General features: G+C 45.2%; 1 pseudogene; it reads left to right on the plus strand.

Moving 5' to 3' along the window:
• Positions 1-23446: 23446 nt before the first annotated feature.
• Positions 23447-24036, plus strand: LOC147696857 (serine/threonine-protein kinase pdik1l pseudogene; annotated as a pseudogene).
• Positions 24037-72089: the final 48053 nt, after the last annotated feature.

Here is a 72089-nt window from a genome sequence, read left to right on the forward strand (position 1 = left end):
TCCATTCAATAACCGAATCTCAATTCAGGAAGGCATTGAAAACGTGGATATACAACATTTCTGATGTCCGCTGTATCACATTAATCTAGTAGTAACATAAGCTGGTGTGCTATAGGACCCACGCTCATCGTTCTCTCCCTAGCGCCACAATACTCCTTGCGGAGTGACAGTCTGCGCTTAAGAAATACAACTTTAAATTACATTACATTACATTACTTCTTCTCCATATTGAATTTTGAGGGCTATTATGTTGCGGGGTATGGGCCCAGCCACACAAGTGGAGTACTGTTTTTATCAGGCATAGTGTAGGAAGGCTTGGTGGTAGGAATTTTTTTCGGGTTGCCACAGAATTCTCAGTAAGAAAACATGGTATCAAGGCAAGCCACACCACTCTGGATTTGCCTGGGCCTCTGGCTTTTATAAATGGCCAGAGTTTTTGGGTTCCCTGGTTGGGGGATGCCTATGCTGAGAATAGAGGGGCCATTTAACATGGCAAGTGAAAGAGAAAATTCACATTTTTCCCCTCTCTGCTGGACCATACGTCAAAACGAAACCCAAAAGAGCCCACATTTCCTCTTCCTTACTATGGGAATGTCTAGGATTACTGGGATAGTCTAGGCCTGGGGGGGGGGGTACAAAGGGTGTTGTGGCTTTACAAGTGGAGATGAGGACTAATGTCAGGAGTAAATCCTCTAATCTCCCCCAAGGGCAGAAACTCTGGGTTTCGGGTGAGGGGTATGGCCCAATGCAGGCCCATTCTTTTTAAGGTTAAACATTTATGGGTGTTGTAGGAGGAGACTGAGGGCAAACCCTTCCAAACTACTATCTTAGGGAGCAGAAACACTGCTATGGCACAATAGACTGGGACATAGCCCAATGTTTGGGAGACTGCCTAGCCACTTCTTTTTCTGGACCATTTTTCACAGGTCTCTAGTGAGATTTCTGTTGTTCTCCGACGTGGTGGATTGAAGCAAACCCCCTCAATATGCTCCACGAGGGCACAGAAAGGCTGCTGGGGCCATTATGGGTGGAAGCATTGACCGATACATGGGCAGTCCGCCTAAACTCTTCTTTTCCTTTGCCCATTTTCCCTGGTGTCTAGTGGGATCGGGAAGTTACACCCAGGCTGCCTTCAGACTGGGCATAGCCTCCCCATCTGTCCCCAGTGTAGGCGGAAAGATTTGTGGGACCTTTTATGGGGTGAGCTAACAACCCAATGTCAGGATGGTCCACTTCTCAACCATTCTGATTTTTCATTATTTTCCCTGGTGTCTAGCGGCCTTTCTTCTTCACCATGGGGCAGATTAGAGGTAACCATCCTCAATCTGGTACCAGGAGCAGCAGAAAAACTGTTGGGGCGGATGAGCGATGCCCCACTGCTAGAACAGTCATGAAAACATGTAAAATAAAATTATAATAAAGCAACTGATAAAACTGCTGTATTATCATTTTATTTACAGTGTAGAAAGGAGCCACAGCTGAGACTTGAGGGTGGGGTCATCAGCAGCAGGAGGAGAGGTGGACACAGGCCACCAAGTGCGCATGCCGGTTTGGCCGACCGTCTTAGGGTGGCCAAACCAACATGCACACTTGTATATCTCCAGTCTGTTGCTTGGAGATATCAGCAGGGCTCAGGAGCAACGCCGGTGTTTCTCTCATGCTGGGTAATACCAGCATGAGAGCAGCATCTCAATTGGTGCAGGGAGTCTGGGAGCCTGTGTGTGAAGATTTTGTGCATCGGGAGCTAAGGAGGTCGACGGGTGGCAGGAGGTATGTTTTATTTTTTATTTATTTTCTCCCCCGTGCTGCTCCATCACTTTTCCATGCTAGCTATCACCATTGCTACCGGTACCTCTCCCTCTAGGATCACTGATCAGGGGTGCTCAGATAACCCTCTGAGCACCTATCAAAGCAAAACCTGTCAGCACTAATGGCGCTGAATGGTCTCACTTTCAATCAGTATGAGGTCAGGGTGTTGGTCATCATACTAATTGCAAAAAATATAACCTTGGGACTTGAAACATTTTCTTTGTGTCCCAACATTATTTTTCAATAATGCCAGCCACCCCCACATCAAGCTACCTGGCCTGCTAACCTCATCAACCAAAGCACACCAACTGGCAGCATGAAACTCCCTATCCATTAATGACACTGCAGCTATAATGAAGATAGTACATTCAGGGGAGCCCACAGACCCCTGCGCCCACCATATCTACAACCTAGGAAGTGCTACGATCAGGACTGTAGTCACTTCCATCATAAACACCTCCCTCAAAACAGCCACCTTCCCAGATAGCTGGAAACACGCCGAAGTCACCACACTCCTCAAATAAAACCTCAGCTGACACAAAGTACTTAGTATCTATCAACCCACCTTGTTGCTCCCCTTCCCAGCCAAAGTCATTTAGAACACCATCAACAGACATCTCTCTGACCACCTAGAATGCCACAAACTCATGGAAGACTCGCAATCAAGATTCCAAAATAACCACAGTACTGAAACAGCCCTCATTTCTGCCACAGACCACATATGCAACATCCTTGACCATGGAGAGACCACCGTCCTCATCCTCCTCAACCTCTCCACCACTTTCAACAAGATCTCCCACAACACACTCATCACAGACAACACACAACTGGAATACAAGTACCAGCACTCAAATGGATATCTTCCTTCCTCTCCAGAATAATACGTGTCAGGCTCATACCGTTCACAGCGGTTGATGCAAAGGATCATCACTCATCCCCACACTTTTTAATGTGTACATGATTTCTCTAGCAATCATCATCAGATTTCAGAGAATCAACATCATCACCTACAATGTTGATACACAGCTCATTTTTTTCCCCTCACTAACAACACCTTCTCCGCCAATTCAAACTTCAAACAATGCATTACCAGCATGCCCAATTGGATGAAAGAGAACTGCCTCAAGCTCAACACCGACAAACTGCAGTACTAATCTACTGGAAAAGGAGCTCTCCTTGGGACTCCACCTGGTAGCCCACCAAATTTGGACCCACCCCAACTGACCATGCTAGACTCATCCGGGACATCAACCTCCCCATGAGGGTCCAGGTCAATGCCCTTAGCTCCTCATGCTTCTACATCCTCCTTATGTTACATAAAATCTTCAAGTGGCTCCCACTGGGAACCAGACGTTCCATCACAAAGGCCCTAATCACAAGCAGTTTGGACAACGGCAACACACTTTACACCAGCATCCCAACCCATCTTCTTCACAGATTTCAAACCATCCAAACGCTGCGGCCAGACTTGTCCTCGACCTCCTGCACCAAACAAACACCACACTTCTCCTCAAAGAGCTCTACTGGCTATCTTTCCAGAAGTGCTGCCAGTTCAAACTTCTTACGTATGCATTCAAATCACTACACAACCCGGGACCCTAATACCTCAATCACAGGCTTCACTTTCACCAACCCACCTTATAACTTTCCTCAGCATTGCTCTCACTCGCACATGCACCCTGCATCCCCAGAAGCAGAATCGGAAATCAATCATACTCCTGCCTATCCTGGAATGACCTCCCCCACACATCTGGGCCTTCTCCTCACTTCTTGAATTCCGCGAGAAGCTGAAGACCTGGCTATTCAATTAGTCTTCTTGCTAGACCATCAAGACTGCCTGTACTCAGGCTCAGCCTCATACAGGGGTATTTTTAGGTTTTAGGGCTGGGTTTGGTTTTTGGGGCACAGGGGTATTTTTAGGTTTTAGGGCTGGGTTTGGTTTTTGGGGTACAGGGGTATTTTTAGGTTTTAGGGCTAGGTTTGGTTTTTGGGGTACAGGGGTATTCTTAGGTTTTAGGGCTGGGTTTGGTTTTTGGGGTACAGGGGTATTTTTAGGTTTTAGGGCTGGGTTTGGTTTTTGGGGTACAGGGGTATTTTTAGGTTTTAGGGCTGGGTTTGGTTTTTGGGGTACAGGGGTATTTTTAGGTTTTAGGGCTGGGTTTGGTTTTTGGGGTACAGGGGTATTTTTAGGTTTTAGGGCTGGGTTTGGTTTTTGGGGTACAGGGGTATTTTTAGGTTTTAGGGCTGGGTTTGGTTTTTGGGGTACAGGCGTATTACGACTTTAAATAAATTAAATTAATTAAATTAATTTAATTATTTTTAATTAAATTAATTAATTACAATATTTACAATTATAAAATTAATTGAATTACATTACTTAAATTAAATTAAAATAAATACTTTTTTTACTTAATTAATTTTTTTACTTTTTTTTACTTATTTAATTTATTTAAATTAAATAATATTATTTACAATTTTAAAGTTAATTAAATTAATTTTATTACATTTTTTTAAAAAAGATATACTTACCTATACTTACGATGTAATGGCATGCGTTGTAATAGTATCTGCTATGTAATGACATGCGTTGTAATGGCATGTATTGTAATGGTTTTAGGGCTGGGTTTGGTTTTTGGGGTACAGGGGTATTTTTAGGTTTTAGGGCTGGGTTTGGTTTTTGGGGTACAAGGGTATTTTTAGGTTTTAGGGCTGGGTTTGGTTTTTGGGGTACAGGCGTATTACGACTTTAAATAAATTAAATTAATTAAATTAATGTAATTATTTAATTAAATTAATTAATTACAATATTTACAATTATAAAATTAATCGAATTACATTACTTAAATTAAATTAAAATAAATACTTTTTTTTACTTAATTAATTTTTTTACTTATTTAATTTATTTAAATTAAATAATATTATTTACAATTTAAAAATTAATTAAATTAATTTTATTACATTTTTAAAAAAAAGATATACTTACCTATACTTACGATGTAATGGCATGCGTTGTAATAGTATCTGCTATGTAATGACATGCGTTGTAATGGCATGCATTGTAATGGTACCTGCATTGTAAAAATTGCGTTGTAATGGTCTGCGTTGTAAAATAACGCGTTGTAACGTCATATATCCACCTAAACACGTGCCCTATCGCTATACAAATCAGTATATCACAAAATAAAATGTTTTGAGGGACTCCATAAGCAAGTGACAGGGACTTATAAGTAAATTAAATATACCAATCAGGTGCAAGCTAATGTTACCATGTTTTGGGGAGCACTGTAGCACTGGATACCAGTGGTAAAGTGCACAGAGTCCATAGGATAACAAAAACGAATTCTGAGAAAATAGGAGGGTGAAGGCAAAAAGTTTGGGATGACCCTCCAGAGATTATGTTACGCTTTCAGACAATGCAGATAATTTGATTCTGCTCTCATGCATAGAGATAGTTCACAGTCAGATACCTGGACTGTCTATGGTCTTTTTCCATATTTCAGTTATTTTGAAGGTTGACTGGATAATGAGAATTGCCCTTGTCGCGTCCAGGTCTCTTATAAGAGTATAGATAGGAGTACGTATTTTGTTGGACGTTACTCCAAAAGACCTGGAGGCTTCCTAGAGAATTTTGACCACTGCAGGCTGCTTATAGAATTACTTTTTTCATCTGTATATTCAGTTTTGTGTTATTTAAGGCATGCCACTACCGTGGCTCTCCTTAGCTCAACCTTAGGGTTTGTGCTGAGGCGTGGGAAGAATTTCCATATGAGTGAGAGCTGTAGATTTATTCTTTTAACCATTGTGTTGACTAAGGATGCAAAAGGACATCTCTTAATCAAGTATGACTTCCACTTTCCGTACTTTCAGAGTGGTCCATAGTGGTGCACCAAGACTGAAGAACCATTAAAAAATGACTGGGTTAGATTCTATTCCATTCAGCACTAGGACCTCATTTTTCCCATTAAGAGAGAGGAAGCTCACCTTAAATCCAAAGTAAATCTATTTAAAATTATTGTATGTGCAAGTACCTGTGAAAACTAACAAGGACTCACAACACACAATTATATTTCCACAGCCTCGACTGCAGATATGTGTTGGAATTTATAATCAATTGGTTAATCATTTCACAGAATATCTCAAGTAAATATTGTTACAGTAAAGAAGTTGACTGTATGAAAACATTAGGTGCTGTCACCCAGTATTTAAAAGTTAGGCATGCCTAGAGTACGCACAATTTCAGGTGGTGTATGTGGGGACGTCCACTATCTGAGATCTAAGATCAGATTGGCTCCAACCAAGAATTGAATCCCATAAGTGTCAGTCAAACATAGTCAAATTGTTGGAATTGCTGGGAAATCTTTTTGAAAAATATCCTGGCATTCTATGTCTTGCCTTGGTGAGGCATAGGTTCATAGATGTTGGTAATGACATATGAAATGTCTTCTTCAAACTGTGAATAATTTTAAAGTCATCAAGAAATGATGCTGGGGCCACAGGATTGAGGAACCAACGAGGGAGGAGGCGTTAAGGGGGCCTTTTGGAAAACCCCACTAAAACACAACTAGCAGGCGGTATGGAAGAGGATGAGGGGTAGCACTAATAACTACGAAAGCCAGGGCTTCTTCAGTAGAGGGGGAGACTGGGTGGGAGGCAACACCTTACCTGAAGCCCCTCTTTCTTCATGTGGCAATAGTACACCAAGCAAGAACTGGAAAAAAATCAGGACTGAGAGGGAAGGAAAAGGATTTACCCGAGAAGGAAAAATAAATTAAAATGGATTTAGCCCTGGGACATAAATCCATTGATCCAAAGGACCAGATTTGGTTAGGATCTGTGAGCACTAAAGCAATGTCCAAGGGCAAGGACTGAAACTGTAAAGCTGTCCTAAAAACAGCATTCAGGGAAAATATTGAGTATTGGGGAAGTCCTATTCGAGTAAACTGTGAAATAACTTGTATATACTGATCATAAAAGCCCTTCCCAGTAGTCTGTTGTTGACTGTGATTCGTCAATGATACAGATTCTTACTTTTTACTTTGAAGGAGCAATGTCATCAATCCTTCATACTTAGGCTTCATTAAAGTCATCTCAATGCCTAGTTTTAGCCAGTTGATGGCTTAACGGATGGCCTATTTAAATCTCAAAAAAGTCTATGGCCTTCGGTTATATATTTTGGGTTACTCTGTCATAAGGTGGTGATTTCCCATCTACCAAACTCGCAGCCCCCCACCCAGGGGCGGCTGCTCCGCTATGGCGGAGGAGCATCGCCCCACTGCTTTTAAGCAGTGTGAAGAAGAAGAAACATAAAATTGTAATAACATAGTTATTATCATTTTATGTTTCCTGCCTCTTTGCGGGTGGGAGGGTAGGCGGGGATGCTCTGCTCTCAAAGCAGGGCAGGGGTAGAGTGGTTTGCCCACTCCTAGGTGTACAACGACTGGTCGGCCCTTTTGGGGGCACCCAAACCTGTCATGCACACTTTCCCCATCACCGTGCAGGCTGTGTTACAGCCTGTGTGGAGAACAACCCCAGGCCCCCATTCCCTGGTTGAGTGTCCAACCAAGATGCTCAAAGCCAATCAAAACACTGAAGTGTTGTGATTGGTGAGGGGAACCTAGCTGTACTTCCTGTGCCTGTGTGACGAAGAGAGCAGAGAGGCGGGACCTGGCGCGGCAAGGTGAGTGTTTTTTAAAATTATTATTAGATTTTAATTGCACCCTCCTCATGCCCCCCCTAATGCGCCAACACCCGCCCGCCACCCGTGAACCATGCCGGACGCCATTGCCCCCACCCCCTCTATTTTGAGTTAGAGAAAACACCAACTTTCCGACAGTGAGGCCCACATTGCTTCTGCTGGTGGAAACCTTTAAGCAAAGGCCCATGAGATGTTGGTCCATTGGTCAAACTACCTCAGACTGCCCTCTGAATTTAGGTAGAAGTTACAATGTACTTTTTCCAGTTTCAGTGCTTTTGAAGTTGCTGCCGCATCACAGCTCTTATGAAGGCAGAGTTATCTCCACCACCAGGGCAGCAGAGAACACCCCTCTCCTGGCCTGGTATAACTGAGTACAGCCCTCTGTACTCAAATAAGGCCATATGTGTCCGACATGTTTACAAATGGATTCCTCTGTGGTTGCAGGCTTTAATTTCTTGGGAAAAAAAAGAACAATTAAAATGGAAAGGTATCATTTTATGGCATATTGGCAAGAGGACTATTGAACTTTTTACTGGTGACAAACTTGATTTGATTATGTCCCTCAGAAGAATAGGGTCTATTACTGTTACCAGGGGACCTGATGAAACAGAATTGATCTAACAGATCACTGGCCTGGTGCATGACATTGTGCACAAACAGTGGAAGGTTAGTGCTGAGAATTCCTACAGGATGAAGTGGTTACGTGGACGAGATGGGCTAATGAAACAAAAAATTGAGGTCACACTGAGGCATGTTTTTAGATGAAATGTTAACCAGGCACCTTATGTAGTCAGAGCCATGTAAACTGGAAAGGAAATTATTGTTATCTGCGTTTCAACAATGGCAGTCTGACAGTGACTGCACCCTGTGGACAGTGTGTAATGATACATATGCTCCCCACCTCCATTTTCCCAGCTGAGTGGTTTTGTTGATGAATGGTGTATGCATTTGGCACCATGATGAGGGAGGCAGCCTGAAAACTCACTAGTCTATGATAAGTAAATAGGCCACTTGTGTAATGAGGTGATGGATGGCCACTTAATTTTGGCTGCTTTTCAAGAGTGAACTAAAAATGTGTTTCACGTTTCTTCGTGGCTCGGGATTCGACTGAATGGGGAATCCTGTTCAGCGAAGTAATAAATGTGGCTAGAACAATAAGTTAGGGAGGCTCCAGAACTGTGCATAATACTACAGCTGCTGTTTCCAGTGAGTCACGTGCAGCTTCTTGAAGGGAATGCAGTACTGCAGGTGCAGCCCCCCAAACAAGTCCAGAGGGGGGTACAACAATCCGATGCAGCCTACAGAGGAGACAACACTACAGATAAAGCAACAGGCAGCACTACAGATATAGCCACCAGAATTGGGCAAAATACCGTAGAGGTAGCTCTCAGAGCTGGAAAGAATATGTGACTGATATATATGTAGTACTTATTAGCCTCTTGTGGTGCCTCTTAGCGCTTGTGGGTTGTCTGAATGTGTGTGGTTTTGCTTGTTCTTGATTGTGAGGACTGTACTTTATTGCACGTGCTGTCCTTGTATGCATTGCTCTTGGTGGCTGTAGAACCACGTGGAAGGAGATGGCACACTTCAGTTTGTGCATATGAATTTGCAAGAAAGAGGTATCTGCTGTTGAAAATATGTAGAAGTGGTTTTACCGTACCTAGCTTTCGAATTGTTCCATCTCATCACGATGCAATATATATCCTAATTGATTGAAGCACTCCTGTTCTCAATTTTCGGTTGTGTTATGGTTCTGGGTGGAAAGGAAAAGATAAGTAAGGAGGAAAAAAAACAAAAAAAAACCATAATAATGCATCATGCACTTTGAGATGAAATCTTTGCTGCTAGAGAAAAAAATAGGGGAGAAAACCAAAACTCTGATTTTATCAATTTATATAACGTGTTTTTATTCATTTTGTAATCTTTGTATATGCTACGGGATTTTTAAACAAAGCTTTTCTTTTTTAAATGACTTTTACAAATGTTTGCTGTAAAATTTTGCACTTTCTGGGCCATGTTGGCCATAATAAAGGTACATTTGACTTGACTTGGTTTTGCCGTACAGGGTGCTGAAAAGTGTTACCGTTTTGGGAGTGGGACACAGTCAGCCTGCTTGCTATATAAATGTGTCGCTGAGGGTCACATGACAGTGAAGTGTGTTGCTGAGGTTGACATGCGACCAGCTGGATAGATCTGACAGTGTGTTAATTGAGGGCAAACAGGAAGGTTAGAGGAGACAGGGCTTGGTTCCAGCAAGGCTCATACCAGATTCATTAACAGAGATTGACGGCAATGTTAAGAGGACCCAGAGAAATTGAGATGGTGTGTGAGAGGGGGTTTGGTGTACAGCTTTTAATGACTGCAAAAGAGCTACATTCAAGATGCGTTTCTTAAGAGGCCATCTATTGAATGGGACTGTGCCTAAGCAAGGGATGGAGGTGAAATGTATGGCTGTGAAGTGAACTGCATGGGAGTGATCTGATGGTTGGAACTGAGTGGTCTGGATTGGGAGCTGGAGAATCGACTGATTGAACGGATGCCTCGGAAACTGTCTGCCCCGGGAAAGGTCTGGATAAGAGTATCCCAGGTAAGGAATGGTCTGTAAGCGAATGGTTTGATTTGAATGGTCTAACTAGGAAATAGTCAAGATGAGATTGAGCCAATTCTCAGGATAGGAATGGTCAGGATCTGAATGGTTTGGCCCTGGAGGGTGTAGAAGAGGGTGGTCTGTGTGTGGGACATGTTTTGGTTGAAAGTGGTTTGGGCAGGATCAGATGTGAGTGAGGAATAGTCTGAAGGAATGAATAGGCCTTGGGAAGGGATCTATATTGAGAATCTTCATTACGTTGTTGGGGATGGTGGATAGGTGATCTCAGAGCTACCACCTGGGGGAAACAGCCATCACAACGCAACTTTAACAACTCACTACCATTACAACGAAGAAACTTTTACAACGCAATATCCATTACAATGCATGCTATTACAAAGTATGCCATTACATCCCAGATGCTATTACAACACATGCCATTACAACGTAAGTATGGGTAAGTATTTTAATTAATTAATATTAATTTAATTTAATTTTAATTAATTAAATGTATTATTTTAACGATTTATAATTAAAACAATAATAATTTTAATATAAATTAATTTAATTTAGTAATTTTAACCCCTACACTATCCAACACTTACCCTACTATTACACCCCCATGGAGTTAGAATAGTAATTTTAACCCCTACACTATCCTACACTTACCCTGCTATTACACCCCCCTGGAGTTAGAATAGTAATTTAAGCCCCTACACTATCCAACACTTACCCTAATATTACAACCCCAGGAGTTAGAATAGAAAATAACATTATATTAAATAGAAGTAATAATTAATTTAAATAAAATTAAATACTTACCTATACTTACGTTGTAATGGTATGGGTTGTAATAGCATCTGGGATGCAATGGCATGCGTTGTAAAAGCATGCGTTGTAATGGATGTTGCGTTGTAAAAGTTGCGTTGTGATGGTATGCGTTGTGAATGTATGCGTTGTAACGTCATACATTCCCACCTGGCCTCAGAGGGACAAAAAGCTTATAAACATAAGTCTCCTTGCACACGCAATGTTATATAAACACAACTATGAGTCATTCCATTCTTATGTTCTTCAATCCTCTCTTTAATTGAATTTGAATACTTCTGCCAGCCAACATGTGTTTCATCAATGGGTGTGTCACCCTATGACTTCCTCAGGGCTGTACTCCACTTCGAGTGTAAGAATCTGATTATATCAATACTGGATGCTTTTCTCAATGAACACAGGAGCGTCTTGCTTTTACATCATCTGTGCCCGGATACGGGCTATAGGTTTCTCGTATATATTTCTTGGTGCATCAACCCATGTACGTGTCAGCAAATCCTCAGCCGAAATCTTGGCATGCGCGTCCTTCTTGCAAAAAAACTGTAGCCATCTCTAAGTAGGGAGACCCCACCCCTACACCAGCGGGAAGCTTGAAGGTGGAACTTAAAGTGAAAATACTGTTGATTGTGCTAAGAGCAAACAGTTCACTTTGTAGGTGGCCTCACAAGATGGCCACAAAGAACATCGAGTGGCCCAAAGCATAGTTGGGTCCAGAGGTCTTGTAACAGAGGGCGCAAAACAACTGGGAGCCAGTGCAACACAATGGGTGGGCAATGTACAGCCATGCTGTGAGAGCGGGAAGATGGCAACCACCACACATAAAAGATAATATGGCACACAGAGGGCATCCATCTAGAACTTCTTGATGGATGTTGCCTGTGGCAATGCAATGAGTCAGAAAACGGCAGAGCTTGGAGCCATGGGTCGATGCTGTAAGGTCATCCTCAGGGCTTCACCAGGTGATGGGGCACGGTATGCCTGAAGATATAGGTGACAACAAGCATTGCGCGTCTCCACCACCATGCCTCATATCCCCACTGAGAGTCCAGGGATCACACATCACAGGCCCTGCAACATGAAGCAACCAGCAAGCCTGGAGTGGCAAAGAGGACACCTAGAATTTGCCCACCCTCTGTTAAGATGGCATTTAGGTGGGCATCCTCCTGCAAGCAACCAACGTGCTCACCAAATGAGCTCCAGCAGACATACATGGTCTGATCATGACAAGAGTAGAGAGCTGTTACTTCACTGGCCTGGTGAATTTATACCAGCCGTCCCGTTTGCAACTAAACCCGAGATTGGTGGACTCAGCAACAAAGAAACAAACACTCCAGACCTTTGCAGCCAGGTGCGACCATTAAGAGGGAATAGAATGCGTGTATGGCATAGTTCTGACTGTGTGTTCTTCTGTCTACTGACCATAACCGGAAGGCACCACATAAAAGACTCCAACATTGAGTATATGCATCAACAGGAGGCCATCTGGAAGCTCCCCAGTGATAAGGAGGACCGAGGGAAAGTCATGATGGACGATACCCTTTATAGGTAAGATGATGCAGTTGGGAACAATAACAGGGCAGTGGGAACATCACCAAGAGCCTCTTACTGTAAGCATTGCAGCAGCTGAAGATAAAATAAGACATTTTAGAAGAGTTGAGATCCAACAAGACCCGAAGAAGATCCACTGCAGAGACATTTCTAAGTTGAGGGACAGAGTGACAGCACTTGAGGAGAACATGAATGGATAGATGGATGACTACAAACCCTACCGACACAAATGCTTCAGCTCGACAACCAATAAATCATCCTACATGGGAATTGTGAGGTGGAGAACCCCTGTGGAACCCCTGAAGAACCTCGGAAGAACCCCTGAAGAACAACTGAAGAAGGAACAATATCTGCATCTAAAGGGGAGCCAGCTGAGTTGAAGGGGACAGTATTAGCTAACATGTGTTAGGCCTGTTTAATGCTATACTGCAGAGAACAAGGGAAGACCTGATTAGCACACACCCCAGTGACATCTGGCAGGAGCTCATCTCCCTGCTGAGGATCCACTTTTTCAGAGACAAGGAGATGATTATGACCAAAGGAAGTCTGCGTTGCCGGATCTGCTACAGTGATACACAACTGCAGATCTTTCAAGACCTACCCTCAGTGACTGGCGAAGCAGAAAGCCCCGAAGCCCATTAAAGATCCCCTACAAAGTAAGGGCATTAGATGCAAGTGGGTCCGCCCCTTCAGATTGCTTTTCAAGGGTGGGTAAAGCAATGTTCTTCGTCTCCGTGAAAGATGCTCATGCTCCTGATGAATCCCCAAAGCAAGAAAAAGCGGTGTTCCCCAAATCTGGAATGCAGATTTCACACAATTCTTATCACTGTTTTCTAATGGTGTGTGGGAGCAGATAACAATATTCTGGCACATGGCACCTTCGTGACACACTATAGGAGGTTCCAGTGTGGGGTATAAATAGTGTGCTATACATTTGCTTGTAGCTAGCATCAAATGTAAACTATGTAAACAGTAACAATTGCTATTCATTTAATTCTAATATTATCTATACCTATTCCTTTTTAATTCAATTTATGTATGAGCTTGTCTTTTTACGGTTTTATTTATTTTAATGGCTGTACCAACAATATGTATGTTTGATGTCTGGATAAAGTATGACGATGCACTATTAAATTCACTTCAATACTTGCTTGCCATTTATAGATCCCACTGAAAGCTATTGGAGTGAACTTCAAATTTTGTTATTCACTATTATGTAAGGTGTTCACTGGTGTAATGTCACCAAGGGTACCCCTTTTGTCTGCGGAGCACAGACGGATTACGGTGCAGGCGCTCATCGGATCCAGGCTAGATTACGCTAACGCCCTTTTCTTAGGCCTCCCGGATTACTTGGTTCAGCGTCTGCAGGTGGCACAGAACTCGGCAGCCCGGGCAATCTTTGGTCTGCATAGACGAGCACGGGCTTCGGTGTTGCTGCAGACGCTCCATTGGCTTCCTATCCGGAAGCGGATTGTCTTTAAATCCTTGACGCTGGTGCACAAGGCTCTGTTTGGCTCAGGCGCAGGATACCTGAAGAAAAGACTAGCTTTTTATCGCCCAGCTCGCTCATTGCGTTCAGAATCCCTGTTCACTGCGGTGGTCCCACGCGTGAGGAAGGCCCGTATTGGGGGGCGTTCTTTTAGCCTCAAGGCTTCCCAGCTGTGGAATGCGCTTCCATTGGCACTCAGCAGCACTCCCAACTTGCTTCAATTCAGGAAGAATTTGAAGACTTGGCTTTTTAATCATTCTGTTTAGGTGGGTTTTCTTTCTTTCTCTTTTTCTGGGGTTCTGTTTTACTTGTTATGTTGATTTGACACTGTAAGTTGCCTGTGGAAAGCGCCGGGACACTCTTTTAGAGTAGCCGTGCGCTATAAAAATGCAAAAAAAAAAAAAAAAAAAAAAGGGTCATCACTCACTTCCCCAGTGTCTGTCTGCCCTGAAAGATTCTAATACCAATAGCAGCAGCAGACAACACATTTCTATAAAGTGCTCATATGAGGTTTTGCCATAAAAATCTAAAATATAACTTAGATTTAGAGAAATAGCAAAGGAAACTAACTGGAAAATGCCAAGGGCCTCATCATGAGATGTTCAGAGTTTGAGAGGAATCTAAAGGCGTTGGAAATACTGATTCTAGCTGATATCTTTCTTCCACACGTTTGCCCTCACGAGGTGTTGGTACTGGAATGTGGAATAACATGGTGCCGGGTTTTACCAGGTCATTGTGTGCATGGAGATGCCCTATTCCATGCCTTTTCAGCAACCATTTAGAAGCTGCTCTGAGCAGAAAATAAATTAGAGGAAGTGGCCAAAGAGGGGCACGAGGTTGGGGTGAAGGTGGAAAGTCTGTCAGGAGGCTGGACAGGCTCTATCCTGGGATTGTACTATGGAATATCGAAGGCAGAATATCGACGGGAGAGAATATTGTGAGAAATATAGCAAGGGACAAAATATCGAAGAGGTAAGTGCACAGAGGGAGGTAAGTATTTACTATGCTTAACTCTACATCTAAGTGCCTTCAGCATATATTTATCTCACTAAGGTGCAAACATCAATTAATCAGTATTTGTGGAAAGCAGCACTGTCACCCTGGGGGTATCTAGGTGCTGTCTCAGTTGAAAAGCAAGGTCTTGAGTTTCTTTCTAAAATCCGCGAAGGAAGGTGTTGTTCGAAGGTGGAAGGGAAGATCGTTCCAGGTCTTGGCTGCAATGTGGGAGAAGACTAGGCCACCGCTGCGGCGGAGTTACGTATAGAAAATTATATGAATTTGCATTTTGATATCCCTCAATATTCTTGACACAATATTCTGCCTTCTATATTCATGACGTACACCTATCCTGACTGGGGTAGTGGCATGGTGGGGAAACAGCTGGACTTTGTTTTCAGAATGCGCCTGGATTCACAGGTGGTTTGACAAGGTTTGGACCCATGCACTACAGGGATGCCGGCTTCAGAACATCAGAAGGACCATACTATTAATAGCAGGCTTTCCTACAAGCCATGGTCTTTTTGGATAGAAAAAAAAATGCCCTTTGCTTGGAGGTTTGTTGCCGAAACAAATGCAGGATATGTAATGCCTGGCATTACATTTTCATCAAAAGTGCTTCAACAGTCTTGGCAAGACCACTTTTGGCAAACGTTTTGCAAGATTGTGCTCCTGCAGTTTGGTTAAATTATAAACTTTAAATAATATTGCCTTCACAAATTAATCTTGAGCCTCCCCTGACAAACACAATTCATGACCTCATCTGTAAACACAGATCATCTGATTTATAATCATCTTCTTAACTTTGGTTATATCTCTGAGGAATTTAAACCTCCATCATATCACATCTGCTCTGTTTGAATTTCAGACTATGGATTTGTTTTGTTACTTTCTATTTTATAGACTTATGATGCAAACAGCATTGCACAATGGAAACTCTGCTCTGGAATATTTCTGTCCCTATAGTTATTGGCAAGATGATAATCAGTACTGCACACTAAATTGCCAGGGAGGTGAGTCGACAATGTTTTGTATTTTAGGTCTGGCTTGACAGCGCATGTGTGTAATCCTTAGTGTTATCAATTCTTTAAAGTAAAAATAAAGAGGACTTCGCACAGAAGAGTATTACTCACTCATCTTATCCTTTTGGCAATCTGTCACCCTCATTATAATTTTTGTTTATTTCTCTGCTGTGGAAACATTTCTCCCGCTTCTTACAGAGACATTTTAAGGCATGGGCAACGTGGGCTCTGGCCCAGGACCCCAGCCTTTCAGGGGGACCCCTAAAAGAGCCAGCTCTGTTCTGCAGAGAGCCTTTGTGTTGTATTCTGGGTTATAAGCATTTCCCTTTTAACTTACAATTCCATTCTTGTACATATTTCCCTTTTAAATAGAATGTTTATACTTGGCTGCTCATGCACAGTGTCTGATAGATTCCATTTAGAATTGTTATGATCTGAAATGCTTTAACTGAGACTGACAACTTGAAGACTGGAAGTACTGTGCTGCACTTCAATAAACCTGGAATTTTACCTGGAATTATTTGGATTTTCCTGCTTATTTATTACAAAATTGGCGACAACCACGAAACTTCTGTGCCTTTACTTGCAAGTTATATGAATTTTGCAGTGTTTACCTTTGAACGCGTTTCAACTGCTGACACGCGAGCGAAGCCGTGCAGCGGAGTCTCCATGCGCCGCGTTGAAGTGTGCTGCTACCATGGATACAGACATCAACAATCCTGATGCGTTGTTGTGATGCGCGCCGTCAATATTGAAGTCACGCGCATTTAACGCGAGGTCACGTGACGTAACACGCAACGTAACGTAACGGCGGCCATATTTGTTGACATCCACAATATCTGCCGAGCATCGAATACGTAATTGAAAGTACTAGAGTTGCGTTTTCCAAAGGAAAGGGATTTCTACGCAACGGATGTTTTATTGGAGGTATTTGTGTTGCGCTTTCTAAGAAATAAGGATTTCTACGCAACAATCATTATTTTATTACAACTTTGGTTGATTATTGTTGCATTTCCAAACACTTCAAATCCATTCCGAAGTCTTCAGACTCATGTGTAATATACCATCGCTGATGTGCACAGCTTGTGTACTCACTGACTAATTCGGATTTACATTTATTGATTTGGTGCTTGGATTCATATTCACAAATTTTTGTGTTGTTTTATTTTCTTTTCATTTCTTTTGTGATTGGTGGTACATTTTGGCACAATGCAGTTTGATCCTCCCTCAAAATTCTTACAATGTAAAGGTGATCCTCCCATTCCATGGAACAGATGGAAAGAGGAGTTTTTAACTTATTTAAAGGCTATTGATGGGGAAAGAATGGGAAATGAAAGGAAAAAAAATATTTTTCTTCTTTGTTTGGGATCTGAAGGGCAAGCTATTTTTAGAAATTTACCACCTGTTCCTGGTGACGCTGGTGTGTTTGATGAAGCTATACTTCGTGTAGAAACGCGTTTTAAGCCTACAACTAGCATTGCTTTAAATCGCTACAAATTTTATACAAGAGCACAAAAAGAAAATGAATCTTTTGATGATTTTTTAACTGGTTTGAGAGCTTTGGTTGTGTCATGTAATTTTGGTGCAATGACAGACGAAATGATTAGAGATCAGATAATTGTAAATGTCAAGTGCAAGAAAACACAAGAACAGTTGTGGATTGTAGGTAATCCTACTTTGTTAGAATGTATTTCCACTGCAAAAGCTTTTGAGCAGTCTAACAAATGGATGAAAACCATTGAAGAAACGAGTACTAAAAGTGGTAAGAATGATAAATTAACTGAGGAAGTATGTGCGATGAACAATGTTACAAAAGGTTTTCAGAATTATAAGAACACATCACGTAACCGCATTGTGTGTTTTAGATGTGGAAGTTACAATCATGTGGCTTCTTTCAAGTTTTGTCCTGCGTTGGGCAAAGAGTGCAACAAATGTGGTAGAGTTGGTCATTTTTCCAACTCTTGTAGAGAAGACAAAAAGAAGGGTGGGGACAAAAGTAATTATTTTAAGAAAAAAGAGATTTCTTGTGTGAGAGATGAGACAGACTTTGGTTCAAGTTCAGTTAGATGTGAACATGTTGTGTCTGATGAATCTAGTAAAGAAAGAGGAATGATTGTGTCTTTAATAAGTTTAAGTTTGCTTGAGGAGGATGTCTTAGAATCTCCCAAATGTGTTGTTAGATTTAAGGATGTTGAACTAGAGTTGATGGGTGATTCTGGGTCTCCTTGGACCATCATAACTGAGGAGTATTTTGATGAAATGTATAAATCTAAAATTGCTAAGAGTGATTTGTGCCCTCCTGATGTAATGGCAAAAGGTTTTAATGGTTCCAACATTGACTTCATTGGGTATATTGCTTCCACAATTTATTTTAAGGACCAGTCTGCGTATATCAAACTGTATGTTGTGGTAAAGGGAGTGAATGTTCTGGGGCGGCGCGATCAATTCAAACTTCACATTACACTGAATCCACGCAACAAAGATCCTGTCATGGTGTCGCATGATTGTGATGTTTTAGAGAAAAGAGTCAGGTCTGTGGAAGAGAGTAGTGTTTGGAAGACACTTTCGGATGAGTTTCCTGGAGTTTTTTCAGATAAGTTAGGTAGACTAAGTGGTTTCACTCATGTCATCAAGCTTAAACAACGTGCTGAACCAGTTGTACAAAAACTTAGACCTGTACCACTAAATGTTAGGGAGGAGTTAAGTGATACACTCAATGACATGTTAAAAAATGGTGTCATAGAGGAGATAGAATCGTCAGAGTGGGTTTCGCCAGTAGTTTTGGCACGCAAACCAGACAAATCTTTGAGACTTTGTATAGATTTGAGAGCACTTAATGCAAACATAGTGGTAGATTGTCATCCCCTGCCAAATATCAACGAAGTGGTGAGCATGCTAGGTGGTGGTGTTATTTTTTCGACTTTGGACTTGAGATCCGCGTATCATCAGGTGGTGTTAGCAGAGGAATCACGTCATCTCACAGCATTTATTACACCTCAGGGGTTGTATCAGTTCAAACGGATGCCGTTCGGTTTGGCATCGGCAGCCTCTGTTTTTCAGAGATCTATGTCTCACATTTTTAAGGACATGAGTGAATACGTGAAGTGTTTTCAAGATGATATCTTGGTATTTTCTAAGTGTGATGAGGCACATATGGAACATTTGAGGAATGTGTGTAAGATGTTAAATAAGTTTGGTCTTACCATTAAGAGTAAAAAGTGCAAGTTATTCCAAAAAACAATAGAGTACTTAGGACACACTATTTCTGGGGATGGAGTTGCTCCGAAAAGATCATTGGTTGATGCGATTCTAAAAGCTCCTGCACCTGATTGCAAAGATAAATTGTTATCGTTTCTAGGACTCTGTGAATATTACAGTAAGTTTATTGTAGGTTTTGCAACTAAGATGGAGCCGTTAAGAGAGTTAACAAGGAAAGATGCTGAATTTTTGTGGGGAACTAAACAACAAAATGCTTTCAAGAGTGTTAAACTTGACATGGTGTCAGCTCCTACTCTGAGACCTTTTTGTTTGAATAAACTTTGTATTTTGACTGTAGATGCAAGCCTTTATGGTTTGGGTTGCGTACTTTCGCAACGATCAGGTAAGGAGGATTGGAATGTTGCTTTTGCGTCCAGATCTTTGAATCACACTGAAAGACGGTATGCTGTCATCGAAAAGGAATTGTTGGGATGCGTTTGGGCTGTTGAGCATTTCCGGAATTATATTTGGGGTGCAAGGTTTTTGGTACGTACTGATCATAAGCCTTTGGTGGGTATTCTTTCACCTGGTGGAGGTTTAAATGCAACAGCTCGCATAGCTAGATTGATGTCACGTTTGCAAGAATATAGTTTCGACATTGAATATGTACCTGGGAAACTAAATGTGACTGTAGATTGCTTGTCAAGATTGCCATATCCAAGTACCGGAGATGATGAAGATACGGAGGTGGTAACTAGTATTTCTGAACTGTTATCAGAAAAATACAATGTTATATCAGAGGATTTGTGGATGAGAAGCATGAATGAGGATTATATATTGTGTAAGGTGAGAGATTATGTGAATTTGGGGTGGCCTTCTAAGGAGCGCATTCCTGCTGAAATTATACCTTTTTACAATATTGCTGATGAATTGGCCATTGAGGGAAATCTTTTATTCAGAGCTGGGAAATGTATTCCACCTTTGGCTGTAAGAAATTTTATTTTGCAAATGAGTCATGAAGGTCACATGGGCATGTCTTCCATGAAAAGACTGATTAGATCTAACTTCTGGTGGCCAGGAGTTGATAGGTTGGTAGATAAATTTGTCAGAGAGTGTCCTGAGTGCATTGAAAGTGATAAAACGTGCAGGTGTGATCCAGCACCTTTGGTTCCAGTGAAGTGGCCAGATCATCCGTGGCAAAAGTTAGGGATTGATATTGCTGGTCCGTTTAATTTTTTACCACAGGAATGTAGATTTGCTATAGTCGCAGTGGATTATCACTCCAAGTGGCCTGAGGTCAAACTGGTACCTCATCCTAACACTGAAAGTGTTATTTTATTTTTGAGAGAGATCTTTTCAAGAGAAGGATTTCCAGAAAGTATTGTATCTGATAATGGGGTACAGTTCAAATTTTCAGAGATGTCAGAGTTTTTGAGTACTTATGGTATAAAACATTGTACCCCTGCTCTGTATGAACCACAAGGAAATGGACTAGTCGAGAGATATAACAGGGTTCTCAAACAAGATATAGTTTGGGCTCGAAAGTCTGGTGGCATGTGGAAAGAAAAATTGAGAGAAAAATTATGGTTGTACAGTATAACACCTCATGCCACAAAAGAGGTTTCTCCTTTTCGCCTATTAAAGGGTAGAGATCCTGTATCTTGTTTATGTCCTTGGTGGTTTAAAAAGAGTTTTGGCCATCAAATGATTGATGTGAATGTCAAGGATGTGGCTGAGAAAGTGGAACTCAAACAGGGAAAATACAAATGTGATTATGATACTAGGATGAAAGTTAAGCAACCTGCTTTCATAGTAGGTGATGTTGTTAGGATTTGTAAACCAGGATATATAACCAAAGGAGAGACAAAATTTGGCAAACCTATGAAAATTGTGAAAGTTTATCACAATAGCGTAGTTACACAGGATGGGAAGAGATGGAATGTCAGAAGAGTATCAAAATGTGTATCTTAGTTTTTCTTTTATACTCTATTTTTTATTTGGTAATTGAAAATGTTATAATCGTTTTTGTTATTTCTTTAAGGGGGGAAATGTGTTGTATTCTGGGTTATAAGCATTTCCCTTTTAACTTACAATTCCATTCTTGTACATATTTCCCTTTTAAATAGAATGTTTATACTTGGCTGCTCATGCACAGTGTCTGATAGATTCCATTTAGAATTGTTATGATCTGAAATGCTTTAACTGAGACTGACAACTTGAAGACTGGAAGTACTGTGCTGCACTTCAATAAACCTGGAATTTTACCTGGAATTATTTGGATTTTCCTGCTTATTTATTACACTTGCCCCGATTATCTTGAATATTTCTTAATGGTATTGTTTCAAATACTGTTTCCTTTATTTTTCATGTGGGTGATGTGTGAGAGTCTGTTTCAAACAAATGTTGTATTTTTGTTTCATGCCACAGCCATAAAAGAAAGTTTCTTTTAGATCCAAACAGGATGAGACATGGGAGGGTGTCACAGAGATTATTTGCAGTAATATTAGTGAGCTGCTGCTCTGTTACAATATTGAAAACACATCATTCATCCAGAACATTAGATGTAATGTAAACACATTTAGAATTTGGACTAGTGTACCGGTCAGTGTCAGTGACCAGGCCAAGAGAGTGCACAAAAGAGCTGAATCCTTGATCATACATTCAAAGCTGTTCCGAACAGGGCCCCCCAAAATCCGTTTGGCCCAGGGCCACCCAAATCGTTAAGATGTCCCTGGCTTCTTACAGTAGTAAAATCAAAGTTTCTTCCAACAGTTTAGGGAAAGAAGCATTTGTTGGCAAATGTTGGCCCTTTCCCAACTCTGCAGCAAAGTAACATAGGGGCATATTATCAAGAATGGAGTTACAATTATCGCTGGTTTAGCGGCAGAAAACTGCAGCTAAAGCAGCGATAATGGGCTTGATAATATGCCCTGGAGAATTCCAATAGAAGCTCATGTTCCCACCAGAACATAGACTTCCATTGGAATTCTCAAGGGCATATTATCAAGCCCATTATTGCCGTTTTAGTGGCAGTTTTCTGTCCCTAAACCGGTGATAATTTTTAACGCCGTTCTTGATAATATGCCCCATATTTCGTCTCCTTTTTCATCTTCCTCAAAACGCATTGCCATCCCAGATCCTGTTGAATTTTGGTGTGATTAACCAGGAACTGGTGCAAAAAGGCTTTATATTAAAGTCTATGTCATTATTAAGATCTTCAGAACAAGCCATAATTCGCCGCTTGTTATGGAAAGAAATACACATGGATACATCAACAATAAGATGTAATTGGGCTATGGCTTTCGATCAGGCACCCAATGACTTAAAAGTAAAAGAAATCTTAGATTTGGCTCTCCCTCATAACTCCTTTTAAGTTTTTTAAGTAAACAAATCGAGAAGCAATTGTGGAATAAAGATAAAGAGGTTTTCAATAAAAGAAGACATGCATGGGCCATCATTGACTCTTATAATCAGCCTCGGTCGTAGCCGTATCTAACAATTTTACTTAGATCTTTTTAGGTTTCGCCCTGGCCGTAGCACCTGCGAAGCAGGTGCTCCGCCCAGGGCGAAATCTTATGATCCTACAGTATGGGGCTTAGTCCCGCCTCTGTCTTCCATTGGCTAGCTCCATAAATGGAGGCTAGTCATTTGAAGAGATTGGCTGTCAATCACGCTTTCCCGTGAAAACGCGATTCGGGGGCGTTTCTTGGTCTTTTTTTAAGCCCCGCCCCTTGTTGCCGTGTGTCCCGGGCCGCGCTGTGATTGGCTGCCGGCCCAGGACACCCCCGTGACGTCATTCCCCGGGCCGCGCTGTGATTGGCTGCTGGCCTAGGACCTGACTTGTCTTATATTCAACTAATTTGTGCCGCGAAGGCTTGTTCGTTGCTGAATCTAGCTGATAGTCTTGCGCGGGAAACCAGCTGCGAGTCTCACAACTTAAATCGTCCTGCAATTATTAGCCAGTATCAATGTATCACAACTCACCCTTAATTAACCTTAAACAAGCCTCATGTGAGAAACAAACATGCCCCTGGCCGTTGGTCTAAATCTTTCTAACACCAACCGACGAGGACCTTGAACGATTTTGAGGAAACTTCAAAGAACTGTGTCCACTTTCAATTCTCCACGTCACGGCCACCTTGGACTCCCCCGTCGCCAAGTTGTAATACAGGAAATTCAAGGAGGCCTACCCTGAGAAGTGAACATAGAGGCCCTCTTCGCACCGTCAGGCTTCTTGGCAATTTGTGGTGCGTCACAGGCTCACATCGTGGATCATGGCGGGCCCCGAGGCCCGCTACCGGCTGCTGCGGGAGGTGGGGCGCGGCAGCTACGGGGTAGTGTTCGAGGCCCGGGTGAGCAGCACCAGAGCCCCGGTGGCCGTCAAGAGAATGCCCTGCGCCGCCCCAGAAACGGCCGAGCTGGCCCTGCACGAGTTCGGGGCGCTGTGCAGCGTGCGGGGCCAGCACTGCAATTTGTGCGGCTGGAGGAGGCCGTGTTGCAGCGCACCAAGCCCAACCAGCCTGCCGCCCCCAGCGACTTCCATCCGCTGGCCGCCCGCGACGAGCAGCGGGAGCAGGAGGAGCACCACCTGCAGCTGGTGGAGAGCTGCCTGAAGGGCCGGCCGAGCTGCCCCGAGCCGGGCTGGACGTGCGCCGTCTGGTTCGTCATGGAGTACTGTGACGGCGGCTGCGGGCCCGACCTGCGCCTGAACCGCACCTTCATGGGTCAGCTGGCCAGCGCCGCCGCCTTCCTGCACTGTAACCAGATCGTGCACCGGGACCTGAAGCCGGACAACGTGCTGGTGTCCTGCGGCCTGCAGGGGCCCCAACTCAAGGTGAGGAGGCGGCCTTGGACACTTGGGTGACCCTGGTGAATCTGCCAGGCCGTGGTCCTCGGGGCGTATACCAGAGGTCCACAAATATACCTTTTAATGTAGTGAAAATCAGATTGTCTTACCGCTTACATTGAGTTCCTTGAGCGGCAGCATTTCCAAACTTGTAGGAGAGTGTGTGCAGAGCTTCAATTTTTTTGTTGTATTTCTGAGAACACTCTGGGTCTTTCCTTCCAATTAAGTTCTGTCACTCGCGAGGGTGTCCATGTGCTTGCTCTCGTCTCAAAAGCCAGGTCTTGAGTCCCTTCCTGAAAACGGTGAGTGAAATTGCTGATTGGAGGTGTAGTGGGCGACTATTCTAGGCTTTGGCTGTGAGATGGGTGAATGATCTTCCTTGGCTGAGGCAAATGCAGGGGGGATGCTGCGAGGGTGAGGTGTGCGGTGCGTGGTCAGTGGGGAGAGTGGGCCTTCCATTTCCGGCGGCATGGTGTGTTCTGGCGCTGGTTGTTCGTGTATCCATCTGTCTCTTTCCCTGTACTTTTCTGTTGCCCGTGCCTGCCTGCTAGTGAGAGTCTGTGTAGTGTCCCCTTTCTGTGTTTGCTTTTCTGTCTGCGTCCGTCTGTGTGTGTGTGGTTCTGTCTGTGTGGGTGCATGTGGGTCTGTGTGTTGCTCTGTGTGGGTGCAAATGCAATAGGTCTCGCATTTGCAAGAGATTAAGCTATTGGCATTGTAAATGACAATGCCATTTATTTATCTATTTTCAAAACCAACACATAAATAAAAATTTTGCCATTTACATTCTAATAGCTCAAACTTTTCCAAAGGCGAAACCATTGCATTGTAAATGCTTGTTTAAATAAGCTGCTACATATGTGTGTTGGCCCGTGCCAAACAATTGCCCATATACCCAAAGGGTTGCCAAACCTCTCACGACCATGTGCACTCTCTATCATTTATTTTAAGTACATTTTATGAATATGTTATCCACTTGACCTATGTTGTTAATTAAACGCAAGGGTTCATTGTGGAGAATTTTCAGCCAGCATGGCATCAGGTTATGTCGACATGCACTACTTTTCTGTATTAAGGGTGAATTTCCTCAAGTAACTGTATCCTTCATACAATTTATTAGAAAAGCAGAGAAGCTATTAACGGCAGAATGTGTCATGAATGAGCTGCAGCAGGCACAGAAAGAACTGTGAGCTATAGTTATGAGTAAGGTTTTAAGTTTTTTATTTCATTGCAATAAACTTTCAGCTAAACTTTATGGGGCAGATTTACAAGCCCCTTGCGTCTCTTTTACGCCGCAGTTGCGTCACTTTTGTGACGCAGCGGCAGTGCAAAAGATGTGCCATGGAGTGGGGTATTTACAACTTGATGCATCTGGGAGATGCGTCACGTTGTAAAGCCCTGCGCCATAAGGAGGCGTTCCGGCGCAGAGGGGGGGGGCGTTCCTGCCCAGGAACGCCTCCTAAAAGTGAATGAGTGAAATCTACAAGATTTCACTCCGTCACTTTTAGGCCAATGCTGCGTCAAAACCCTGCGCCTGCTTGAAGCAGGCGTAAGGATTGATGCAGCATTGGAAGAATAGGCCCCCCCAGAGCATTGCTGGAGCTGCGTCGCGCTTGCGACGCAACTCCAGCAATGCGCCGACTTTACGGCACAGATGCGTGACGCATCTGTGCCGTTTTTGCCCTATGGTGTGCTGCATTGTAAATGCGGTGCATCATGGGTGGTGGAGCTGCGGCGCACAATTACTGGCGCATCCCTGCGTGGCTTTGAGTGGCCTCATAAATCTTGAGTAAGGCGACGCAGCAAAATCGCTGCTTCGCCTTACTCAGCACTCAGGAGGCGTTCTATGGGCGTTGCGGTGGGTATTTCCACGCAACACCCATATATTCTGGCGCTGAACCTGATTTATAAAATCACGTAGACCTAGGGAAGTGCCAAATCCCTATGTGTCCCAAGATGAGGCGTTACAAGGAGAAATATCTTTATTTCTTCTTGTTTTTTCTACGTGTACTGCATTCTGCAGCACACAGAGGACAAGGAAAAGGCCTCTTAGGATTGTTTCTGTGCCGGAAGGTCCCCATTCCTGCACAAACACAATCCTGCATGCAACGGAAGCACCCTGCACCATGGTGCAAGGGAGGCTGCGTTGGTGCTAGGCTGCTGAAATGGCACCAGTACAGGGAATAAGGACAGGAATCCACCATATTGCATAAATACCTGCATTCCTGTCCTTTCACTTTGGGGTAGAGCAGCGCAGCAAGGTGACTTGCTGTGCTGCCCTGTGCCAAAATCCCATAAATGTGGGCCCCAAAGTTCTTTTACAATGCACTTTCAGCTGAACTTTGCACTATTCCCTTTGCCCTTCAGGGTTGGCTAAGGAATTTAGAAAAAAATGAGATTCCATGTATACTATTTAACTTTTTTTTTTTGCACTGCACTTTTAGCATGATTTGCACTAACATCTTTTCATTTTAATCTGAAGCATGATTTAAACTATGACTAATGAGATATACTGATACTATCTTTGTTATTACCCAATGCATTGCTTCTGCACTTTTAGAGAACGTTGCACTGCTGTGTCATTCTCTCGCTACTATTGAATAAGATCACATGGATATGGAGCTATTATTCTTATTAGCTCACAATCTTATTGAATGACGTTACTCGTAAATTTGTATAATTTTCCTTTGCATTTGATACTGAAAAGGACAAAAATCATATTTTGCTGTTCAAGGAGGTAATAATATAGGAATATGGTGATGCCATCTGCATTGGTTTTTAACTTTAAGTATTGTATCTTTAATGTAATTGCACTAATACCTTGCATTAAACTTGGCGGCTGAAATAATATGATGTTCTTTACTGCATACATATATCGAAATTTCAATAATTTAACACGGATATCCATGCAGTAAATATCATAGTTTTATTTATAGACATACAAATATGCTCACTATGATTCTCTTCAGTGGGCTTCTTTTTAAACCTTTTAGTCAGTACTCAAATTGAAAGCCAGACCTACTGGCTTTTCCAATGCTTGTTTAATGTTTTAGCAAACACAACAAGATGATAAACAAAGTGCTGAACATTTCAACCACTCACCCCCCCAGTCACACATCTGGGTTTAATCCATCATTCTTTTGCTCACCACACCACCCCAGTTTGTACCCAGCCATATGCAAATCAGTCGACTCTGTTCCTCATGGAAATAGTTCAGCCCAAACTGACAAGCCAGGTTATCCCTGGATGGAAACAAGCATCCTGAAACCGGTTTTGGGTATTACCCCACATAAGCCAGGCTAGCTTGAACCCAGCATTTCGGTTCGGCATAGTTCGAAGGAAGCTGAAGGTGACGGACTGCCAGGAAACAGGAGCAGGGAGGCCGATCTAAATCAAGAGGGTAACGAGAAACTGACAATATCAGCCCAGTTTCCACTACTGACTGACCGAATTGAAAGCGGATCAGGACTCCAGTAATAGATCTCTATACAGATCCCGAATGGAAGATTACTGACAGCAACAGTGATAAAAACGGTGACTCCTCCTGGCAGACAAATACAGTGAATGTCACATCTGAATCACAGATATTTACTGATGGTGACCATTTGAGGTAGAATAACAACGAACATAATTTCCGCATTTAGAAAGAGACAACAGACTTTGCTAAATTTAGTACAGCAACTTGTGAAGGGTCTATCATCAAAAAGCCCGCAGAAATTCTTTTTAATCAATATTTTCCAGTTGAGATATCACCTCCATCTGGAATAAGAATCAGTCCTGAGGAAGGTGTGCTAACAGAAAACCGGAACGCGTCGACTTTGTTTGATTCTTTGTTTTTTTATTGTAACTTTTATCCAATTGTATAATTCAATATATTGTTTTTTTAATGTTTTTAATGTTGTGATTATGTATGATGAATTTATCATACAAATAAAACCTGAACAGAGTTTTTACTGAACAATACATTGTGATGATTATCATTTGTAGTTATTAATACCATTGATATCCTATGAAATTCCACATTGTCTTCCCCGTCTCTTAAAAAACCACTCCCCCCTTTTTGTGTCACTGTTGTAATTATAACACACTTTATTGTGCCTTTGCCTTTCTCGCCCAATTGACGGCATGCTGTCCTGACAAATATACCCCTACTAGTGAATATTGAAATTGGACGTATTCTGTACTGTCCTTTTTATTGGGGACCTCTTCCTTTTTAACAAATTGAACCCAGTGGCACAGCGAACATTGGACCCACGTCTGGGCATACCTGTGGCCCCTTAGGGTGAACATAGCAGACACAAGATGATGGCCGGAGTGCTGAAACTTTTTAACCACTCACCACCAGTCACAGATCTGGGCTTAATCCATTGTTCTTTTGCTCACTTCGCCACCCCAGCTTGGACTCAGCCATATGCAAATCGGCCTTGGCCCTGTTCCTCATGGGAACAATCCAGCCCGAACTGACAAACCAGGTCATCCCTGGACTGGAAAAAAGCATCCTGGGACTGGGTTGTGGGATGTCAATGTGTAAAGTGAAAGATTCACCAATTGACTGGTGGTTTGCAAATTCGCCACCTGTAATACGGTCTGCGAATCTGTATTTCCCCATGTCTGCCCTCTTGGAAGCGTACTTGCTTCCCACCTTTGTTCCTGACACTGGGACTGGTTTCAGGGTATTACCCCTCATCAGCCAAGCTAGCTTGGAATCCAGTAGCACAGCGAGCAAGGGACTCATGTCTGAGCATACACTTGGCCACTTAGAGCTAACCTAGCAAACACAAACAGATGATGGACGAAGTGCTAAAACCTTTCAACCACTCACTCCTAGTCACAGATCTGAGGTTAATCCATTGTTCTTTTGCTCAATATGCCACGCCAGCTTGGACTCAGCCATATGCAAATTAGTATGTTCCTTGATCCTCATGGGAACAGTCCAGCCCGAACTGCCAAACCAGGTTATACCTGGACCAGTTTCAGGGTATTACACCTCATCAGCCAGGCTAGCTTGAATCTAGTGGCACAGCAAGCAAGGGACCCATGTCTGAGCATATCACTTAGGGGAAAGATAGTTCAGCCCAAACTGCCAAGCAAGGTTATCCCTGGACGGAAACAAGCATCCTGAAACCGGTTTCAGGCATTACCCCTCATCAGCCAGGCTAGCTTGAACCCAGTGGCACAGCGAAAATGTCATCCACATCTGGGCATACCCAGGGCCACTTAGGGTGAACATAGCAAACACAACAAGATGATGGATGGCGTACTGAAACTTTTCAAACACTCACCCCTAGTCAAAGATCTGGGTTTAAGCCATCGTTCTTTTGCTCACTGTGCCACCCCAGTTTGGACCCGAGCCATGTGGAAATCAGTCTTAACTCTTCCTCATGGGCACACTCCAGCCCAAGCTGTCGGGCCATGTCCTCCCAGGACCGGAATCAAGCATCCTAGGAACGGTTTGAGGGTATTAACCCTTATCAGCCAGGCTAGCTTGAATACAGTAATTAAACAACAGGGGGTGGTGGTGATGGACAGAGTTTCTGTATTAAGCAGAATACTCTCACCCAGTCAAGAGATCAGGGCTTAATCCAACACCGTCAAGCAAGCCGGGCCGAAGACGGCTGAAATGCCAGAAACCGGTCCCCGGTAGCTTGTTTCCTTCCCAGTCAAAGAATTGGCTTGGTAGTTTGGTTTGCCCTGTTCCCATGATACACTGGGCCAGGGACAGACTAATTTGCATATAGCCAGGTTCTGAGCTGGGATGGTGCAGTGAGCTAAAAAACGGTGTTGGATTAAGCCCTGATCTCTTGACTGGGTGAGAGTATTCTGCTTAATTCAGAAACTCTGTCCATCACCACCCCCTGTTGTTTAATTAGCTTGAATACAGTGGCAGGGTGAGCAAGAGACCCACATCTGGGCACACCCCTTGCCACTTAGGGCGAAAATAGCAAACACAACAAGATGATGGGCGGAGTGCTGAAACTTTTCAACCACTCAGCCCCAGTTTCAGATCTGGGTTTAGTCCATCGTTCTTTTGCCCACTTCGCCACCCCAGCTTGGACTCCGCCATATGCAAATCAGTCTTGACCCTGTCCCTCAAGGAAGCAGTCAGGCTGTACTGCCAAGCCAGGAAATTCCATGACTGGAAACAAGCATCCTGGGGCCAGGCTTCGGGGTATTACCAGAGAGGACTAGTTTGGGCTGGACTGTTACCACAAGGAACAGGGTTCAGCTGATTTGCATGTGACTGGGTCCAAACTGGGTGGCATAGTGAGCAAAAGTACGGTGGCTTAAACCTAGATCAGTGAGTGGTTAAAATGTTTCAGAACTCCAGCCATCCATCATCCTGTTTTGTTTGCTATGTTCACCCTAAGTGGCCAAGGGTATGCCCAGACGTGTGTCCCTGGCTGGCTATTCCACTGCATTCAAGCTAATACCCCGAAACGAGTCCTAGGATGCTTGTTTCCTGTCCAGGGAAGACCTGGCCTGTTAGTTCCAGCTGGACCTTTCCCATGAGAAACAGTGTCAAGGCATAGTGAGAAAATGAACAATGGATTAAACCCAGATCTGTGATTGGGGTTGAGTGTTTGAAAAGTTTCAGCAACTCGTCCATCATCCTGTTGAGTTTGCTATGTTTAATGTTTTAGTCAGAACTGAAAATGCACTCCATGTCTATTTGCTTTGACAATGCTAATGTCACCTCTGGATTATAGTAATAAATTAATATCTCATAGTTCAGAAACCCTCTGGTGTTGGGCGAACGAATGGAGATATGGTTGCTTGGCTTCCAAAATTCTAGGATAGTAATCCAGGAAGAAACAATGTGTTAATAGTTCATCTGTACACAGACCTCAATAAGTGCAATTCATCTGTTCCAAATCACATACAAACAGCCACAGTAGTCTTCCAGGCAAAGCGCCAGAGCTTTTGCATGACAGTGATTTACTCTTCCTATGAAAGAGATTGAAATCCATATGTGGCACACTGCCAGGTCTGAAATGCTTTGATGTACGTGCACACATCCAGTTTCTGAGATTGTCTGCAGATACTTAAGGCTTTTTGTAGTGGAGAGGAATTCTTTCATCTCAACCACCCTTTGGATTGAATAAAGTTCTTCCACATTTGTTACACAATAGAAATTTGACTTCACTCTTCACCTCTATTCTTACTTTTTACGCCTGCCTTAGTACCTACTAGAGCCCTGATGAAGCTCCCAGGACATCCTCCTAAGGAGCGAAACACGTGTTTGCAAGAAGCGTGTAGTAATTTGTTTACACACCAATAAAGGCAGACTAATGCACTCTGTTTTTTGTTATTTGGAAGGAAAATATAAGACATAATAATGACTGTGTGCAGGTGACCCTTTGACATATATATCAATTCTTTTTGTTAGTCCCCAAAAATCTGCCCCACTCTGTCCACGACTATGGGTTGATATCCCTTTACTTGGCATAAACAGGAATCGTCTGAGTGCGTTAAAGGAGGTTTGAGTTCCAATAGTTTATAACAAGTTTTATAGGTCAGTCTGGAATTAACATCAATAGGCTGAACCACAGATCACTCGGCCAGATACAGAGACCTCCTCAGTCCCCTCTCAAAGCAGCGTTTCGTGCTTCCTAATGGATTTTTCAGCGTGAGCATCACATGGGCCCATGTTATCAAACCACCACAGAGCCAACAGTGAGGCCAGTGCTGAAAAAAAAGTTTGCATCCAGCTGAAGTTGTAATGTTTGACACAGGCTGATTAAAAACCAGTTTATTTAATTACATTTATTTCTGTGTGAATCAGACCGGCAACGGATGGCTCTGAATTCAATTAGTGGTGCTCGTGACACAAAAATACCAGAGGGGGGGGGGGGGGTATCACTCCCACCCCTCATCTGTAAGGGAGCCCTCTGCAACAGGGCTGGCCTTCCTGCACAATTACCAACTTAGGGTACCAACAATTGTTAGGCCTAAGGTTTCCTTTAGTGATACCTCGAAATATGCATCCCTTTTATGCACTCCCTTGTGTACAAATGCATCCTTTCTCATTGGTAGCAAGACACTGCAACACCTTTGATTTCAAGCAAGGCACTGTAATATTTGTGTTTTTGTAATACGTGTTTTTACTAGTCTTTCCACTCGTTCGCATTTCTGGTTTAGCAATTATTTTATTGTTCTTTTGAAAACAAAAAGTGTGCTTTAAATATATCCCTTTCATGAAAGGTTACATATGTTAGAGTGTACATTATGCATGCATAACAAATAGCAGTGTTACAGACCTGATAACCCGGCTATATATTCAGTGAGACTGAAACCCTGGCAGTTCGGGATGCGCTGTTCCAAATTGAAGCAGGGTCAAAACTGGTTTGCATAAGGAGGGGTGCAAACTGAGGTGGCACAGTGGGTGAAAAACGATTGGCCCGAGCGATCGGCAGTAGCTGAAATAAATTCAAGCATTCCATCCATTACTTTGTTTTTGATGCCCTAAATGTGACAGGTATGCCCAGATGTGGGTCCTGGGCTCATTGTGCCACTGGAACCAATCCATGGCCTTGACCAACCTGGCTGATGAGCCTTAAACAGGGCAAAACCGGTCCTGGGTTTCTTGAGGTCTGGTTCAGGAAGGACCTGGCCTGGCAGTTTGGGCTGGACTGTTCCCATTGGAACAGGGTCAAGTTTGATTTGCATATGGATGTATCCAAACTGAGGAGGTAATGTGAGCGAAAAACGATGGATTGGGATGCGGGCCGAGTGATCACCAGTGGCTGGGATTAATTCAAGCATTCCATCCATCACTTTGTTTTTGATGGCCTGGGTCTGACAGGTATGCCCAGACGTGGGTCCCATGCTCACTGTGCCATTGGAACCAAGCTATACTTGGCTAACAAGCCCAAATAACGGCAAAACCGGTCCTGGGTTGCTTGTATTCTGGTTCACGGAGGACCTGGCTTGTAAGTATGAGCTAGATTGTTCCCACTGGAGCAGGGTCAAGAATGATTTCCATATGGCTGGGTCCAAACTAAGGGGGCATTTTGTGCGAAAAACTATGGATTACGATGCAGTCTGAGTGATCACCAGTAGCTGAGATTAAGTCAAGCATTCCATCATCAGTTGGTTTTGATGCCCCAACTTTCTAAAAGTGGCATTTTCAAAATAGTAATGTAAAATCTGACTTAACTATTAGATTTGATGTTACATTACGATTAGTTTGAGTCCTTGGATCATTTTTCTAGCTACTACAAAACTGAAGTTAAGCATTTTAATGTACTCAGTGCTTTTCTATGGTAGACTGTACCCTGCCACATTGAAAAACGTCTTTGGAGATTTTTCACTGCTAGGACATGTAAAACTTAAGTACACATGTCCTACTTTTTAAATACCATACAACGTATCCTATGGGCATTTAGAGTCTATCTTACGAGTGACTTACAAGCAGGGCCGCTGGAATTATGCAGCAGGAGAGGGATAAATTATGCAGCAGGGTTGAGTAAATTATGTGGGAAGAAAAGGCAAATTATGCAGCATAAACCAATACGTTATGTAATAGTATTGCTTCACTATTTCATCATTTTTAAACTTGCTAACACTCTCTAGTGATCGGTTGCATTACATTAGTACCACTGTAACACCCAAATGTAGAAAATATCAACAGAACAATGACCAGTCCAGCTTTGCAAAGGTCCTTCCACTGCGCTGCATCACATTGTTGCATTTTTAGTAACTTTTGAACTATTTGAGCTAGAAACAAAATTTGTTGTTGTTAAAATCTACAGATTTTGCGGCAAATGATGGATTATGGGGCAAATGCAGCAAATCTATAATTATGCAAAAATTGGTGCAGCTGCACAATCAGATAATTCCAGTTGACCTGTTTACAAATATTATAAAATGAAACTTTGGTTAGTCAAATTTACAATTTTCAAACTGTACACTCACGGTGCAGGAGCAGGCCTGAAAACATGCTTTGCATTGGCTATTTAGCGGTGGCGCAATAGGTGCAGCAACTCACTAGTGACATTTAACTTACAGGCCCTGAGTACACTGGGTACCATATGCTAGGGACTTATTGGTAAGTTAAATGTACCAATAAGAATTCTAAGCAATTGAACACGTTTTTAGGGGTCAGAGCACATGCACTGGGGTCTGGTTGGCAGTGTTCCTGTGTACAGAGTCTAAAAACCAACCATATCAGTTAAACAAAAATGGGAGTGATCATGTAAATGAGGCTGTTTCTTACACAGGCCACTTATAATTGAGTGGAATGTAGTGCACCGTCGTGTACCTGAGTTTAAGCTCTGCTCAACTCTTAATCAGGCCCTATGTCATCAGTGTGACAGTGAGATGGGCTTAAAGCCATAGTCTAATTAGGTAATAACAATTTGGTCGCTGTCTAGTTTATTGGTCATTTTGGTGATTGGCTTGCATCCACTCCCATACTCAAAACCTCCATTTCAGTGCAATGCTTACAGGAACAACCATGTTTGTGAGGCCGCACGTGATGAGTATAGGCTCTGAGATATTCTAATATCTTCTTACTCACTCAGCTGTCCCAAATCTAGTGATTAAGGTAGCCTGACTATACACTGTATAGGAACCATGCTGACCAGTGCATGTTTAACATGCACAGGCATGCATTGACCAATACATGAATTATGTTTAATGCACCTGTTATACAGATTTCAGGCACACACTTATCATAGTATGAAAAGCATGCACTAAAACTTCAGACCAATTAGCTTCAAACAGCAGGCTATGTATATATTTTGTTTTTATTGAAATCAGCCTCAAAGCAGCATTGGACACACAAATTGACCAAAGGATGGTGCTGCTAAAAGAATGTGTAGTATTTGATACCTTCTTACCTATGTGTCACCTTCCTCATTTAAGTCCTTACTAATGAGGTGTGTCTGCCTTTACAGCCATACATGTTCAAACAAAAAAGGAAAATACCACACCTGTGCAAAATAATTTAAACATGTATTAGTTTGTATTTCTACATTGGAGGCATGGCCTTGAGTATAATGCAATTAGTAGAGGAAGATCAAGGGTGGACTGTTGAGTCAGGGTAGTACTCTTTGAAGGTGTGTGTCCCAAGCTTTGTTTTGCTGATCTGATAACGATAATGATGGTGTTCCAGATCCTGGGACAATGAGAATAGAAAGCTTTCCTATTCTTTTTTTGCCCTCTAGAAATGTTTTGTCTCCAATATGTCGATATTCAGGCCCTGTTCTGGTGTTGTCCCCCAGACATGGCTAGTGTCTTTGCCAGGTTAGCAGGGATGTTGTTTTTAAGGGCTTTGCAAAGGATATAGTGTGTCTTAAAGGTGATCTGGACTTGAAGGGGAGCAAGAGTAGGTCTTTTAAGGTGGGGGGGGGGTTACATTTCTTCAAGCACCTAATGACAGCAGCACTTTTGTCTCTGACTTGGCGGCTATGAACATCTTACTTCAGAATAGTGGACCCACACATAAAGCAGGCCACCTCCTTGACCCCATCCTTTCTAATCTTCCCTCCCTTCATTGCCCAGCAGCTATTCCGGTGTGCTGGTCTGACCACTTTTTAGTGGGTTTCAGTCTCCACATTCCCCGCCTTGCACAGCCGAATAAGTATATTGCCGCTTTGCACTCCAGGAATTGGAAAAATCTTGATCTCACCAAGTTTAACCTATTCTGTCTAATAATGCTCCTACTTTCCAAAATAACTTTGGACCAGGTAGCATTCCAGGTCTTGATTAAGCTAGCTCTCTATACTAGAAGTTCAACAGCCACCGCCCCCTGCCCCCTGGTTCTCCGAAGATCTAAAAAAAGCTAAAACTAAATGTAAAAACTCGGAGCGCCGTTGGCGCAAGACCTATGCACCTGATGCAAAAACTGCCTATCTCGCCAAAAAGCGGGCTTACCACTCACTCTGCAGGTCGGCGTGTGCCTCCTTTGTCTCCACATCCAGCACCCAGCTACAGAAACAGCCTGTTAGACGGACCGGGAGGGTCGGCCGAGACTACGGGGAGAGGTCTCCGGGGAGAGCCGTCTCCAACGACTGTACAGATAAGTAACTTCCCCCCCACAGACGGACACCACACAAGGTTGAAGTTTAACGAGACTTTATATGCAATTCTTAGGTTACGATGATATGATACAAGGAGGTCTGGACTCAGGGGTCCCCTCGGTTCTGGTCTCTGGTGTAGGAAAAGGGGTAGCGGGACAGTCTTGTTACCAATGAGTGGAAAATAGCTCTCAATCCTCGAGCTCGGCGTTCTAGGTGATCGGGCCGCGACGGAGCCAGCAGGTCCCGAGATGGACGAAGGAAAAACGACGGTCCGCGACGGAGCCTGCAGGTCCCGGTGAAGATGACGGTTACAACGGTCCGCGGCCACGCCAGCAGGTCCCGACGACGATGAAGGAGATGAAGGTTGCGAAGGCTGTGGCAGCGCCAACAGGCAGGACGATGATGCACAAGACAGAGCTACGGCAGCGCCAGTAGTCCGCCTAGGATGAGTTCCTCTTTACGTCTCTCGACTCCAAGATACAACTGCCTTCCTGCTCTGGAGCTGCCCCAGTTATAGGGCTGGTGTGCTTTGATGTCCGGACCCTCGCACTTGGAGGTCGGGAGGTCCGGGATGAGGGAGTCCAGACACCCAGCAGGGGGGTGGAGCCAACGCCCGGGGAGGCGATGGGCGAGCGGCACTTGGTGGTGGAGAGCCATCGACACCTCCTTCTCCCATTGACTTGCCAAGTAGCCCGCTCACCTCCTGGGTGGATGGTGGTGCCGGGAAGTCTGAGGCCTGGCCAGGCCCAGGGTTGAGGTCGGCCGGGGGCCAGGCGGCCACATGGGGGAGTGTCCAAGATGGCGCCCCAGGATGGGCGCGTAGGCTGGCAGTGGATCGGACCCACGAGGTTGACATGCTCGAGGGCAGGGGTCCCTGAGGGGGTGGAGGACGTGCAAGGGTGGTGTGTAGTACCTGCGTGACCGGGCTCAGGCCTGGTCGGGCCGGGGGAGAGCGGCCTTTCATGTGGCCTGTCCAACATGCGTCCCCCCCAGCTGAAGGCGGGGAGAGTTACCCATCCTCTTGGGGACTCTCTTCGTCGAGGCGGAAGAACCGGGACAGGCCATCCGCGTTGGCGTGATCTGGCCCAGGCCGGTGTTCGACTGTGAAGTCCATACCTTGTAGGGAGATGGACCAGCGTAGTAACTTCGGGTTTTCCCCCCGCATCTGCATCAGCCATTGCAGGGGTCGGTGGTCGGTCTGTACCCGAAAGTGTGTGCCAAAAAGGTAGGGCCGGAGCTTCTTGAGGGCCCATACCACAGCGAAGGCCTCCCTCTCTATGGTGCTCCAGCGCTGTTCCCGTGGTAGGAGTCGCCGGCTAATGAAGGCCACCGGTTGATCAAGGCCGTCGGTGTTCACTTGAGACAGGACTGCCCCAATGCCATGGTCGGAGGCATCCGTCTGAACGACGAACTCCCGGCTGTAGTCGGGGGCCTGGAGCACAGGGGCGGAACACATGGCGGCTTTCAATTGTTCAAAGGCAGCTTGACACTCTGGGGTCCAGTTGACTTTCTTGGGCTGGTTTTTCGACGTGAGTTCTGTGAGGGGCCCCACTATAGTCCCATAGTCTTTCACGAACCTTCGGTAGTAGCCTGTGAGGCCCAGGAAGGCTCGTACCTCGGTCTGGGTGATGGGGGACTGCCAGGACTGGATGGCGGCGATTTTTAGCTGCAGAGGGGCCACCAGGCCGCTTCCCACTTGGTGCCCGAGGTAGGTTACAGACCCTTGCCCAATGTGACATTTGCTGGCCTTGATCGTGAGGCCAGCCCGCTGTAGGGCTTGCAGCACTGCTCGGAGGTGGTGGAGGTGCTCGGACCAATGGTGGCTGTACACAGCGATGTCGTCTAGGTAGGCGGCGCTGAATCCTTCGAGCCCCGCCAGGACCTGATTGACGAGCCGTTGGAATGTCGCTGGGGCGTTCTTCATGCCGAAGGGCATGACGGTGAAATGGTAATGGCCATCGGGTGTGGAGAAGGCAGAACGTTCTTGCGCCCGGGGTGTGAGGCCGATCTGCCAGTAGCCCGCCGTCAGGTCGAAGATACTGAGGTAGCGGGCAGCTCCCATGCGGTCGATCAGTTCATCTGCCCGGGGGATGGGATGTGCGTCTGTTCGGGTGACCGCATTCAAGCCCCGGTAGTCAACGCAGAACCGGAGTTCTGGTGTGGTGCCGGGGGCAGCTGCTTTGGGGACCAGTACTACAGGGCTGGCCCAGGGGCTGTCTGAGGCCTCGATGACCCCGAGTGTGAGCATCTTGGCTACTTCTTCTTGGATGCAAGCCCGTACCCGATCTGGCACGCGGTAGGCCCGGTGGCGGATAGGGGGGCTGTCCCCCGTGTCCACATCGTGCACACACCAGGAAGTGACACCTGGGGTGAGGGAGAACAGGCTGGCGAACTGTGATAGGAGGGCTTGACATTCCTGGCATTGCTCTCTAGTGAGGGCCTCCGAGAGTCGGACCCCATCCACGGAGCCGTCTTGCTCCCGAGTCCGTAGGAGGTCAGGGAGGGGCTCGGAGTCTTCTTCAGCCCCAGTGTCTGTGGCCATCAGGAGGCTGAGTTCTGTACGCACAAAGTGGGGCTTTAGTCTGTTAGCGTGGAGGACCCGGAGTGGGTTCCGGGAGGATTCCATGTCGATGAGATAGGTGGCAGGGCCCTTGCGCTCGATTACTTTGAAGGGCCCCGTCCATTTGTCTTGTAGGGCGCATGGTTCGGTGGGGGACATCACCCATACCTGTTGGCCAGGTTCAAATTCAATGGATGAGGCATTCCGGTCATACCACTTTTTCATGTCCTCTTGACTGGCCTCTAGGTTGGTTTTTGCCAGTTCCCGGAACCGCCGGGTCTGGTTGCGGAGGGTTAAGAGATACCGGAAGACATCTGGAGGGTTCTTTAATGGAGGCATCTCCCAGCCTTCTTTGACTAGGCTGAGCGGCCCCCGCACTGGGTGTCCATATAGCAGTTCAAATGGGCTGAAGCCCAGGGATTTCTGGGGGACCTCTCGATAAGCGAAGAGGAGGCACGGCAGCAGCACATCCCACTGGCGACGGAGGGGCTCTTCCAACCCCCCGATCATCCCCTTTAGCGTGCGGTTGAACCGCTCAACGAGTCCGTTCCCTTGAGGGTGATAGGGGGTCGTGAATCGGTAGGTGACCCCGCACTGTTGCCAGAGGGATTTCATGTATTTAGAAATAAAGTTCGTGCCTCTGTCGCTGACGACTTCTCGGGGGAAGCCCACACGGGAGAAGATCCCCATCAGAGCCCGGCCGACTACCGGGGCTGTCACAGTCCGCAGAGGGACAGCCTCAGGGTAGCGGGTGGCGTGGTCCACTAGCACCAAGATGAATCGATGGCCTTGTTTTGTGCGCGGGTCCAGGGGCCCCACAATGTCTATTCCGACCCTCTCAAACGGGGTAGTGACCACAGGAAAAGGTTGCAGGGGAGCCTTTAGTTTGCGGCCGCTCTTTCCACTGGCTTGGCACGTGGGGCAAGATCGGCAATGCTGGTGCACATCGTTCCTCATTTTAGGCCAGAAGAAGTGGGTCACTAGGCGACTGTAGGTTTTATCTTGTCCCAGGTGTCCTGCCAGGGGGACATCGTGGGCCAGGTTGAGCAGAAAGTCTCTAAAACGGAGGGGCACCACTAATACTCGGTTGGCCCCCAGCTCGGCGATTCTTTGCTCGCTATACAGCAGATCATTGTCCCAGTAGACCCAATGAGTACCGGAGGTATCTCCTGCGCTTTGGGCGAGCGCTTGCTGGCGGAGTCCCTCGAGGGAGGGACAGGTCTTCTGTTCTTGGCGAAATTGTTCTTGCGTGGGCCCCCCCTCTTGAGGCCACTGGTCGAGGTTAGCGAGGTCGGAAGGTTGAGCTGGTTCGGGGGGAATGTCACGGTCGGTGGTTTCGGCTGGGGCGACCGGGGGCGGTGGTGCCGGCCATTCGGGTTCTTCTGGGCGGTGGTTGGCACGGGCGGCCATGGACCGGGTGGTGACGCACGCCCAGTCCGGGACGCCTAACATCCCCAGGTGTTCTCTTCGCTCCACGGCTGCCCACGGAGAGCTTTCAAGGTCATTTCCCAGGAGGCAGTCTACGGGGGCATCGTCTCGGACCGTTACTTTCAACATGCCGGAGACCCCTCCCCATTCGAAAGGGACGCAGGCCATCCGACACAGACTTTCCGAGTTATCGGCTGATCGTACAGGGCAGAGAATGTTCGGTAAATACTGTTCTGGGGTCACCAGGTGACAGCGGACGGCTGTTACACTGGCCCCGGTGTCACGAAGGGCTTCGGCCCGGCGTCCATTGATGCTCACCCATTGGCTGTACTTCTGGGTGTTAGCGGGTAGGGGGACCCGCGGGACCATGTCTTTCCCCCCTAAGCATGCTAGAGCCATGGCGGCTGGCTCCCACTCTTGATGCTCTTGTTCGTATTCTTCCTGCTCCTCGGAGATCTGTTCTTCCCCTAGGGCCGCAGCGGCCACTTGGCGGGGTCTTGGGCTCTGGTACTGCGGGCAATTTGGGTCGTTTGCATAGTGGCCGACCCGTTGGCATCGGTGACACGTGACATTGGCTCTGTACCCTGGTCGCGCCGGGGTGCTGCCCCGGTTGGCCGGGGGGGTGGTGCTGGTAGCGGGGGCGACCGGAGCGTTGTCTCTTCCTCGTCCTTGGCCCCCTCCTCCTCCTCTGGGTCGGTGCTGACCATTGTTGTTCCGGTTCTGTTCGTAGGACCCATTCCGGCCCACTCTGGTGATCTCCCACCGGTCAGCTTCGGCTGGGAGCTGCCGGGGATCCGTTAACTTGCTGTCGAGGAGGTGCTGGCGGAGTTCAATGAAGCAATTGTTCGACAGATGCTCCCATACCATCAGATTGAACAGTTGTTCGTAGGTCGTGACGTTGCTTCCTCTGATCCAGCCCTCGAAGGCTCGGCTAAAGTAGGTTACATAGTCCACCCAAGTTGTACCCGGGATGCGGGTGCAGTCTCGGAACCTCTGACGGTACATCTCGGGTGTGAGGCCATAGCGGGTGAGGAGTGCCGCTTTCATATGGTCATAGGAGGTCATCTGGTGGTCCGGGAGCTGTAGCAGGGTATCGCGGCCCTCATTGAGGAATCTCCCCCATAGACCGGCTCCCCAATCGCTTCTATCGATCCGGTGTGCAGTCATAGCGATTTCATAGGCCTTAAACCATTGCTGGATGTCGTCCTCTCGGAAATACTCTCGGACAACATCCTTGGGGATGTGTACCTTTTTCTCTGTGGCCCCTGAGGTGTGGGGTCGCTCGGGCACCCCTACTTCTTTATTTTGCTTGCGCAGGTTGATCTCGGCTAGGTTCCGTTCGTGTTCGTACGCCAGTTTCTTTTCCTCGAGCTCCCTTTGTCTCTGTTTCTCCTCTCTTTCTTCTCGGAGACGCAGGTGCTCTAAGTTGATTTTTTGTTCGGCCAACTTAAGTTCAACGTCCATTTTGAGCCAGGCCATTTCTAGCTCGTGTAGTCGGGTTCTTTCTCTTTCCTGGATCTCGTCTTGCGAGAGACCCGTTCTTTGCCCTTCAGGGGCCGTGGTGGTTTTTTCTGCGGTGCTTTGATCGGGGGTTCCGGCAGCCCCGGTCTCTGCCCAAGATTCTAGGGCATGCTTAAAATCGTCTTTGGTGCTTAGTCCGGTGGTAGCGATACCCAGTTCGATGCAGAATTGTTTTAGTTCACGATGGCTGTACTCCTCCAATTTCTCCATTTGGAACTTCTCGGTTGATCCGCTTTCTTTAGTTGTCATTGTGATTTCGTCGTGGGGTGAGCTACTCTCTGTACGTTATGCGGTGATTCGGATCGCGCCGCTGGCCACCAATGTTAGACGGACCGGGAGGGTCGGCCGAGACTACGGGGAGAGGTCTCCGGGGAGAGCCGTCTCCAACGACTGTACAGATAAGTAACTTCCCCCCCACAGACGGACACCACACAAGGTTGAAGTTTAACGAGACTTTATATGCAATTCTTAGGTTACGATGATATGATACAAGGAGGTCTGGACTCAGGGGTCCCCTCGGTTCTGGTCTCTGGTGTAGGAAAAGGGGTAGCGGGACAGTCTTGTTACCAATGAGTGGAAAATAGCTCTCAATCCTCGAGCTCGGCGTTCTAGGTGATCGGGCCGCGGCGGAGCCAGCAGGTCCCGAGATGGCGAAGGAAAAACGACGGTCCGCGGCGGAGCCTGCAGGTCCCGGTGAAGATGACGGTTACAACGGTCCGCGGCCACGCCAGCAGGTCCCGACGACGATGAAGGAGATGAAGGTTGCGAAGGCTGTGGCAGCGCCAACAGGCAGGACGATGATGCACAAGACAGAGCTACGGCAGCGCCAGTAGTCCGCCTAGGATGAGTTCCTCTTTACGTCTCTCGACTCCAAGATACAACTGCCTTCCTGCTCTGGAGCTGCCCCAGTTATAGGGCTGGTGTGCTTTGATGTCCGGACCCTAGCACTTGGAGGTCGGGAGGTCCGGGATGAGGGAGTCCAGACACCCAGCAGGGGGGTGGAGCCAACGCCCGGGGAGGCGATGGGCGAGCGGCACTTGGTGGTGGAGAGCCATCGACACCTCCTTCTCCCATTGACTTGCCAAGTAGCCCGCTCACCTCCTGGGTGGATGGTGGTGCCGGGAAGTCTGAGGCCTGGCCAGGCCCAGGGTTGAGGTCGGCCGGGGGCCAGGCGGCCACGTGGGGGAGTGTCCAAGATGGCGCCCCAGGATGGGCGCGTAGGCTGGCAGTGGATCGGACCCACGAGGTTGACATGCTCGAGGGCAGGGGTCCCTGAGGGGACGGAGGACGTGCAAGGGTGGTGTGTAGTACCTGCGTGACCGGGCTCAGGCCTGGTCGGGCCGGGGGAGAGCGGCCTTTCATGTGGCCTGTCCAACACAGCCCAAAAACCCTATTTAACATGGTTAAAGATCTTTCTGGATCTGCCACTACTCAACCACCTCTCAGTTTAAATATGACTCAATGTGAGAATCTTGCCCAATACTTCCTTAACAAGGTAGAAACTATTTACTCAAATCTGGCAAACATCAACCTCTCTTCTGCTCCCCTACCCACTGCGCCCATAGGCTGCATTGCCTCAGCGCCCACTACCTGCTGCAGCCAATAGCACACAATCACTCTTGACTCCTGGCCACTTTTGGACATTGTAACATTCACCCAACATCTCAGTCATATCAAATCAGGTTCCCCCTATGACTTATTGCCAATGGCGGTTTTACAGCAATTCAAGCCACCTGCTCTCAACCATATCCTCCAACTTCTCAACACATCCCTAACGTCTTCCACTGTTCCCCCTGACTGGAAACATGCTATGGTAGTTCCACTATTAAACAAAGCGGGCTCTGACTCTGCACTCCCGTCCTATCTCTCTCCTGCCTGCTCTCTCTAAAATCCTTGAGAGACATATCAACATACATTTATCGAAGTTTACTGAAACCAATGGGCTGTTGCATCCCCCCCAGTCCAGCTTTAGGAGTGGCTACTCTACTGAGTCCACCCTGTTAGGGGTCACAGAAATGCTTCGATACAAAATCGATGCTGGTGAAACCATGGCCTTGATCTTACTCGACTTGAGCGCGGCCTTCGATACGGTCTCTCACACCCTTCTACTACAGGCCCTCCACTCCTCTGGTGTCACTGGAGCGGCTCTGAACTGGCTTAAATCCTTTTCTTTCTGACCGCATCTTCCAGGTCTTCTCCTCCACCTCCAAATCCAAGTTTCACTTTTCTCCTTACGGCGTCCCCCAGGGCTCTATCCTCAGCCCCTTGCTGTTCAACATTTATGTTAGACCCCTGCCAGATCTGGTTGAAGAATCTGGGTTCTCACTATTTTCATATGCTGACGACACCCAGATCATTTTCTCTCTCTCAGCCGGGAAATCCTCTGATCCGTCCGCACTTAGATCAGGTCTTAGTAAAGTGGTGACCTCGATGAACGCTAACTTTTTAAAACTCAATGGCGACAAAACTGAGGTCCTGATTCTAGGCAAAGATCGAGGTCTCTGGGGCCCGCAACATTGGCCAACTGAAATTAGCACTCTCCCCCAACCTTCTACCCAAGTACGCAACCTCGGTTTCATTATTGATGACACCCTCTCTATGCGGCAATAAGCGACCAAGGTTGTGGCCACTTGCTTCACCATCTTAAAATGGCTGAGGAAGATTGTGTGGATGCTCCTTCCTGACGCCCAGCATACCGTAATCCAATCCCTTGTAACATCTAGGCTGGATTACAGGAATATTCTTTACCTGGGAGCCAATAAAGCGGTAACACGCAAATTGCAATGTGTATAAAACTCGGCTGCTAGACTGCTTTGCCGTGCACCAAGAACTGCCCCGACGTCCGGGCTGCTGGCGTACCTCCACTGGCTTCGCGTGGAGAAACGGATCCAGTTCAAGGCACTGACTTACATGTTTCGTATTAAGTATGCAAAGTGTCCACGCTACTTACAACTCCTTGCAAGTCGTTACGTCCCTTCCCGCACCCTCCGGTCCTCCACCCAAGAGAAATTTCGAACCCCTAAAGTTAGATTGGCTCAAATGGGAGGACGCTCATTCTCCCACCTGGGCCCCATCTTATGGAATGCCCTGCCTCTCTCGCTACGCACGCAATCTAACCTTCTCCTATTCTGTAGATCTCTCAAAACTTTGCTGTTCAGCCAGTAGGCCCCTCTACCCTCTACTGTTCTACATGGGCCGGGAAACCCATAGGGGTAGCTGCGTGCTAATATATAAATTCAAAGAAATAAATCAAATAAATAAATAAATGACCCCTGGTGCTGCATGTAGGATTCCTTTAAGGGTTACTATTGGGGTGTTAGGGAGACTGATGAGGAGGGCTTTGTCTCCATATAGATGAAAGAGAAGTAATCCTTGTACAGTTGTTCTAAAGTCATCTTCTGAGTGAAATGGATTCGCTTCCTTCAAGAGGGAGAGTTGATACCAAGCTAACTTGGTCTTCCTAACAATGTGTTGCTTGAATGCAAGGTGTGTGCAATAGTGAATTCCTAAGATTATGCACAGACTGTCAGATGAAAGCTGAATCCTGGTGGATTTAAGTTGGAGAGTCAGGCTTGAATTTGGGGTTCTCTGGTGTTGTTGGTAAACAGGAGACATTTCGTCTTCGTGGATTTAGCTTCTGGAAATTAACTGACACCCAAGATGTTTACAAGTTTGAGGTAGGATCTGAGTTACCACTTGCCAGTTGAGACATGGACTGAAAAGGATATGCTTGGGGTTGGATGGACCCAGTCGACATCCCCTACTTCCACCAAATTTCCCACATCATTCTTAGAGAAAATCATCTGCACAACCTCCTCAGACAACTCGACCCCGATAATGGAGCATCTCAACTTCCAGCTTCACACAGACGTAAATAGCACCATCAAAGGCACACTCATATACTGACCACCAGGATCTCTCCTCAGCTTCTGCAACGCCATCCCTGACCTCATCACCCCGATTGCCATTCACTTAAAGCACTACATCTTCCTAGGGGATCTTAACTTCCACCTCGATTACCCAAGAAACACTAACTTAGTTGACCTCCTGGAAAGCATGAGCAACATCGGCCTCAAGCAACTTACCACCAACCATACCTACATCGCAGGCCACATGATAAACTCCATTTTCATGTCCAGCAACAGAGTCAAGTAGAACCACGCATCACAGCTTACCTGGACTGACCACTACAGTGTCCACTTTACCAAAACCAAACTGGCACCATGCCCCCAGATCCACTCGCAGACACTGGAAAAATATATCAGAAGACGAGTGGAACAATGCTTTTTAACTCCCACTTTCCAAACACAAAACCCAACCCAGAGCAGGCTGAAAAGAACTTCTCCCAGTGAATCACAGAATGTGCCGGCACAATCACCCCCGCCAAGCAGGCCAAACCCAAAGGACCTGCCAGAAGAGCAAGCTGGTTCACCGCGGAGCTAAAGTCTACCGAATGTAACTTGCAGCAACTAGAAAGGAAGTGGCACAACAGCAAAGAGACAGGAGAACCTACCACCTTCAAAACAGCACTCAACCAGTGCCAACGCTTCCTGAAAGAAACAAAGAAGAATGCTTTAGAAGACCACAGAGAAGCCAGCACATACCGCAGCGAGGAGCTCGTCACCATTGTGAAGGAGTTATCCAACCCTGCAGCTGCAGAGAACGACATTACCCACTCCAAGAACTGTGTGACACACTGGTGGACTTATTCCACAACAAGATCTTAGTCATCTATGAAAACTTCAAACACCAACCCCCAACCACCGACACCCTCAGCCTGATCACACCCACGAACACTAAACCCAAAAACCTGTTCACCCATTGGGACCCACTCACAACTCAAGCCACAATCTCCATTATGAAGTCCATGCACTCTGGAGCACCCACGGACCCCAGTCCCCACCACATCTTCAACCTCTGGAGCAAGACAATTGGCGACAAAGTCAAGAAAGTACTGAACACCTCCATCATCTCAGCCTCCTTCCCTAAGGACTGGAAACACTGAAGTATGGCCCTTCATGAAAAAACCATCCGCCCTCCCTGCAGAACCAAAGACTTACCGGCCCATCTCCCTGCTTCCCTTTCCAGTGAAGGCTCTCAAAAAGGTAATCAACCAGCAACTCACCTAATATTTGGAATTCAGAATCCTCCTGGACCCCTTTCAATCCAGATTCGGAGCAATCCAGAGCACTGAGACCGCCCTGATCGCAGCCACTGACAACATTAGGGCCCTCCTCGATCGCAGTGAAATGGAAGCCCTCATTTCCTTGGACCTGTCAGCCGCCTTCAACACCATCACCCATCACATCTTGATCAACATATCCCACCACATCGTAATCCAGGGAGACATCCTCAAATAGATCGCTTCATACCTCAATGGAAGAACACAGTGAATCTGGCTCCCGTCATTCACCTCAGAACCCAATAAAATCATCTGCTGCATCCCCCAAGGATCGTCACTCAGCCACACCTTCTTCAACCCACACATGACTCCCTTAGCCAACATCTTCAGATTGCACAGACTCAACATCATCTTCTATGCAAACGATCCCCAGCTCATTCTCTCTCTATCAGAAGACCCCTCCACCACCCAGAGCTAACTTCCACAGATGTATGGTAAACGTCGCCAACTGGATGAAGGACTACTGTGCCAAGCTCAACGTAGACAAGATGGAAGTCCCCATCTTTTCTTTGGGAACAACACCTCGCCCTGAAACGAAGCATGGTGGAGTGTTGATCTCAGCCCATCCCCCTCCACGATAGGCCACGCCCACAACATTGGCTTGATCTTGGACAGCAAGCTATCTATGAGGCTGCTTTCACACCCTGCGCATGCTCCACAAGATCTTCAGACGGGTCCCAGTCAACACCAGAAGAACTGTCCCCTTGTCACCATCAGGATGGACTACAGGAAAACACTCTAATTAGGAATCACTGCACGCCTCCAGAAAAGACAACCGGCATTACATAATCCAGCAGCAAGACTCATCATCGACCTAACAATACAAAAAGAATATCTAATGCGTCAAAACAGACCCTTAGGCAACTAACGATCTAAATATCTGTGATATTACTACCAGAGGAAAATCCTTGAACTAGGGCAATCCTTAAAAAAGGAATGAGTACCATCACTCACCGAAGTGACATGCTTCATCATCTGGGATTTCCTCATAGTTACACACTGATGCAACTAAGGGCTGCAACCCTCGCACTAAGGGAGGGGAGCTCACATATGTTTTTGTGTCAAAGCAATATGTTGTGAAGAGAGCTCTAAATGACCCAACAGATGTGAAAGGAAAAATAAATGAGAGAGTGATGACCAACTCATACTAAACCCTGCGCAACGAAGGACCAGCATACATCAACAAACTAATATCCTCCCACCACCTGACCTATCAACCAACCTACGATTTATCTCCCTCTTCCTCACAGATACCCCTTATATCCGCTGGGGCAATAGCAGAGGACGTTCTAGCTCACACCTGGCAGCCAAAGCTTGGAACGACCATCCCCTGCACCTCAGGACTGCCGCATCGCTCCCATAATTCTAGAAAGAAGTCAAGACCTGGCTGTTTGAATGAACAAGATCACCACGAATCAGCTAGCAACTCCAGTGCTGTGATTTGATTTCTATGCCTATATTAGGGCAATGTGAATTGTACCTATATAAGGGCAGGAATCGTGAAATTTCGCTCGGATCCTAACATGCCATACAACATAAGTACTAGCTCCATAAAACAGCTGATTTGCCTCGCTTTATAAATCCTTGATTGATTGAATTGGCAGTTTTTTTCTGTTTGATTATTGGATTGTTTTACTTAAAGGCCCCCTTGAGGACACTTTGCATTAAACATGGAATGGAAAAGCTCACTGTAGAGAAACATCTGTCTTTTGAAGATTCCTAAGATAATGAGGAAGTTATTAGACACAGGAGACCCTTTTTTCTGCTCCTCTTGAGGTTCTGGATGCCATTTTCACCTCTGAAATCTAGACGCTGATCCAGGAGGTGGTAGTTAAGGCCATGTCTAATGAAAGGGCTAAGAAGAGTACGCATCATTTAGACCATGGGAGACAAGAATAAAGTGATAAATCTTTTTTCTATATCTGGCCATTCTAAGTCTAGTACCTCTTTATCTGGGAAATATGTCAGAAGTGAGAAAGTAGCCTAGATTCTTGACCATATTCTACTAAAATTGAGATTTCCAGATTTACCTCCAGAAAATACAATGATTCACAGGGCCTTTTTTAAGTGTTACAAGTCTTTAACTATGGAATTACTGTTTCATGAGAAAATCAAGAGCTTAATGCTGAGAGAGTGGCAAGGGTGAGGACTTCTAAATGTTCCACAGCTCATAGAAAGAATGTACGTATTAGAAGAGGTGGATGAAGCTTTGCTACATTCCATTAAGACTGAATGTATGATGCTTCATTCATCAGACAAACCTCTATGAATCCTGAAGATTGTGCCCCTGCAGATATAGTTGGTAAAAGGATAGAGTATGCTCCGAAGAAGTCTTACACGTCAAACTACCTATTTTATGGAGCTAGTACTTATGTTGTATGGCATGTTAGGATCAGAGCGAAATTTCACGATTCCTGCCCATATATAGGTACAATTCAAATTGCCCTAATATAGGCATAGAAATCAAACCCATATTTAGAAATAGCCCATGCAGTCCAAATACAGGCATGGCTACTTCCACCCGTACCAAAAAACCACAACGATTTCTTGGAAAATCGGCTTAAGCAGTCAGCGACATCACCTTGCTTGAATATTGATTTGCCCAAGATCTCATGGAGTTTACAAAGAACTACCATTCCCTTGAGGTTCTTTACTGACGTTATTATGTCCGACTTTACATCAAACCAGGCACCTTCAAGGTATAAATATGCCTTCACTTGCTCTAGCAAACACACGGTGGTTCGGAGCAGCTGGACTATCTACTTGCCCGACGCAACTCGCTAAAGCAAGTGCCGAAGGAAACCGACCCACCAGCTGACGCACTGATTGAGAAGCTGTCCTTTCTCTTGCTGAGAATCCAGCTCCAGTGTTTCCAAGTGTTTCCAAGATCCCCTTGCGGAGTGTTGGGAAATTGAGTCCCGAGACAAGAAATACCAAACCTCCTTCATTCTAAACTAGGGTATGGTACTGATTAGATCCTAAAGAGAAATCTAGGATAGATTCTTGGCAAAGAAAACTAAACCTATGCTACACCACACTTACTTCTTCCCTAGTACTAAGACTTAGGTTAGGTACATTGGGGTAGGCGTATTTTAGAAGCACCAGTTGAGTACTTTTAGCCTTTGTTATTTTCAAAGGTATTTATCTATGGTTTAGAAACAATACAATGCTTTTACAGTATTATTTTATAATGCTCTTCACGCTGTACGCATTATACTTTGCAGCCTACATTACGATTGTAGCAGTTCACTTTACTTGTATGAGAAAGAAGACTGTTCAATAAATCTTTTGATTGAAAACGCCCGTCTCTCTATTTCTCTGCACCTCTGATGAAATGAAGCATGCATGATTGACTGAGTAAAATATCTATCTATTGTTTCCACGACTCTGAAGATACGTTTATTCTTGGGGAAACAAAGTTGTCATGTTTATGCGGTTGTCAGAAACTAATCCCTTCTTGTTTATTCGATAAAGTTTCTAGTGGCCTCTGAGCTAGCTGGCACTCACAATTAAGTTTAGTATATTCGATAGAGACCTAGTAGACATAAGTCCTACGTCAAATCTATAGGATATATTTTTCCAATGCGCAGAGCCTATTGGGAATATAGGAACTACACTACATGGCACCCAACTTTTGGTAAGGCACTAATTTAACGCTAGATACTAAAGTAACTCAGTCGTGCTTTTCACAGAGACCCCTTTTTCCCATAAAATACTCCAATAGACATCTGCAGTGAGTAAAAAGATAAAATATTCGCCATAACTGAGTAGGACGAAAATCCTATGTATTAGTTTTGATTTGTTCAATGTTGAAGGATACAGTGTTCCAAAATATTGTGCACCTTATCTTTGTTTCCTTGAAACTTGCTCTGCAAACTTTCATTAAACAATGTCGAATAACGATGGCAATAACGCAACCGGTGGAGCTGCAGCAGCTGCAACCTAACCGGGATTAGACGTTATAGATTGCCAACAAGACGACCCGGATGCTATAATCATCCTGGAAAACTTAAGGAAAACCATCACTATAAAGCTCATAACAAATGGCCTATCACCAAGAGGTGGTAGGGCAGTTTTTGTCATAGAGGCACATGAATATCGGCAGACAGAGGTATTCTATTCATGGATTTTCTTCCCTGAAGCAAATCCAGTATCACATGTGTTTCACTTCTACAAAGAAGAGGAACCTCCAACGGAATACACTCCTTTCGAGGATGTTGAAATTCTACTAACTTACCAAAAGCATGCGCTCTGGTTTAAAGGCGCCCTCAAAATCAAAATCACATTACCAGGCTTGGTCCACTAGGTAGACCAGGAACAACATGGCCGATACCAGCCAGCTATACACCACATCCTGACATTGAACGAAATGTCAGATGCGGAACTATCAGTTCAACTAAAACAACTAATCAAAATACATAGACAATTGGTTCAATATGTCATGCAGACTCTAACAGTCTAACCTCCTATAAGGATTCCACAACAAACCGCTCACCAGGGAAACGCAAATAAAATCACACCACAGACCATACAATCAGTCATTGGTAAATTGCCCACGAAAAGGGAACAAATTCCATTCTGGATAGCTCAAAAAATGACTCAAATCGAGGCAGTATTTCCGGATACTACCCCTCATGAGAAACATAGGCTTCTAACAATCTGTTTACCAATGGGGATTGCACCACACCTGGAGGACTGCGACACTTGGGGTACAGTCTTTGCTGCAATCTACACAAAAACACATGGAGTTCCGTCTATGGCGGTAATACCAGATGTCCTGAAACAGATTCAAAATGAATACGGGGCAAGACCTGCTTTAAATCTGGGTATAAAATTACTGAGAGATTTCAAAAGGTCTCAGCTATAATATTATCTAATAGTAAAGGTGAGGCAGCATCTATGGCGATCCGCCAAAAATTAAAATAATTTGATGTAACTGAGCAACCATATGAAATGGCCAGAAAAATTGAAAAATCCTATGAAGAACTAGGTAGAGATAGTTTGGGTGGGAAACCAGTTAAACCCCAACTAACTGAAAGTCTTGAAAAGGTCTTTATTAAAAACACTCTCACTACTCCCAAAAAGAAGTGGGAGAACACTAAACAAACTTCTAAAGAGAAGCGTTCTCAGTCCCGAGGTAGGTCTCCTCAAAAGGAGCCCTCCGAAAAGAGATATAACTTCAGGAACAGGGATAATTTGAAAAAAACTGGTAGATATCAAGATACTGATACACGTTCCTCTCGTACCTTTCAAACTTCCTCACAGAAATCGGAAAGAAGAGGACGGTCAGAACACAAAGAAGAACGCGTGAAGTCCAAAGACGATCAACACTTTCCAAAAAATAAGAAAACCCAATTCACCAAAAAGAAGGTGGCAGGTCTAAAAATCAGACATGCCGAGGATCTTGAGGACACAACTCAAGAACGGGGAGTGGGCCCAGACAATGCTGGACAGCGCAGCAGAAGTCACCATGGCTCGCAAGATCTTGAAGGATCATCTGGAGAGAGTGGACTTGAATGAGTATATCTAAGTTGAAACTTCTGATACCAGGGTTAGTGTACCCCATAAGTTATATGAAGTAACGCTCCGGATGGAGGGAGACATAACTAGGAAAATAAGAGCACTCTTTTGGGAGAAGCTCTAGAAGGGTTATGACATTCTTCTAGCTGAAAAAGACTGGCCACAAAAAATTTGTCAGGGGGTGCCCACATGGTGAAGACATCATTATTAGGACTCCCGGTTTTCTGTTTTTACGGATTTATACATATAAATACAGACGGAAATCTATATTTCCTTTGTCTGTATTTATATATAGAAATGGCAAAATACTACTAAATGTTGCCGCGCTCCAGTGCAAAGTTTCCTTGCCAAACCCCCATTCAAGGAAATTCCTTGCAATCCTTTCCAATCGGGGTCTTTTAGTGCCCTCATGTGGGCCTATGGGCGCAGGGTCTTTCACTGACGATCGTGCCCCTCAGCCTATCCTGGTCTGATCATAGCGTTACTGGGTGGGTGTGCCAACACCTCCGGCCCCTCTCTCATAACTTTTGCCCTTTATTTCGGGGGCTCACCTGCCTAGTCTTCCTGTTTGCCTGCACTACAGAGAACTGTCTCCCTGCACTATGGACCACCAGGTGTGAAGGCGCTTTCCTGTTGCCACCATCGGCTTTAGCTCTGCGCCAGCCCGCCGCCATTCCTATTTGTAAGGTAAGTGCGTTACGAGTCGAAATTCCCAGGGGCACTTGAGCATGTATGTTTTCTCTGCGAGGCACCGGCCTTGGGGTTGTAAGTGTTTAATGACGCATCTCTCACCCGTGATTCTCTCCTCCGTCGTCCCGCTTCTCAGTCTGCCTCGACTGACCTCATGTAGTGAAGTACACCCACCAGGCCCTCACCGCCCCCCCACAAGTCCCCCACCAGCCCCCTTCTGAACTCGCCCAAGCCAGGAGTGTAGAAGCCCGGGTGCTTGTAAAACACGAACTCGAGAGGCACCTCTTTTATTAGATAGCTCCCGGAAGCTTGTCTATCCTTTATTGGGCGTTTGGTGTCTGTTTTAAGAGATCCCACAGACCTGGTAAAAAGGGAATTTGAGTTTCCATTAAGAAAACAGAAAAAAAAGAAAGATTTCAGCGTAATTACTTTGTTGAATTTAGCATACTGATGTGAGGGCATACTGTAATCACCTCAGCATTCAGGCTTTCTTTCCCTCGCAAACAAACTTCTCTAGCAATTGTTGCATCACAGAGAGAATGTTCTTGGGTGGTTATAGAGGTAGCACCTGCAGATACAATATTTTGGTTAGTAGGGTAATTTTAACCGACGCTATGTGGCGTAAATATGAAAGCCCCGCCCCCCCCCCCCCCCCCCATCTGCAGCTTCTGTAAATCCCTACAGGCTATATGTAGGAGGTCAGAGTAGTTCTGATCCGCTGTACGCTGAGCCGATGAGCAAAGTTAAAAGCTCAAGTAGGTAATATGGTGGTTTGCCCAGAGAATTGGCATTACTGCTGGAGTGGAGCCTGGTTCTTCCCGGAGGTATTAAGTGACAGGACCTGTGACTTTTGCATATTTAACTTAAACCCTGTTACCAGACTAAATGAGCCTAATTCATCGAGTAGGGCTGGGAATGAGGTTAAGGGGTTGGTAAGTGTCAAAAGGAAATTGTCTGCGTAGAGTGCTGTCTTGTGCTCTGTGTGGCCAAATGTGACTCTGGCAATGTGTGGGTTTCCATGTATTGCCTCCGTCCTAATGTGGGTGGGTGGGTGGTACTTGTGGTGTTCCTCAGGGCCGGCTCTAGGGCAAGTTTATTATGTTTTTAAAACACCTGCTGCCACACTCCTTTCCTCTGGCAATTACCAGGCCTCACAAAAATGGCATGTTAACTGCTGTGATGAACGTTCTTCCTGGACAGAGATTGGAGTTTTGTATAGTTGATGTAGTGCAGGGGGTTAATATGCCTGCTGCAAAGGACGTGTACCATGTAGATTACAGAGTGCATATAATGTAAATAGATCAGCAGGTTACAGCTTTCAAAAGAGACATAACTTAAAGTCCTAATAAAGAACAGTGAGCTATTAACTTTCAGCACAGAGCTGCATACACACTGCAAAGTATATATTGGAGCATAGATTAATGTGGTGAAAAGGGTTAATTTGGGTAGAAAATCGATTCTTATTGTTAAAGAAAACTCCCAAATATGCAGCTTCTTTTTCTGCTCTTAGTTTTTCAGTGGTCTTCATTTCATTAACAAACTAGTAAGTAAGTAAAATGTTCGCAAAGTCTCTTGAAATGCACATGTACTTGTACTACAATGGCAAAGTTTTCAGTAGAATGTATTGTGTTGACCAATAACAATCAGGAGTTGGTGTGCATTGTCAATTTAAATAAATGCGTAAAAATACTACCTGTAGCAGCGTCTTTTTCTTGTGGCAAAAATAAATGTGGATAAATACAGGAAAAATGCCCCAAAAATAAATATGGATAAATACAGACGGAAATGGCAAAAAAATAAATACCATAAAACCGGGAGCTCCAATCACATTCCAATTCACTTCAAATACACCCATGCCAGAAAATGGGCTGTACCCCAGGCTCCAGCATTATATAAAAATCATGTAGGATGGGATGAGGACTCTCCTCACCATAAAATCTAGTCAAAAACTCAACCAACTGCGCAGAGGCAGCATCCAATTAATGCAAGATGCGAAAAAACAATTCAGGGAGATATTAGATCAACTTGAATACCAAGGGGTGATTGAAACATGCACCTCGTCAATGAACAATCCTTTGTTTCCTGTCTCCAAACCAGACAATACATATCGTCTAGTTTTGGACTACAGACATTTAAACTCTTGTTGCAAAACCTTTGCAGTACAAAATGCACACAGTGCAGCACTAATGAATAACATTGTGCGTAAAAAATATAAAACCACATTAGATATTTCTAACGGTTTCTTCTGTCAAAACATTGCACCTGAAAGCAGGTACTTGACCGCTTTCTCAATTATGGTGACACTGCGTCACTTCTGTCGTCTCCCCCAGGGATTCAAGAATAGTCCGGGGTTATTTTCAGCTAGAGTAACAGAGTTACTACAAACGTATAATGATGAGGCATTATCTTATGTCGATGACATCTATCTAACAGACGATGACTTGGACAGGCACTTGAACACAGTGAATACCATTATACTTGGATTTGCCTCTGAAGGGTATAAATTCAACTTTAAGAAATCAAGAATTGCCCACATCAACGTCCTTTTTCTAGGATATGAGTTATCAAGTGAAGGCAAAAGCCTGGCAGCCAACTTTTTAGAAAAGGGTGCCCTGCTCCAACCTCCAAAAACGCTGAAAAACTTACAGTCAATTCTAGGTTTCCTAAATTTCGGAAGAACATACATTCTAAACTACGCAGAAAGGGTTAAACCTCTCTACGACTTAATAAAACCTGATTTCAAAACAACTAATTGGACTCAAAAACACAGAGAAATTTTGCGTTCAGTGCAAACAGACATGTTGGCAACAATACATTTACAGACACACGTAAACATATACAACCTTGTAATCAGAATAATCCCAGGAAGATGCGGATCATGCACTTAACCTTTCATGAAGGTGAAAAAGTACCAATTGCTTATAAATCACACTTGTACACACAAGCTGAAATGAAATTCACTTCTACAGAAAAAAATCTGACAGCGGTTCAGACTGCAGTAGCAAAAGAGAGAGCCCTCGCACATGGAAAACGCATTATGTTAGTTACTCCTGTACCTGCTTTAGAAGCAGTGACAAAAGCGAGCATTCCGAAAGCAAAGGCTTTACATCCAAGATGTATACAATGGGTTAACTCTCTTGCTGCAACGGACATTGTATACTTTTTTTACCCCTACTTGAAAACTCAAGAATTTCTACAATATGAACAAGAATGTCCTCTGCCCATTGAGATTCTGCCTCTAGAACAATACGAATGTATAATTTATACAGACGGATCAGCACAGCCCGCAATTGGGGGTAAACAAGCTTATAGTGCTGCGTGCGCGATCGTCAAAGGTCGCTGGCGCGATGGTAAATTCAGACCTATGGTCACAAAAACGCAATCTCTCGGAGGTTATACAGCTCAGCGAGCTGAACTACAGGCATTTAAGATGGCGCTTGAAAATACAGATCGCGAATTCCCCACACTCATAGTGTGCGATTCGTATTACTGCTTTCAATCTTACAATGAATACTTGCAGAACTGGATTCAAAACAGTTTCAAAGATGCAAAAGGCGGCACAATCAAGCATAAGTTGCTTTGGGAAAAAGTAGTTCAATTACAGAAAGAACTAAAAAAGACTCACGTGATCCATACACTGAGTCATCAGCGTGATGGCGTTGACATTGCAGGGAATTCATTGGCTGATGAAGCCGCGAAGGCAGCTGTGCAAACGGCTTCCGTAGCTGCAATCACTCATTCAAAAACAAAAATAGAAAGTGAAATAATGCAAGCTGTCGCCGCTTCCAACAAAGACTGCGGTAAAACGTTACCAAAAGGCTTTCCACTCAAACACTCATATATAACTGATGCAAATAATGTTCCTTTTGCTCAAATCCCTGGAGTGGGGGATAGAGTACTTCCAAACATGGAACATAGATTAGGACTAATCTTAGCAGCACACGAAGGGCTCGCCTCTGCACACGCAGGTGTTTCCGCCACAGTAACATTATTAAAACAGAGATAATGGTGGCCACACATGAGGAAACAGACCCAAAACTATGTTTTGGAATGTAAAATCTGCCAGAAAATGAAGATTTTAACAGTGAAACGCCCGACGCAGACGCCCCTTTTAATTTCAGATAAACCATTGGCATGCGTTTACCTGGACCACTGCTGTCCCTTGCAAAGGGATGGTAACTATAAATATATCATGGTCGCAGTGGATTCATGCTCAAGATTCGTTTGGATGTGGCCTCAGCGCTCGGCTGACACCCGAACTGTTATAGAAGATTTGTGAGTCTTTATCGGCACATACGCAGTCGGCACGCTACATTCTACTCAGGGTCCTGCGTTTAGCTCTAAAGCTTACTAGGAGGTCATGGCCAATCTGGGCATTGCATTGCGGTATTCTAGTCCATTCCATCCTGAGGGAAATTCTGTAGTGGAGAGAAAAAAACGGGACATAAAGCAATCTATAACAGCTAGGGTATTAGGCTTGGGTGACAGGTGGGTCAAACATCTAATAAGTGTCCAACGTAGTCTAAATAATCTGCCAAGAAAATATCTGGGTGGAATCACTCCATATGAATTCCTTTTTGGTACTAGAATGATTGTCCAGGACCTTGATCGTCACACTTCAGTGGTAGAACAAAAACCTTTTGATATCAAAGACCGTTTGGCTGTTTTGCAGGACTTAAATGAAACAAGGAGAAGTCAAAGCAACACATTGCAGAAGCCAACGACCACTGAAGGGGAACCACCCGTCCCAGCAAGGCTTGCCTGGATTCAAAAGATTGGGGATCTAGTCAGAGAAAAGATCGCGGATAAGAAGGAATTTGGGCCTTCTTACAGACAACCAGTACCTGTGCTAGCAATCCACAGATCAAGAACAGTGTTACTGCCGCCCCTTGCTGGAAGAAAGGAGAACAGGTTCGTATCTATCGACCTGGTAAAACCACATCATGTGGCCGATCAAAAGTAGTAGGCCCAGTGGACTGCAAAGATGTATCAGACAACCAAATCTTGCTACTATCCAAGAGGTTCAAACTGAGAGACTCATCACCTTTGAGGAATCTGCAGTGCGAAAAGAAGAACTAAGCAATAAAGTCATGGAATTTGTGCCTCTTGAAACCCAAATAACAGTTCGTCAAGACACTCCTGTCTACAATGATGTAGCATCTGACTATACTAATATGACAAAGGATCCAGTAGCTCCAGTGATTTCAAGCAATCCTGATGCAATACCTACCATTGACAGAACTGCCTCTGGATATTTCATTAACTTTGATATGTTTTTTCCGAGGATCCCAGTGAACCTGAAACGATGCCAGCAAAAAGAACTTTTAAAGAACAAGTAACAGAACTTTTTCATCAACTTGAAAAAACGTATCTAGTTTTACCATGGGTTGAACTTTGGATTGTGCTAGGCGTACTTTTTCTCCTACTTTGGCTAATTCTTGTATTACGCTTGGGAATGCTGATAAATGGAAGATATAGTATAAAGGACACAGCAAGTAAGAACATCAAAATACTCCTCAAGCCACACAAATCATCTCATCGTGAACAAAGAGACTTGACATCAGTGAACATCACTGCCTTACCTGGTGGTATACCTTGGAATAGAACTGATTATGACATCTTTGGTCCTGCAGAGCTATTGAAGATACTACATCAATTAAAGGTTTCCTTAAGTGACTTTGTTTCACCCAGCACATTTCCTTATGATTGGGACTTTGAGACTGTTAATAATATGATGTCAGACTCAAAGATGTCTGCAAAATTTACAAAACATGAATACTTAGAAGGTTCATATGATTATGAACAAATGTACTGTTATACCCATTATGGACATCATTATTTGCACAAATCTGCAAACCCTAGAAATATTTATACTTTCAATCAATGGGAACACTGTCCAATGCCACCAAAGGGTAGCTCAAAAACATTCTATGAAAAATTTCCATACTTCTCAGGTTTTAATGTCTCAAATCTGGAAACATTTTACTTTAAAAATGTTAATACGACAGGAATGAAAAGTATGTTGACTAATAGTAAGCAAATTTATTCTGCAGCCTTTTATGCCCAGCTGTCCTCGTTAGGTTTTGACTTTTGAAACGAGAACATTAAAACAAAAACTGCCCGGGGCACACAAGACTGGCAGGTGCAGGGAATAGAAGCTTTAATTCGAGCCTGCATTATCCCTGAACAAATAATGTTTTTGAACGACACTGTCCTACAGACATCCTGTCTTGGCCTAGCTAAGATAAAAGATTTAAACAAACTGCCCAGACCTACACCTACACCTGATAGTAAAAACACTACAGAAGGAGGGATCGACGTAAAAACAATTTTACTTAAAAACTGAACTGATCCTGATTGGAGGAAATTGTTAATCTGGCCCACAGACACAAACAACTGTCAAGATAGATTCTGAATAAGACACAAGGGTTTACATTCACTAGGCCAGATCCAAGATATGTCCAGAGACAACATCCAGGTATAGTAACAACATACAGTGTAGGAAAACTGTGCCTTGACTGGCTACAAAAATCCACACTAACAGAGGTAAAATAACACTTATCTTTACTTAAACATGGCGTTGATTTAAGGGACTTCTTACAAGGTCCTGCGAAACACCGTCATAAACGTTTTATATATGCTGGTATATATGCCATTTATAATGAAGCTTGGAAAGCGACACAGGCAGAGACTGCAGAACGAATACGAGAAATTGATCCTATTAATTTAGAGAAAGCTCTCTCTGTAGTTGAAAATGGATTAACAACTCTGTCATCCAGACTTTATTATTTGGACAGCATAGTATCCTCTGCCATAAACATAATGGAACAGGACTTGCTCATGCTACAGAATGGACAGTCACAATTGCGTTCTATAATTCTTTTAGGCTGGACGTTACAAAATCTTCGTTCTGGATATGTGCCATGGCGTCTAATCAACACCACGTCATCGTTTTCTGTATTTAACCTTACAGATAAACAAATCACTTTGGCACAAAGGGGAGCAGACTATACGGTGCTGAGCATTGAGAAACTGGAAAGATTACCATTAACTGTTTTAGAAAAACCTGCAACAGAATGGCTAATACACGGAACAATCACTCTGCCTGTCACAATTTTCCATTTTCAATATTGTTTGAAACATATACCAGCTGGCTTATATATGAAAGGTTGGGTAAAGAATACATCAAGTCCACCTGGGAATTACCATACACACACAAATGTTGGAGACGGGGTAAAGAAGTATTTCTTAGTGGTACAAACTGCAAAAGCGCACTAAGCGGTACACTTTTATGTCAGGGTATTAATTTACATGGAGCCTGTGACGGTTCTTGGACCAACTTATCCTGCTGCCTGCGAAGTTCTCCAGCTGCAGTGATAGATCCAATTTTTAGGCAGCTTTCTAACGGAAGCTATATTTTGTTGAATGATCACAGCTGCTGTGGCATGTTGCCAGGAATAGCCTATCTTGTAACTGTGTCAGCCAGGGTCACTTGTTGTATGCAAGTATTGTTTCCTAAAACTAAGACAGATGGAGACTCACCGCTATGGCCTTCACTGAACATCTCTTCTATACGAATTGATACTTTAAGCAGAATGAACGCCATTCTTTTATAAAAACTGTGCCACTGACCTTGTCCAAAGAGACATATGAACTAAGTTGCAAGGTCCTCTGCAGATGTACATGCCCTTTTATCGACAAACTGCCCTGTACATTTCTTAGAAATGTTAGGTCGTATCTTAAACATGTCTGATACCAGTGGTATTATACATGTATTCAAGACAGTTTTTTCGGGACTGTTAGCACCTTTTGAAGCAGTCCTCAGCATATTTCCAAACTTCGTGCACTCTGTGTTCGGCGGCCTGCCTCTCATTTTGGGACTCGTAGCAGGAATACTATTCTTGTTCCTTCTGCTCCGATATGGCAAATCTGGTCACCAGCGACACCCAGATTACCATAGAGAGCACTCTCCTGGCAATGAAGTGTCGTGAGCGCATGATACAGATTCTGGGCTTGGCTCTTTAAGAGATCTGAATACCACTTGGTTTCTATTATTCTGACCAATCTGACAAAGATTGCATCTTACCTGTTCTACGATGCCTGCTATGTGGAGAAGAATGCATGTTGGACATCTGTCTGACACTCCCATCCGTCCTGCCAATGGATGTTGATACTTTGCTTGGTTCGGTAACGGCCTATGCATTGTGTTGTCCCCAGCGGCTGCCAATCCTGATGACGGCATTCATTGAGGTCTCACAGACGCAATCTGCTGACGGTGAGATACGTGGATCGACAGGCACACAGGTATCATCTCCATCTCAATTGAACTTTGCAAATACGGCTAACGCTGACGGCGATGCTTCACATTTTTGTGCAATCGGTCTAGTTACCGAGTGGTCCAACTTTCACCTACTGTGGTAGACAAATTCTTTACCAGCTTAGAAGATTTGATGTTTTCTCCAAACAATGAGACTGACTTTTGAAGTTCGCACACAGCGTTCTATAGGACTCTGTATTCGACCTTCACTTTTTAAAACAAAACTTCTAACTTTAGAACTCTATTTTTTTACGGTGTGATTTTTTCCAAAATTTGAACTTTTTTTGGGGCACAAAGTAATCTGCTTAAAGTAGAACTATTCATAGAGAACAAGACTTATTTGAATACTTCCAAGAGACAATATTTCATCATGTCCACAACCTAAACAATTTATATATTTTTTCATGGAATGGTCTCTACCTTTTTTTCTGTATTTAAGAGCCATTTCATAAATGTACTTTCATGATTCATTCGGATAGCATTTCCAATATCATACTGTATGTTTTGAATGAAAACATTGCTTTTAAAATGCGTACAGCACAAATGCTCATTTTTTTGTGTACAACCATTTAAAATGCATTTTAATGTATTTTGAGTGGAGTTTTTACACATCATCCTTTAGATATGTTTTAAATGCTTAGAATTTAGTAAATGTCTAACATAATAATGTGGAGTGGTATTGTATGGCATTTTAGGATCCGAGCAAAATGCCAGAAACCGGTCCTAGGAAGCTTGTTTCCGGTCCAGGGAAGGCATGGCTTGGCAGTTCGGGCTGGACTGTTCCCATGAGGCACAGGGTCAGAGTGATTTGCATATGGTCATGTCTGAACTGGGGTGGCGGAGTGGGCTAAAGAACGGTGATGGATTAAACCCAGATCTGTTGACTGGGTGTGAGTGGTTGATTGGTTCAGATGCTCCGTCTATCACCACCCCCTTTTGTACCACTTTGTTCGCCATAAGTTGGCAGGGTATGCTCAGACATGAGTCCCTTGCTCACTTTGCCACTGGATTCAAGCAAGCCTTGTTGAAGACTGCCGGAATGCCAGAACCCGGTCCTAGGAAGCTTGTTTCTGGTCCAGGGAAGGCATGGCTTGGCAGTTAGGGCTGGACTGTTTCCATGAGGCACAGGGTCAGACTGATTTGCATATGGCCATGTCTGAACTGGGGTGGCAGAGTGGGATAAAGAACGGTGATGGATTAAACCCAGATCTGTTGACTGGGTGTGAGTGTTTGATTGGTTCAGATGCTCCGTCCATCACCACCCCCTTTTGTACCGCAGAGAGGAGCCAAGGCCTAACGTGATTTGCCTGGCCGGAGACGGAGGCCTGGAGGTCGGCGTGTCTGGTGAAGGTACTGCCGGGGGGATCGGCGCTTGGAGCTCTGTGCCGGCACCGATTTCCTGCGCACCCATCCCCCCCCCCGGGACTGTGGCACTGGAGGAAACCGGGCCGTGGCGGCTGGCAGAGTAAGGAGGCAAGGACTGGTGGCGGCCCCGGGCTTCAGTGCCGGTTTCCCTGGGTGAAGAGGCCATAGGGAGGCAGCGGCCATTTTGCGGTGCCCCGGACGGCCACGAGTGGTCTGCCAGGCCCGGGTGTGTTGCAGTGGAATAGGGGAAACCGGTGTACAACCCCCCCTCCCCCTTTTTCATCTAATCCTTGCCTGCTCCAGTGGTCTTCTGGTGCTCGGCGGTGAGTCGGGCCGGGGTGGCTGCGGAGGGGGTAGAGGAAGAGTGGTGCCCCTGGGGCCTCTGACCATCCGGCCCTCCACGCATTGCTGCCTGGGGTGTCGAGGCCGCCTAGCCGCAGTGGTGCATGCCGGGCAGTGGAGATCCCTCGACATGCGGGCCAGTGGGGCCCTGGTGGCGGCCGGGGTGACAGGGCCCAGCTCCCGGACACAGATAAGCTTGGGCATAACAAGCACGGAGTCCTTAGCGGCGCCCCGGACATTGCCAGGGTCATTGGTACACATCGGTGGTCGGGTCTGGCCCTAGTGGAGTGGTCTGTGGTCGAGGCGAGGGGAAATATGTGGCCTTTTGTGAGCCCTTGCAAAAGCCGCAACCAGTTTGAGGGCCTCGAGGAGGTGAATCTTGGCTTGGAGCTACGTCTCCTGGATATCACGTTCAGCCCCTTGAGCGGTCGCCCCTAGGTCTCTGTGGCACCTATTGCACAACGGTGACGCGCGACAAGGGCGGTGGAGGCAACACCAAGCAGGGCACCATAGACAAGTTTACAGGAGCAGGTGCTGAAGGGGGGACTGCAGGATCGCAGGGCCAGGCCCCTGACAACGCGGTGCTAATGGCGGCCATTACCCAGTCCAGGGACATGCTGGACACCAAGATCGGGCCATGGGTTCTGATGTCATGTTATTGAGGCAGGACATGCATAATGTGGTTGAACGCATCACAGGGACCGAGACAAGCATATCGAAGGTGGAGGATGACGTCACAACCTTAAAGAAGAAAGTGGCAGTTATGGAGTAGATTCAGAAAGGTCTGACATTGCGGGTTGAGGATGCCGAAGGACGGGTTCGGTGCAATAACCTACGTTTTGTGGGATTCCCGGAGGGATGCGAGGGAGATAGCAAGGAGCGCTCTTGACCCGGTGCCCGGAGGGCTTGCTCCCCCCGGATGCTCTCTCTCCCTGCTTCGTGGTGGTGCGGCCCACCGAGCTCTCATGCAGAGGCCTCTCTAAGGGGCTTGCCCGCGGCCGATCATTGCCAAATTCTTGAACTATATGGACCGCAATACAATTCTGAAGCAGTCCAGAGGCAAGACATCCCTCACCTGTGACAACGCAAATATCCTTATTTTCCCGGACTACATGCGCCTGGTGCAGCAGCAGCGTCAATCCTTCCTGGCGGCCAAGGCACGCCTCCGGGACCTTAAGCTCCAGTATGCCCTATTATATCCAGCCCGCCTGAGAGTAGTCTACCGATCTCGCACGTTGTTCTTCGATTCTCCTGAGGAAGTCTTTAAATGGACCGACGAGACTGTGAAGGTGCGAGTTCACACGCCACCTGGCAGAGATTCAGACTCTTTGTCGAGTGAAGTGGGCCAGAGGGGATTGTACATATTCCAATTCAATTCATGTAAAAATTGGTCACGGACCATTTTTTATTCCCGTATTGCACCCAGGTCCGTTCTGACTTTTTGGGTTACCCCATTACCTATAATGGATATACTTGATGTGTGCAGCAGTCTCCGGGTTGCGGAGCTATGCAGTATATGTGAACCGTGACAAATAAGATTTGTTAAAAAAAAATCTATACCAAGCAGTACCAATCTCAAATCTAACTAGAAACATAGAGTAAAATGTAATAAATACAATTACACCAAAACAATAAAAATCAAATCAAGGGAACCAGAGATATGAGTTTTTAAAGTTTTAAGTGGAAATAGCGCCAAGACGCGTTAATCGTCAATGATAATCTATGAATGTGGAAGACCGAGGCCTAGGTATGATTTCAGGTTCACTGTGAAGGAGCCTGGGCCAGATACAGCAACCAGATATGTCCAGGTCAAATATTATACCTTCTGATTTAGGGGTGATTTATGTTTTGGCGGACGTTGTTTACTCCGTCAGGACAACAGAGTAACTGCTCCGTCGCCCTGATGAAGTAACTGTCTGCCAAATTCAGAAATGACTGCCAAGCTGGTGCTCATTTCTGAAGCATTGGCAGGAACCACTGTCATGGCGGTTCCTCTGAATGCTTTATTAAGTTTGAAACAAGGCTCCCATAAACCTGTGTGGTTTTTAATTTAAAAAATAAAGTCACTGAGCTGTATTTCCTTTTTGAAAATAAAATAAAAACAAAGTGCTCCTAGCCATTGGAGTCATGTTGAATGGCGAGGTGGGCTTTTTACATTTTCTTACTGTCCCTTTTTACTAGGGTTTTCCTGGTAATGACGGGCAGTAAAAAAAGGGTATATGTCCGCCCATCTAAATTGGGTGGGCAGACATATAGCCATTCCTCCAGTGGCCCTTACTCCATCAGGCCATCAGAGAAGTTTGGACACAGCAGAGATGGAGTAGTCTCTAACCTCGCGAAACTGTGGTCCAACTATAACCCATCCGCTGTTAGGCTGTTAGGCTGTTAGGGCCTGAGCTATATATTGGCTGTAAGCAGACTCAGACTCCAAAGGAGTATACTTATGCCAATATAATGGTTCATCCCCCTCCAAATTTATATGCAGGGAGACCATAGTTTGGCAACTGCAGAGATACCTCTGTCTCCATTGTGGCCAAATGTCGCAGACATCCTGAGGGAGTAAGGGCTATTGGAGTATTGGCTATATGATTGCCCACATAATTAAGTGGGTGGATATATAGCTGGTTTTTACTGCCTGTCACCGTTGGGCAAACCCTGACAGGTAAGGGGCAGTAGAAAAATAAAAATTCCCCCCTTGCCATGGAAGAGAGGAGCATTTTTTTTAATTTTCAATAAAAAAATACTACTTTGAGATTTTCCTTTTGAAAAAAAAAAAGCTTGCCAGACGTCTCTGTCATTTTGGCAGAGCTGTGTGTCAAACTTAAAATAGCATTCTTTAATATTATTTAGAAATGACCGCCGGCTTGACAGTCATTTTAAATTTGGAAGGATATTACTCCATCAAGGTGACTGAATAACTTACTCCATTGCCCGGAGAGAGTAAACTCAGGTTTCCAAAGTATAGTGCCTTATTATGATGAGGCCCGGAAAGCCTTCCGAGCCTCATTGCCGTTTCATTTCCAAACACCTAATTACAATCTAGGCAGTCGGAATTGAAACCGGCCGGACATTTTGTCTGGATTCAACGGGCTCAAGGAGCCCGTCAGCCAGTCTGAGACTGGCCATAAACCCCGTGGATGGCGTTTCCGCTGAAGGGATTACGATGCTCGGTTTCCGACAGGCTTTCCAATATGGAAACCATGTCAGAAAGCGAGTTTGGGGGCCCCTAGCAGAGCCCCCTTCTCCTTGCAGCCTCCAATTGGGGTCTGAGGGGGCACCATAGATACCCCCTGTTAATCTCTGCACCATGTGGCAGGCACCTTGAGGTGCCTGCCACGCGGTGCAGGGATTAAAACAATCTGCCATTTCTCTATGGGACCTTGTGCTATGTCCAGTTTACGGACGCAGCACAAGCTCCCAAAGAGAAATGGGAGTGTGCAACTGCACCAGGTTCAGTGCATTGTATTTGAGGTGTCAAGACCACCGACCGGATGTCGGTCTGTCCCAACACCGTGACGGTGTCAGTCGGTGGCATCTCCAACCGACATCATAATCAAGCCCATAGTCTTTGACATACCAACATTTTAGTGTTTCTGGAGCAGCTTCTATGGGTCACTTCTAAGTCTCCCTCTCCTAGATGAATTGAATTTCAAAAATAATTGACGAATGCATTGAACAAACAAGAAAAATAAAGAAACTTTGAACAATTGACAACGACCTTTGTGGATATTGAATCCGGTTAAGGAATTCTGGACTAAACATCTAGGAGAGGGAGGTGTGCCCCAGGGGATGCAACTGATATTTCTATCAGAAGCCCAAAATTTGCAGTATCTGACAGACGTTTTGTGACTAAAACGCCACCCAGGAGCACCCGGAACTATAATAACCAGTCTATGAAACTCTAAACAGAACTAGAATCCCCCAATAGTTTGGACAATGAACAATGGTAATGGATGATGCCCATGGTTTGGGATTAATCTTTGGAGCCAGACAACACAAACCAGGCAACATTCAGGGGCAGCTTCTCTATTAGGGCGCTAAAATTCCTACACATTCCTGCAAAAATATTAAATCGATTGATTTATTTAAGGATACAATCGTATCTTTAAGCAACAGATGTATTTACGTCTGCGCTGTCTGTCTCAGGCTGCCAGCCTTCCTCTAAAGCAGGAGACAGAAGCCAGGCAGTAAATAAACTTCCTGAACGGTGATGCATGACATAGGACTTACAGTTCTAAAGCCCTTCATTGCTGTTGTAGTCTATGGTGGTATCCCCTATAGACCAGTTCTGCCTTCAGCATCATGGTTAAGGGCGTCAGAGTCACTGCCCCTGCTTGAAACAAGGCCTCTGTCATTCACAGGCATAGATCCCACCCTTTCCCATTCGTCACATGTGTGATCTGGTGGCTTATCCTTGGTAATGATAAGTGTTTTAATGCAAATCTTGTCTTATGTATAAAACAACGATGGATCGCACACGGCTAGCCCCTCCTCCGGATCGCCCCTATGCACTCTGATATTCATAGTGCGTGAAGTATGAAGAGTTGACACAAAGTTCGTAAGTGGTACACCAAGGTTGGTGTAAGTGAGTACTTATTGTTCCCAAGATCTCTAGACCTGAGGCATGGCCCGGGTTTCGGGATAGTTTCACTCATCAGTAGAGAAAGTATTTGGGGTGGATGAGAAGGCCGCCAAGTAACCGTCACAGGCCTGTTGCCTTTTCCGGCGCGCAGGTGCGTCTCCAAAAGCTCGTCAGCTTGGAGGCTCATGGGAGCTCTTAAGTAGAAAACAACAATGGATCGCACACCGCTAGCCCCTCCTCCGGATCGCCCCTATGCTCTCTGGTATTCGTAGTGCGTGAAGTATGAAGAGTTGACACAAAGGTCGAAAGTGGTACACCAAGGTTGGTGTAAGTGAGTACTAATTGTTCCCAAGATCTCTAGACCCGAGGCATGGCCTGGGTTTCGGGATAGTTTCCCTCATCAGTAGAGAAAGTATTTGGGGTGGATGAGAAGGCTGCCAAGTAACCGTCACAGGCCTCGTTGCCTTTTCCGGCGCGCAGGTGCGTCTCCAAAAGCTCGTCAGCTTGGAGGATCATGGGAGCCCTTAAGTAGAAAACAACGATGGATCGCACACCGCTAGCCCCTCCTCCGGATCGCCCCTATGCACTCTGATATTCATAGTGCGTGAAGTATGAAGAGTTGACACAAAGTTCGTAAGTGGTACACCAAGGTTGGTGTAAGTTAGTACTTATTGTTCCCAAGATCTCTAGACCTGAGGCATGGCCCGGGTTTCGGGATAGTTTCCCTCGTCAGTAGAGAAAGTATTTGGGGTGGATGAGAAGGCCGCCAAGTAACCGTCACAGGCCTTGTTGCCTTTTCTGGCGCGCAGGTGCGTCTCCAAAAGCTCGTCAGCTTGGAGGCTCATGTGAGCTCTTAAGTAGAAAACAACAATGGATCGCACACCGCTAGCCCCTCTCCGGATCGCCCCTATGCACTTTGGTATTCGTAGTGCGTGAAGTATGAAGAGTTGACACAAAGTTCGTAAGTGGTACACCAAGGTTGGTGTAAGTGAGTACTAATTGTTCCCAAGATCTCTAGACCCGAGGCATGGCCCGGGTTTCGGGATAGTTTCCCTCATCAGTAGAGAAAGTATTTGGGGTGGATGAGAAGGCTGCCAAGTAACCGTCACAGGCCTCGTTGCCTTTTCCGGCGCGCAGGTGTGTCTCCAAAAGCTCGTCAGCTTGGAGGCTCATGGGAGCCCTTAAGTAGAAAACAACAATGGATCGCACACCGCTAGCCCCTCCTCCGGATCGCCCCTATGCACTCTGGTATTCGTAATGCGTGAAGTATGAAGAGTTGACACAAAGTTCGTAAGTGGTACACCAAGGTTGGTGTAAGTGAGTACTTATTGTTCCCAAGATCTCTAGACCCAAGGCATGGCCCGGGTTTCTGGATAGTTTCCCTCATCAGTAGAGAAAGTATTTGGGGTGGATGAGAAGGCCGCCATGTAACCGTCACAGGCCTCGTTGCCTTTTCCGGCGCGCAAGTGCGTCTCCAAAAGCTCGTCCGCCTGGAGGCTCATGGGAGCCCTTTAGTAGAAAACAACAATGGATCGCATACCGCTAGTCCCTCCTCCGGATCGCCCCTATGCACTCTGGTATTCGTAGTGCATGAAGTATGAAGAGTTGACACAAAGAACGTAAGTGGTACACCAAGGTTGGTGTAAGTGAGTACTTATGTATATTGTGCTGAGACCCCAGGTCACTCTAACCATCTCCTCTATGACATATCAGACCCTGGCTGCAGGTCACAGCCCACTTTAGAAGTAGAACTGCTGTGTTTGTTCCGCAGCAAAATTGATCCTAAGGACAAGCAGGGTGTTTGTTCCCTTGCAAAATTGATCCCAATATCTGAGTCAAATGCAAATGGAGAATCATGTGCTTACTGTGAAGACAATTATCTGCTGTATGGTGATAACACTGGCCCAATATTCATACCCTTAACATTAATGCCAAAAACATGGATTGATATATGAAAAATGAATGTTAAAAATGTTAAGGCAATGCGTGTCAGTAATCTAGTTCCTCTCTTATTTCACGTTTTACTTAATCTTGCATTCCCTTAGAGTGTTAGCTATTTTATCATGTTATGTTTCTATATGTTTCTCTGTGCATCATATTACTCTTGCATAGTTCATACTTTGAGCTGTGCCAGGTGGTTATGAGGGGCTTTGACTGAGCGCTCTGACACTGAGGCTGAAGCCAGAACAAAGTGCCTGTCAGTGGGTTGACCTCTCTGCAGAGCACACAGAACAATGGTCATGTATTCCAATTGCAATTGAAATTCTGTGGAAATGTGTGTGTGTTTGAAGGGGGCACACAAATGTCAAAATATTTACAAGGCAAAAGCAAAGGAAATAAATTGCTTACATGTGAGTGAGTGCATAATATGTTTGGAAGTGGTAATTGATGAAGTGAGGAAGAACCAACCTTCTAGCAAAAGGCTAACAGCAAATTTCACTTCCTGGTTCCCCCTTCTTTACCAGCTTTCCCTGAGCTTTTGCTGGAAGTATCACTGACCCTTCTCCAAAGCATTAAGTCTGGTTCTCCTACAGACACATGTCCAGCGAATATTCTGAACCTATAAGCCCCCACCATAAACCACACGGTAAACCAGCTCTTTAATGCTTCCCTCTCTTCTGGCATTATGCCAAAATCATGGAAGCATGCAGAGATTCTTCCACTGCTAAAAAAAGGCTATCGCCAAGCTGATGGACCATGCCAACTACAGACGATCTCTCTCCTTCCGGCATCTCTAAAGTACTAGAGAAGCATGTAAACAAGGCCCTCCAAAAGCACATTGAAGACGGGAAGCTCCTTCACGAGTCCCAATCCAGTTTCAGGGCTAAGTACAGCATGGAGTCCACTCTGCTGGAAGTGTCTGAATTTATCAAGGGTAAGCTGGACAGGGGAAGCAAGGCAGTCCTGATATTGCTTGATCTGTCAGTGGCCTTTGATACGGTCCCACATGAGAGGCTCTTAGACAGACTTGCAAACATCAGCCTGGGAGGGGCCGCTTTAGCATGGATGTCCTCCTTCTTGGAAAATAGATCTCAGGACATCTGGCTCCCACCTTTCTCATCCCTGGTTCCAGCCATAAATGTTGGTGCCCCTCAGGGCTCCATTCTCAGTCCTACCCTTTTTAATATATATCTCTCTCCCCTTGCATTTTTTGGTAGAGGAAGAGGGCGCTAAAATTGTGTCCTACGCTGATGACACTCAGCTGATTTTCACTTGTCAGAAAGGCACCGACTTTGACTGGGCTAGGATTAGGTCTTGCCTCACAAAAGTCTTTAACTGGCTTAAGATCAATCAGCTAAAATGTAACCGTTTTTTTTTGGGGGGGGGGGGGTAAACCAAAATCACCCGACTGGAGCTCTAGGTGGCCTAGAGATCTGCCGCCCCACCCGCGGAAAAGGAGAAAGTCAAAAACTTGTGAATCATCATAGACAAGACATTCTCCATTCGCTCTCAGATCCCAAATCTTACTGGTGCTTGCTTTGGTATACTCTGCATTTTAAAGTACTTCTTGCCACTGTTACCTCTTAAGAGCAGAAAGATCGTGGTGCAGGCTTTGGTGACATCCAAGCTTGACTATGCCAATGGCTTGTACCTCATTCTTCCTAAGTCCCTTCTCCAGCGCCTACAAGTGGTACAGAATGTTGCGGCCAGATCCATCCTGAGATCCAAACCCAGATCTAGTATGACCCCTATTCTTAAGTCTCTACACTGCCTCCACATAAAGGAACGGATTGATTTCAAAGCTATGGCCATCTTTTTTAAAGCTTTCTACAGCTTAGGAGTTGGCTACCTGAACAAGCGCATAAATCGTTACATAACATCCAGACCCTTAAGATCTTCTAATGCCATTTTTGCCATTGTTCCTAAAATATGCCGCACCCTCATTGGAGGCAGATCCTTTGACTTTTTAGGAGCAAAACTGTGGAATAGTCTCCCTTAGTCTCTGAGACTAACCAAGACCTACTCTCTTTCAGGAAGAACCTAAAAACCTGGCTTTTTAATAACTAATGGTGTAGTGTAGTTCCATATTTCCAATAGGCTCTGTGCATTGGAATAATATATTCTACAGAGTAGACGTAGGACTGAGGTTGACTAGGTCTTTATCGAATGTATTAAACTTAATAGTGAGTGCCAGCTAGCTCAGAGGTCACTAGTAATTTTCTCGAATTCACAAGAAGGGATTAGTGTCTGATAACCCCATAAGCATGACAACTTTGTTTCCCAAGAATAAGAATTGTATAGTAATATAAAGCACACAGATTGAAGGCCGAAACTCCTTCCATGGGCCTCAATGCTGTTTAATTCACAGACTCTCAATTTCAGAATTGAAACATTTTCAATGTTAATTATTTATAACAAATCACTGGTGTTACTCATTTCTCTTAAATAGCTAACAGCCATTAATGTACTTCCAGGTGTTAGATGTATGTCAGTTGTTGGGTTATATATCTGGATGAAATCACATCTCAGAGAGAAACCAAAATGCTGATATAGCACACAATGGGAATCACAGAAATATATTTTGCATGTTGCCTTTTAGAGAG

This window comes from Lissotriton vulgaris, chromosome 8 (genome assembly GCF_964263255.1).
Source record: "Lissotriton vulgaris chromosome 8, aLisVul1.2, whole genome shotgun sequence".
Lineage (NCBI taxonomy): Eukaryota > Metazoa > Chordata > Amphibia > Caudata > Salamandridae > Lissotriton > Lissotriton vulgaris.